The sequence below is a fragment of the Palaemon carinicauda genome, chromosome 6 (genome assembly GCF_036898095.1).
Source record: "Palaemon carinicauda isolate YSFRI2023 chromosome 6, ASM3689809v2, whole genome shotgun sequence".
NCBI lineage: Eukaryota > Metazoa > Arthropoda > Malacostraca > Decapoda > Palaemonidae > Palaemon > Palaemon carinicauda.
The window spans coordinates 166559687-166631775 of record NC_090730.1 but is presented as its reverse complement, the minus strand read 5'-3'; the positions used below and the strand labels follow the sequence as shown (position 1 = coordinate 166631775).

Genomic DNA, 72089 nt, shown 5'->3' with positions numbered 1-72089 from the left:
GTGTGTTCGATTTTTGTTTTGAGCTCGTTCTTTAAAAGGAAGTACAGTGATAGGCAATTTTTTTGATAAAGGAAATTTTGTTTTTATTAGGATATAAATCTCCGAACCCCATGTGTTGTGTATTTTTCTGAAAGGGAGACAGTAAGCAGCTTGCCTTGCAGTTTTGTCCTTGACACTTTCAGTCCATAAGACGATGAACTGAGAGCAACTTGGTAACACAGGGATGGAGTTATCAGTGTGAACTGAGATTGGCCCTACCTGAATGCCCAATAGTGAAACTGTTTGGCAGGTTCACCAAACAAAGTGTGTTCCCTGGATTGTGATTCCTGTTTTCCCTGTGCTCCCTATCTCACAAAACCCACAATGTAACTTTCTCCTCAGAGGGAATGCAGTCATTATCTGTCTTAGGTTAGGTGATGTCTGCACTACGAAGGAATATGGTTGACAAGGGGAAGGAGAGACTACCAACCTTTTCTCTCTAATCCATACCCTTGGTGGACATTTCTTCCTTGTGGAGATGACAACATAGAAGAGTCGCCTGGGAAGGCCTTTTTTTTTTTAAAGTGCCGTGGACTTTACAGTAGCCTGCTATTGGAAGGGAGCGACATTACCTCATGATTACTCTCTATCGGGAGGGAGTAACAGTATTCTCCCACTAAATACGGTAGTATCTTGGGCTCAGTCGAGCAAATGTGAGCCAGTGTTAGTTATTTCTGTTGCACCAGGAGCAAGCAGGGATTACTTCAGTACTTTGATTGAACATGCCATTGTAGGGCAAGGTGGGGCAAGTGTGTATGCACTTACCTTTTTTTTTTTTTTTATCTTATCATTAAGTGGAGGATTATTTCCTACCTTGGTGTGCATACTGTATTGTACGGAAATTTCCTGCCGATGAGTACTTTTATGGTCGATTAGTTATGAGCTTGTTATAACCACAACTGTTTCGTCAGTTATTATCTCGCTATAACCGCAGCTATTTCGTCAGTTATGAGCTTGTTATAACCACAGCTGTTTCGTCAGTTATTATTATTACTTGATAAGCTACAACCTTATTTGGTTAAGTAGGATTCTATGAGGCCAAGGGCTTCAACAGGGAAAGTAGCCCTGTGAGGAAAGGAAATAAGGAAACAAACTACAATTAAAGTTTAGTAATAATAACACTAAAATAAATTTTTCAATATTAAACTTACCCGATAATCATGTAGCTGTCAACTCCGTTGCCCGACAGAATTCTATGGAGGGATACGCCAGCTATCACAATACTAGAAGGGGGTGTATTTACCAGCGCCACCTGTGGCCAGGTACTCAAGTACTTCTTGTTGACACCTCCTCAATTATTCCTCTGTCGTGCTTCCGGCAAGACGTTCTGGGATACGCTTATGTTCTTGGAGTATTTTCACGACTTTGGTGAAGTATTTCTCTTTGATTTCGGCTGTCGCTTTACTGGAAACTTCTATATTAGCTTAGTTAGCTTTTGGAATTAATTTGATTAATTTTGGTGACGAGAGAGTATGAACTCTCGTTCACTTTTCAATGGCCGACCCTTCCCTTAGACGGAAGTGTTGGTGTCTAAGAGAGTATAGACTCTCTTTCTTAATTTTGCTTAACAAAAGTTATAGATTTATTTTATATCTCTCCGCCTCTTATAGGCCTCTTCGATTAACTTCCTTTTATTATAAACTCATTAAAATTAATTTTTATATTTGTTTATATTCGACCTTCCTAATAGTAGGCGGTCTTTTACCGAAGTTAATAAACTTTGAGCCCGTCATTTCGGTTTTACCTGTTAACATATTATGCTATTTCCGCCACAGAGTTTGAAAGATTTTCTTTGACAGTCTCGTACTGTTTTCAAAGCTGAACTAACGTTTTGTTTTGTCTCTGCAGTTGTTGACGTTCAGAACGTTCAACTTGCACTCTATCGTTACGATAGAGAAAGAATGTTCACGGTTTCACGTTGCAGTAAGAGTAACCGTGTCTAGCGTTTTGTTCATTCTTTCTTAACTTAATGGTTTTGATCCTAATAAAGGAACTTTTCAGTTTTTTTCCTTTAACAATAATATGTTTTAACGATATATATGATTGGGCTCTTCTCTCAGGTTCTAAGTCAAGAGAGAGAGAGAGAGAGAGAGAGATAGAGACGGAGGGAGAAAGAGGATAAACGTTTCATTCAAGCCTGCCAGGCGTACGAGTAACGTCGTTATCGTTTTTTGCTCTTCTCCCTAGTCTCTTTAGGGGAAGAAACTAAACGTTTCTAGAGTGATCTAGTGTTTAGTCTCTTTCCAACCACTGAATTATCTTTCATTAGATTTTTCTGTTACATTGTAATTCTGTTTTCGCAATTACTAACTTTGAGAAAGGATAGAATTGCGTATTTCAGGTACAAACCACTTAAAGTTTCGAGTTCAGTGAAATAAGTGCAAACAGAAATCAAAGTGATAAGTGATTAGTGCGTGAGGGTACTTTTGTGCGCGCCAGTCGTCCTCCCAGTCCGGGACCTCTTGCAAGCTCCCAAGCCCAGGGGAGAAGCAATGTCGAAGGGCATAAGGGTTCAGCAGGCCTTGATCGGCGCACAGAAGTATTCTCGGTGGTTGTGGGCGTGTCTTACCGAGACCGTCACTCCCACCCGCAGACGATTGAGCCCTTATTTAGCTCGTCTGCAGAAGAGATTAGGGGAGAAAATAAAGGCAGAGTAACGCTGGTCTCAGGTCTCAAGACTTCTTAAACGTTAAGTCCAGACCTATGCCAGACGTACGAAGTTAAAGTTCACAACCCGAATGCAGTCATTGGGTTAGCTCTGACTCTCCTCAGTCATCAGTTGATTACACTCCGCCTAAGAGGAGTAAGGTTCTGCCACAACAGATCTCTGCTGTTAAGGCTTTACCTCAGCAGAACTTAGTGTCTGCCGACCCCAAGTTAACTCTACTGCAGTCTATACAGTCACAACTTTCGGTCTTGATGCGTGAGTGTCGGGCTGAGAGTGTTGCACCTCCTCCTCCGCCTACACTCCCTCCACCTGTTCTCGCTCCGCCTGTGCTCGCCCAGCCTGCACCTGCTCCGCCTGTGCTCGCCCAGCCTGCACCTGCTCCGCCTGGTCGCAGCACCATCTGCCAGGCGTACGATGTTGTGATCTCTACTACAGTCCATGCAAGCACAGCTTTCGGACTTGATGAGTGAGTGTCGGGCTGAGAGTGTTGCTCCTCCGCCTCCGCCTACACTCCCTCCTCCTACACTCGCTCCGCCTGATCACAGTACCATCTGCCAGGCGTACGATGTTGTGGACTCTACTACAGTCCATGCAAGCACAGCTTTCGGACTTGATGAGTGAGTGTCGGGCTGAGAGTGTTGCTCCTCCGCCTCCGCCTCCGCCTACACTCCCTCCTCCTACACTCGCTCCGCCTGATCACAGTACCATCTGCCAGGCGTACGATGTTGTGGACTCTACTACAGTCCATGCAAGCACAGCTTTCGGACTTGATGAGTGAGTGTCGGGCTGAGAGTGTTGCTCCTCCGCCTCCGCCTACACTCCCTCCTCCTACACTTGCTCCGCCTGATCACAGTACCATCTGCCAGGCGTATGATGTTGTGGACTCTACTACAGTCCATGCAAGCACAGCTTTCGGACTTGATGCGTGAGTGTCGGGCTGAGAGTGTTGCTCCTCCGCCTCCGCCTACACTCCCTCCACCTACACTCGCTCCGCCTGATCGCAGTACCACCTGCCAGCAGTTCCACCTGCCAGGCGTACGATGTTGAGACACGTGCTGAGTTTGCTGTTCCCTGTGGTGTTCAGCCTCCGCCTTTCTTAAGGCAACCTTTACATTGGGATCAGGAGGATTATACCTCTCTTCCTCCGCCTCCACTTGCTGCTCCACCAGTGATGCAACACTCGGTTGAGGTACAACAACCTCTCCCGTCCATGAGTCAGTTTCCTCAGCTCTTGCTGCAGCGAGCTCAACCCTCCATAAGGCAAGCACCACAACACCTTAGCCTTGCGCCTCAGGAGCCTCAGCTTGCGAGACATTTACCTTGTTCTGCGCAGCCTCTTCCTCATCGCGCTCCGCTCACACCACAGGAACTGGAACTTGCTACTCCGCTTCCGCCAACCGCTCAGCAAGCGCAACCCTTGGGTTCAACCACTCATGCTAGGAGTCAGCCTCCTCCACCCATGCGCCTTCCTTCTGCTTGTCTTTTATTCAGCCTTTGCAGACTGAGCCTCAGGTGTTCCCTCATCGGAGTCTTGAAGAGGAAACCACACTATTGTTGTTCCAGCTCGTTCTGACTCTGCTGTTCAGCATACCATGGTTTAAACCCCATGCAAGCATGCATAAAGCACTCTAGCACTGGTCATGGAATTTCTGAGAAATGTTAAACGCCATGCACACGCTCTGCTTTCCTTTCAGCAGGCTCTGCTTACAGCAGGCTCTGCTTACTACATGCTCAGCATTCAGCATGCTCTGCATTCAGCATGCTCTGCATACAACATGCTCTGCATACAGCATGCTCTGCATTCAGCATGCTCTGCATACAACATGCTTTACATACAGCATGCTCTGCATACAGCATACTCTGCATACATCATGCTCTGCATACCTTACCGCATGCTTCTCAACACATCTTGGGTTGTTGCCAACTCACTAGACTGTCAAGCAGTTTCATAACGTTGCCTTCTAGTCTGCTGCTTTGCACCAGTGAACCCTCACTCAGAGAACTTAGCTTTTCTAGGATAAGGTCCCTGTAAATGAGAAAGTTCTTTTCTCCCTCCTTCTGATATTCCCTTGAGGACTCTGTCATTTGGAGGGAGCCTTTAGCTGCATAACCTCTTATGGACTTTTATTTAAGCATAACATGCTTACAGGGAAGGTAATGGTTACACTTCAGCTGCTAATCCCGTCTGTTACCACACCTGCTCCCATAGACCTTGAGCTGTGTTGCATGACATGCAGTCCAAGCTTAGTCCTTGTTAGAGGATTTTTTGTTTACGGAGTCAATGTGTCACGGGGAAGACGTTCAACAACCAACAGAAGGGACTTGTTGTGACGCAGTGCGGCAACCTCAGCAACCCGTTAAGGAGTTGTCTGTACGACCCAGACAGTCTAGACAGATTCGGGTTGTCACTGTACTTCCTCGCTTGCCCATGATTGACAGTTTACAGACTGTGCAGCAGTATCATGATCTTGTGTCCGGCTCCGTCAGACGACTGGCTTTTAAGAGCTCTCTCAAGTCGTCGCTGTCTGGAGATTTTCAAATGGACTATGGATCTGACCAAGGAACTGGGCCTCCTGGTCAATTTTGAGGAGTCTCAGCTCGTTCCATCCCAGACCATTGTCTCCTTGGGTATGGATCTTCAGAGTCGAGCTTTTCGGACTTGTCCGTCGGCCCCAAGGATCTTCCAAGCCCTAGAATGCATCCAGAGCATGCTGAGAAGGAACCGATGCTTAGTCAGGCAGTGGATGAGTCTAACAGGGACACTTTCATCGCTGGCCCTGTTCATCGAGTTAGGGAGACTCCACCTCCGCCCCCTTCAGTATCATCTAGCTGCTCACTGGATAAAGGACATGACGCTAGAGACGGGCTCAGTTCCTGTTTCCGAAGAGATGAGGTCTACTCTAACGTGGTGGAAGAACAGCATTCTTCTCAAGGAAGGTCTACCTTTGGCTGTTCAGACCTCCGACCACCGTCTCTTCTCGGACGCATCGGACACGGGCTGGGGTGCGACACTGGACGGACAGGAATGCTCGGGAACATGGAATCAGGAGCAAAGGACACTTCACATCTATTGCAAGGAGTTGTTGGCAGTTCATTTGGCCTTGATAAACTTCAAGTCCCTCCAGCTTAACAAGGTGGTGGAGGTGAACTCCGACTACACCACAGCCTTGGCTTACATCTCCAAGCAGGGAGGGACTCATTCGAGGAAGTTGTTCGAGATCGCAAGGGACCTCCTCATTTGGTCAAAAGATCGAAAGCTCACGCTGGTAACGAGGCTCATTCAGGGCGATATGAATGTCATGGCAGATCGCCTCAGCCGGAAGGGTCAGGTCTTCCCCACAGAGTGGACCCTTCACAAGAATGTTTGCAGCAGACTTTGGGCCCTGTGGGGTCAGCCAACCATAGATCTATTCGCTACCTCGATGACCAAGAGGCTCCTCTTGTATTGTTCTCCGATTCCAGACCCAGCAGCAGTTCGCGTGGATGCCTTTCTGCTGGATTGGTCCCATCTCAACCTGTATGCATTCCCGCCGTTCAAGATTGTCAACAGGGTACTTCAGAAGTTCGCCTCTCACAAAGGGACACGGTTGACGTTGGTTGCTCCCCTCTGGCCCGCGAGAGAATGGTTCACTGAGGTACTGCAATGGCTGGTCGACGTTCCCAGGACTCTTCCTCCTAGAGTGGACCTTCTGCGTCAACCTCACGTAAAGAAGGTACACCCAACCTCCACGCTCTTCGTCTGACTGCCTTCAGACTATCGAAAGACTCTCAAGAGCTAGAGGCTTTTCGAAGGAGGCAGCCAGAGCGATTGCCAGAGCAAGGACGACATCCACTCTCAGAGTCTATCAGTCTTAATGGGAAGTCTTCCGAAGCTGGTGCAAGGCCAATGCAGTTTTCCTCAACCAGTACCAATGTAACCCAGATTGCTGACTTCCTGTTACATCTAAGGAACGTAAGATCCCTATCAGCTCCTACGATCAAGGGTTACAGAAGTTTGTTGGCAGCGGTTTTCCGCCACAGAGGCTTGGATCTTTCCTCCAACAAAGATCTACAGGACCTCCTTAGGTCTTTTGAGACCTCAAAGGAACGTCGGTTGTCCACTCCAGGCTGGAATCTAGACGTGGTCCTAAGGTTCCTAATGTCATCAGGATTTGAACCGCTCCAATCAGCCTCTTTTAAGGACCTCACATTAAAAACTCTTTTCCTCGTGTGCTTAGCAACAGGTAAAAGAGTAAGTGAGATCCACGCCTTCAGCAGGAACATAGGTTTCACATCTGAAACGGCTACATGTTCCTTGCAGCTCGGTTTTTTGGCTAAAAACGAGCTTCCTTCCCGTCCTTGGCCTAAGTCGTTCGAGATCCCAAGCCTGTCCAACATGGTGGGGAACGAACTGGAGAGAGTACTTTGCCCAGTTAGAGCTCTTAAGTACTATCTAAGAAGGTCAAAACCATTACGAGGACAATCAGAAGCCTTATGGTGTGCTATCAAGAAGCCTTTTCTACCAATGTCTAAGAACTCAGTTTCTTACTACATCAGGCTTCTGATTAGAGAAGCAAATTCTCATCTGAAGGAAGAAGACCTTGCTTTGCTGAAGGTAAGGACACATGAAGTGAGAGCTGTGGCTACTTCAGTGGCCTTCAAACAGAACCGTTCTCTGCAGAGTGTTATGGATGCAACCTATTGGAGAAACAAGTCAGTGTTCGCATCATTCTATCTCAAAGATGTCCAGTCTCTTTACGAGTACTGCTACACCCTGGGTCCATTCGTAGCAACGAATGCAGTAGTAGGCGAGGGCTCAGCCACTACATTCCCATAATCCCATAACTTTTTAACCTTTCTCTTGAATACTTTTTATGGGTTGTACGGTCGGCTAAGAAGCCTTCCACATCCTTGTTGATTTGGCGGGTGGTCAATTCTTTCTTGAGAAGCGCCAAGGTTAAAGGTTGTGATGAGGTCCTTTAGTATGGGTTGCAGCCCTGTATACTTTAGCACCTTTGAGTTGATTCAGCCTCCCAAGAGGAACGCTGCGCTCAGTAAGGAAGACGATCTTATTAAAGGCAGAGTAACGGTTCAAGTCGACTTCCTTACCAGGTACTTATTATTTCATTGTTATTGTGGATAACTGATTATATGAAATATGGGATACTTAGCTATCCTTTAATCTTGTACACTGGTTTTCACCCACCCCCCTGGGTGTGAATCAGCTACATGATTATCGGGTAAGTTTAATATTGAAAAATGTTATTTTTATTAATAAAATAAATTTTTGAATATACTTACCCGATAATCATGATTTAATCGACCCTCCCTTCCTCCCCATAGAGAACCAGTGGACCGAGGAATAATTGAGGAGGTGTCAACAAGAAGTACTTGAGTACCTGGCCACAGGTGGCGCTGGTAAATACACCCCCTTCTAGTATTGTGATAGCTGGCGTATCCCTCCATAGAATTCTGTCGGGCAACGGAGTTGACAGCTACATGATTATCGGGTAAGTATATTCAAAAATTTATTTTATTAATAAAAATAACATTTTTCATATATAAACTATAAAAACTGGAAATATCAAGAGGATAAAAACTTCAAATTAACAGGAGGAAGAGAAATGAGGTATTGTGCCCGATAGTGCCCTCAAGCAAGAGATTGCTAACCCAAGACAGGGTAAGTCCATGGTGCAGAAGCTATGGCACTTCCCAGGACAGGAGAACAACGGGTTGAATTTGGTGCGTCCTTCTCCTAGAAGAGCTGTTTACCATAGCTAAAAAGTCTCTTCTACCTTTACCAATAGGAAAGTAGCCACTGAACAATTACAGTGCAGTAGTTAACCTCCTGAGAAGATGAAGTTGATGTGCTGGTGAGCTGTCCTGTACAGACCGATCTCCATCCCAGTATGGTAGGCTATAAGAGCAGTGTTCACTACTGCCTTGCACATCAGACAGTACTTTTGGGGGTCTGCTAAGAATTGTGAGCTTGGTGGGACAGCTGCAACTGTGAAATGAGTTTTAAATGAACTTCAACAGGACCGGTATCCATCACTGTATGGTAGGCTGATGGGGTATTTTTATTACGGTATGATTATCATTTATACTGCTATTCTTGCTGAATGGAGTGTAACTGACAGGTACCTCGTACACCAACCAGTGATGGTCTGATTGGTTAGCAATCGATAGTTTGGATAACAGCTATGGATGTTCACCTTCAAGCAGCTAAGGAGTGGTTTCACAGACCTGTACCTTTGGGGTTGGTCAGTAAGCAAAACCGGTGCAACATTAGTCTTATACTTATTTTTTTACTGGTATCAGGTGATCAATTGTTCTAGAGGAGACAGAGCACCAACAGTTAGGTAATCAAGGATAAGAATCCACTGTCGGCTGAAGATATCTTTTTCTTCCCTTCCTGGTTCATCCAGGGAAGGTGGATGGTTCCCAAAAGGGAGTTGGTAGCTGGGTGGCTGGCTAGATTATCCCAGTAGCTAGGCTGGCCAAGAATACGAAGCCCTGTGCATGTACATCCCCATTGAGCTGTGACCCCAGTGGTAGCAGTCTGTCCAGAAGTACATGGCCCTATGCTGAGGCCCTGGTGGCTGGCGTGGCTACCCTGATAGGCAAACTGCCTGGAATTGTATTCCTGAACATGGAACCACGGCACCATGATCCACAGAGAGAAGGGTACATGTTACTTCTAATGTCTTTTCTTTCAAAGACTTGCTTTTGTATTTTTGAAAGTGGAGCTGCCTCTGCTTGGTAGGTACCAATACCTATTATGGTATTGCATTGCAGTCTGTGCTGAGCTGGTCTCCACTCTTTCAAGCATGGAGCAAGGCCGACCATACCCATTCTCTTTTAGGAGGGTACACTGTACTGCTAATACTCTGTGGTGTCAGGGACTGTTTCTCAGATATATTATGAGACTGTTTATGGCTGGGTTCAAAGTTTGGCTACCGATTTTACTCAATTGGATTTATTTTGATTTGGAGTTTGTAATGTACGGAAAGGAAACGAGCCCAGGACGGGTTGGCGAGCACAAAATCTCAAGCCACAAGGCTGAAAAATTATTGGTACACCATGTCTGATTTCTACTGTAAACATTTGGTTAATCCCTGTTGTTGTGAGAGGGTTGGCAGGCCTTGTATGTGCCTGAAAGCAGGGCTATCAATGTGTTGAAAGTTGGCCATCACTATTTCACTCTAGCATTTCTTGGTGTCATAATGATTTGCACATATTGTGCACATGTAGGTTTTCATTTTACATTGTTTCATTGACTGATGGATGGTCATTAATGATAGCACCATTTAGGGAACACCTTACCGCTGTGGATTGGATAGGATCTGAATTCCTAATCTACCTCTTAACGGTGAAATTGATGTACTGGTGGTAGGGGCTGCCACCCTGTGATTTCCCTCAATGGCTCTGGTCTTTGAGGGAGACTGCAGCCAAGCTTTTGGGGCTGGTCATGCCAATTGGCTTGGGTTTGAAGGTCTCGGCCTTCTCCAATCCTATCAATGCCCAACAGCATCTTCTTCCTCTAGGAGGTGGACTTTGTTCCACCTATTCTTGCCTCAACCAAGCTCAGCCCAGGAAGGATTTAGTAAGAGGGGAAGGGGGGGGGGGGGGGCACAGAGCATCCTGCTGTCAGTAAGAGGATGCCTTGTCTTGTATATTGCATCCCTCGTCCTTAAAATCCAGTGCATACTTACCTTCCAGCCTTCATCTCTGGAAGGATGACTGGGGTAGAAAAATCTTAGTTTTTATGATGAAAGTCTTGTACAACCATCTCAGTTTTCTCCCATCTGCTCTTAAGTCATTGCTAGGATAGAGTAAGAGTCTGCACTCCTTTTCACCAAACTAATACTTGTCTGGCTGCGTTCATTTGGAACTTTAACTCCATACTCACCTGTCAGAAAGTAGCATTTCATGCTTATGGTGACTCAAGGGATCTAGCACGGTGGCCTTTCAGTCATTCCGAAATCACCTCTTTGTTCCTCGGGTGTTCTCACACACGTCCACCCTAGTGTTTATGCTTGGTCATCTTTCCATAGGACTAAGAGCAGCTTTTTAAAGGCCAGGGTGTTCCTCCTATGTCAGTAGGAATGATGGCTCAAACTTAATTTTATAGACCAGGCAAAGGTGATATGTTTTACAAACCAACATTCCTGCCATAAATAGAAGCATTGTTGCCCCTTTTGAGGTGTTCTCCTCCATCAAGAGAGATTAACAGAGCTCACGTGCTGACTGATTCAATTTGGGTCTTTGTTCCTCTCTTGAGGAACCTTTATTCACTGGCTGGATGATTAATGTTGGCGAGTTATGTGACGGTGCACCTTGCATATTACATATGCCAAGGAGTTAATTTCTGCCCAGGGCGAGAATGGTTTGGTGGCTTGAACATTTTTCTTGATGTGCCTGGTTTGTTACTGCCAATACCATCTCCCTAAGGAGAGTTGTTTCCCAGGTCTTGTACTGGCCAAAGTCCTAACAGCTTCTACACAATTACGATTATCTGTTAGGAGGTTGTTGGGGTTGCCATCCTTGCTCCCGAACAGGATTATATCCAGGGAAGAAAAGAAGCATCCAGTTTGGTGGTCATGCAGGCCTGGCCAGGCGCATCAGGTCATAAATGCGGTACTTTCATTAACAGGAACTCGATGAATAGCCATTTTTACCCCCTCCTTGCAGATGCAAGAACAATCCAAGTATGACTGTAAGTAGGTCAGGAACAGTGGCTCCTCCTCATCTGGATCTCAGTATTGATAATGTTTTTTTTAACTCCACGACTCTCGAAATCTTAAAATGTTCAGTGTTATTCTTGACAGCAAATTTACTTTTGAGAACCACATTAGGTGTCTCCTCTTCAATTTCACAAGAAATTTACTTATTTGAGAAAGTCCTGTAAGAATTTTGGTGATCAATCTATTCTGAAGAAGTGGTTTTAATTATTTCATTCTACCTTCTTTTGATAATTGTTCTCCTGTCTGGACTTCAGCTACTGATTCTCTTCTTAATTTGTTGGACAGGAACTTACGGTCTATTAAATTACTTATTCATGATCTAGGTATTAATCTCTGTCACTGTCGATCAATTATTTATGCGTATTGCATAAGATGTTTCATAATTCAAACTATCCTTTACAGATCTTCCATCTTGTTCATAATGCTATGAATGCAGTTAATTCTAATTTTCTTGCTTTCTCCATCATAATGATCAATACTACTCAGTATTCTGGAAGTTTTATTCCAGCTGTAACCAAGTTGCTAGAGAGTTAGGGGGTCCTTTGACTGGCCAGACAGTACCATATTGGATCCTTCTCTCTGGTTACGGTTCTTTCCCTTTGCCTACACAGACACCGAATAGTCTGGCCTATTCTTTACAGATTCTCCTCTATCCTCATACACCTGACAACACTGAGATTACTAAACAATTCTTCTTCACCCAAGGGGTTAACTACGGTAATGTAATTGCTCAGTGGCTACTTTCCTCTTGGTAAGGGTAGAAGAGACTCTTTAGCTATGGTAAGCAGCTCTTCTAGGAGAAGGACACTCCAAAACCAAACCATTGTTCTCTAGTCTTGGGTAGTGCTATAGCCTCTGTACCATGGCCTTCACTGTCTTGGGTAGAGTTCTCTTGCTTGAGTGTACACTCAGGCACACTGTTCTATCTAGTTTCTCTTTCTCTTGTTTTGTTGAAGTTTTTATTGTTTATATAGGAAATATTTATTTTAATGTTGTTACTATTCTTAAAATATTTTATTTTTCCTTGTTTCCTTTCCTCACTGAGCTATTTTCCCTGTTGGGGCCCCTGGGCTTATAGCATCCGGCTTTTCCAACTAGGGTTGTAGCTTAGCATTTAATAATAATAATAATAATAATAATAATAATAATCGGGTAGTTGAAGCGATTGAACTTCAAAAGTCTTTTTATACTTTGTACATGAAAGATCTGTTTTAATGTTATTGTTCTTAAAGTATTTAATTTTAATTGTTCATTACTTCTCATATAGTATATTTCCTTATTTCCTCTTCTCACTGGGCTATTTTTCCTTGTTGGGGCCCAGGGGCTTATAGCATCTTGCTTTTCCAACTAGTGTTGTAGCTTAGCTAGTGAAAATGATGATGATAATGTGTGCAGTCATAACCCTGTGAGGAATGCAAAGAATGGCTGTACTTGAAGTGGATGGAGGAGGAAGGAAGACTATATGCAGGATTTTTTTTCTTTGGAGTCTTCCTCAGTCAAAAAAATCTGCTAGACTACTTTTTTCCCTCTGGTATTTTGTTATTTGGACTACCAAACCTCCATCTCCCCTTGGGTGGGATGACTCAAAAGGGTGAAGACTCGAACTTGCATTTGAGTGTCAGTCTTCTGATTTCACTGCGCCGTTGTCTTCTAGTAAGGGAAGGAAGTGTTTATGGCCTTCCTCTCCACCCAACATGATTTCTTCGACCTAGTCTTCTTTTGGTTTTTGGGTACAGTTCACTTATTCATAAGGTGAAGAGAAGAGAGCTTATTCAGAGTTCCCCCAGGGGATCAGCCTCTCCATCAAGGAAAACATATGCTCGCCACCTTTAAAGTCAAATCTTTGAAGACTATACATTGCAGAGGACGAGAAAGATCTGATATTTACGAGACATTGCGTGGGCATTCTCTTGCTGGCGTGCGCACTCATCTGATCTTGAACACACTCCTCATTCACATGTTCCCCGTTGGCTCTCAATCTCTAGTGAGTGTATATTCATCTGAAATTGAGCTTGTTTTATCGCATGTATTTCAACAAGCACTCGCTTGTTTGATATTGGAATGTAATGTGTCTACATGTGTGGTCCAACTAGTGTACAATTATTTGGACAGGATTATATGCTTGTTCACACACCTATTTTCATATTCATCTATTACACTCGTGTTCATGGATGCTCACTTATATACACATACTCTTCTGTTAGTGATCACTTATCCTGTTCGTGGGAGTGAGTGTACTCCTGATTGAGCTTTTCCTCTAGTCACTAGAATAAATCTTATCTAGATGGGGACCTAGTTTGTGGTGATTGTTCCCTTGCAAGTTTGTCAACAGGGCAAGAAGCACCTTGTCCAAGGACAAGAGTAATAATATCTGGGCTGTTCCCCCCCCCCACTTCCTTGGATGCATCAGTCAAACCGTTCGGACTTTGATGCAGGTAAGTTATCATATCAAGAACTATTCTATTAAGTTTAAAGACTGAAATGATTCACACATTCACCTGTTGAAGGTAAAGATGGACATACACTAAATGCATCACTTTAAATTAACATTTCATCTTAGATATCATATCCCATCGGGGATATACAGTAGGTTCTCCCGTGACAGTCTGTCTACCAACAGAAACCGAGCCTATCACCTGAAACATTAAGGTCAATAGGTGGTCAATTGAAGTGCGCATTCCTGCAACTCTCATGTCTTAAGTGGTATCCTGGGATTTTATATTAGCTAGTTTGGTTATAGGAACTTCCTCCCTTCCAAGGGTAAGTCTCCTATTAATGGACAAAGGTTTATACTTGTGTAGGAAAAAATAAATTTTCTTTTTAGAAAACTTGGATTTTCCTAACTATACAAACTTGAATCTTAAAGTTGAACTTTGCCACCTGCCACTAACTACTAACATTTCGTTATAGATTTTACAGAGAGTGTTTCCATCAATGCTGGAATTATACTCATTAAAAGAACACTGTTTGTACAGTTAGGAAGAATACAAAAAATTAGTTATTTTAACCCCATTTAGTAAGTGCACCTTATGGGGGTACACTAGTCGTAGGTTTCTTTCAGCATTCTGTCAGGCCATAGCTGAACCCACATTTTAGGCTTTTAAATTATATCGGTTTCCTGTCTTTTCTCACTGTCCATCTCTTTAAAATTTATTTCTTAGTACCTGTACAACTGTAGGTTTTCTCACTATTGCAACTGCAATAACTGGCCTCCCTAACTGAAATGCGAGGACATTGCTGTACTTATTACTGACAGGAATAATTCATAGAATGTCATTGATGACTTGAGTGAATGACTGATAATGGAAGTATATTATGAGGATGTGAAATGTTGCATAGCACAGTATTGCAGTATTTCATGATAAAAGTGATTCCCTTTGTCTCCCATTCTACTTGAATGTTTAATTCATGTGTTTATTTTGACCTTTTTGAAGTACATAAGTTTTGAATTTTATAAAATTTTGTTGACTAAATAATGACCAGAATTTTTGAAATTTTCTGAGTGTAAGACATTAATGATATAATAATTTAAAGACAGATATTAGATGGACAAGAATAACAGAATGAGTCCCTAGAGACAGTCGAAGCAGGTGAAGGAAGAGAAAGTGATGGATTGATGAACTAGAAAACTTGCAAGTATAGACTGGCATAGAAAGACCATAAACAGACACAAGTGGAAGGAGGACTTTTTCCTACAGTGGACTAGCATCATGCACTGGTGAGTAAATGGTAGCGAGAGTAGTTTGGCTTTTGGAAATGAAATAGGAGCTGGATAACAGCTTATTGCATAACTGAATAATTAGAAACAGTATTGTATATTGTTAATCATTTTCATTGTCCTATTGACATACTTTGTACTGAAACCTTTGAAATCTTATCATGGAAGTTTTATGTAATTGAAGACTTTAATAATCTCTCAGTAGTTGAACTGCACTGTATAGATTTTTCCTTATGTAATTAATACAGATTTTTTATTTCAGACAAGGCTTTGGTCTTGGGGCTTCGACATTTAAATTGTTCATTTTGATACAGCCCAAGTAGTGTGTAATTGGATTCTTGATTATCATCTCGATAAATCAAAAGAAATTGTGACAATCAGTACCTCAGAGTCAAAAAGTTGCGGTAAGTTCTGCTGAAATATTTATACTACTAGTTTACAAATGGGATTAAAAGTACTGTAAATGTATTGATTTTGGGTAACCGATAGTAAAGGGGTGGTTTTGACTGCTTGCATGTACACAGTCCTCATACATAATGGTAGATTGATATTAAACTTGTTTCATCAAGTTTTTTTCTAAGCTGTATAACTGTTTGATTAGAGTCCATATGATTGAGAACTGGTTAAAAGTTAATATAGCATCCCTTCATAACTGTAAAGGTAAATAGAAAATTGTAGCATGGTGTTTTGTTTTGTAAACATTTAATGAACTTATTTGAGAGTAAGATAGCAATCCTTTTTATAGTAAAGCCATGTATGCAGAATGACGTAAATATCATCTTCATGTTAATTAAGTATTTCTGTTCATTAGGTGGTCCCCATTTATTTGGTTTTAATAGCATCTAATTTTGAGTAGTAACTTTCATGTTTTTTATATCTTCATTAATGTCTATTTTTTGGCCCAACTCATCAAATTTTATATAGAGGTCCCTTCTAAGTTAAAATTCTTGGATAGTTTACATAATCAATTCTTTTTAACATGTAATTTGTTCCAGAGATTACTAAGCAATATTTCACTCGATTATTTAACTACTTCACTATAATTGTTTGGTGGTTACTTTCTTCTTGGTAAGGGTAGAAGAGACACTTTAGCTATGGTAAGTAGCTCTTCTAGGTGGACACTCCAAAATCAAACCATTGTTCTCTAATATTGTGTAGTACCAAGCCCCTGTACCATGGTCTTGCAATGTCTTTGGGTAGAGTTCCTTTGCTTGAGGGTACACTAGGCCACTATTCATTTATTTTTCTTCCTCCTTTTTTAAATGTGTTGACCAGTCTTGATAGAAGGGCCATGGATGCTTGGTGGTTTATCAAGAGGTTGTCTTTTCCTTATTGATTTCTTTATCTCCCTCACAGGTAGTAATTTTCAAAGCCATCCTCACTGTCCTCCCTTCAGTTGAAGTGGCTATTTTTGAAGGGTACTTAGCCTTGCATGGTGTCGGCTCTGCATGTTGATAAATTTCATAATTTTTTTAAAATCTAGTCTATGGGTTGTATCAATCACTTTTTATATATTTTATACTTGTTTTGTATCAGTATTGTTTAACTAATTGTTTAGTATGAAGAATTTTTTTATTGCTTTTTAATTCTCATCCTATCAGATGACATTAAGCAAAATCCAAGGCCAGTATGTCCTATACTTTCGCCATTTTGTCTACTGTATTGCAGTCTTCGTGGACTACATGCAAATATTCAAGTTGCATCCAGACAGTACAGTATATTCTTTTAAGCTCAGGAACTTTGGTTTCTCGAATGAGGCACTCGTCTGAGCTACTTACTACAGGTTTTAAGAAACCAGTAATTTTGAAACTGGATGCTGCCATTCCTAGACCAAGGGAAATGGCTGTGTATATCAGGACTGAGTACTCTGCTTCTCATAAATCCTGCTCTAAATGTGAATGTCATGAGATTCAGGTAATAAAAGTCTGTGGTAGACATAACTTCTATTTTTCTATCTACCAGAATCCAGACATGGATTATTCTATCTTCAATTGTCTTCTTGCCATTATGGCTAAGATACAAGATTATGATAGAAAGGCCTCATTTGGTTTTGTTGATGATTTCAATGCTTTCTATGAGTGGTTAAATTCCGTTTCATCTACTGATTTCCGTGTCTTATTGAATTTTACCTCTAAATCAGGCTGTGAGCAAATCATATGTAAAGCTACTCACAGGTCTGGTACCTGCTTAGACCTAGTATACATTGACTCCCCAGGCATTATAACAAGTAAGGTTGGTTCTCCAATTTGGACATCTAATTGTGCCCTAATTTCATTAGTAGTGAAGACAGGAAAGCCTGTCCCTGAATTTTATTTTGTGTAATTTTTTCAACTAGAATTGGTCACAATTGTTTGATAATGTAAGTCTGTTGTTGTTGTTTTGAATGAAAATCTAGGAAGTGTTGAGTCTTGTTGTTTTGAAGGAAAATCAAGTCTCCATAATTGATAGGGGTAACCCTTCTTGTGTGCTAAGTACCAAGTGAAAGACAAACCCTGGTTCAATGATGATTGTAGATGTGCTTACAGTATTTCGAGAAGCAGGAGGCCTATCTTCTTTGGAAGAGTAATAGATCAGATTTGACTTGGAGTAATTATACTCGGCCAATAGCTTTTACTCATTTTAGGCTTCAACTGAAAAGGTATACAATTTAACCATAAAAGAAACCCTTTCTGATACAATCCGGGAACATAGAGCAGTGGGCTACCCTTAAATCTGCACTCTGGTGTAGATGTAACAGTTCCTTTACTTAAACCAGATGGTTCTGTCACTCACTGGTCAAAGGAAAATGCAACCATTTTGGCTGATGTTTAACAATAAACAGTTATGAGTAACTTGATCTTCCTCATTCCTGTTTTCCTTAGGCTAAACTAACTAGTTTAGCTTTTCAATCTAGTGAAATTAAAGCTCTCTTGATGGACCTTGATGCATTATGGAAGTGTAGACCCAAGTGGTACTTTTCCTTTGTATTTAGTATAAAGACTGCAGATTTCTTAGTTTCTAAGTTATATTACTATCTGCAAGTTAGCAAGAAAATGTTCTTTTAGCACTTGATGGGGCTTGAAGTTGAACTCTAACAAAACTCAAAGTATGATTGTAAGTAGGTTAAGGGCAGTGGCTCCTCAACATCTACATGTCAGTATTGATAAGGTCTCTTTAACTGTATGACTTGAAATTTTAGATGATTTTTTATAGCAAATTTCCTTTTGAGAAGCACTTTTGATCTCTTCTTCAATTGCACAAAATATTTGGATGTGAAAGGCTTAAGATTTTTCATGATCAGTCTTATTTTAAAGACTTGTTTTTACTTTTTTTCGTTCATTCTGCCTTCTTTTGAGCATTGTTCACATGTCGGGTGGTCAGCTGCTGGATCTCATCTTAATATGTTGAACAAGATTTTGCTGTCTATTAAATTTTTATTCCTGATCCAGATATACATCTCTGGCATTGTCATTCAATTAGTTCTTTATACATGTTGCATAAGATCTTTCATATCAGACCATTCTTTACATTCAGATATTCCCAGACAGTCCCATCCTGCTTGTAATACTAGGTATGCAGTTAACTCTAATATTCTTGCCTTCCCCATCATAAGGCTCCAATACTACACAGTATTCTAGATGTTATGACCACATTGTAGAATGATCTTCCTAATCAGGTAGTTGAATCAGTGGAACTTCAAAGTTAAAACACGCAGCAAATGTTTTTATGTTAAAAAGGCTGACATAAGTTTTTATATTTTGATTATGAAAGATCTATTTTAATGTTGTTACTGGCCTTTTAGTCATTCTGAAATCCCCTCCTTGTTTCTCTGGTGTTCTTACACACGTCCACCCTAGTGTTTATGCTTGGTCATCGTTCCATAAGACTGAAAGTAGCTTTTTAAGGGCCAGGGTGTTCCTCCTAAGTCACGGTGAGGCTGATGGCTCAAACTTAATTTTATAGTCCAGGCAAAGGTGATATGTTTTACAAACCTATGTTCCTGCCATAAATAGAAACATTGTTGTCCCATTTTAATATTAATATTATAGGCAACAACCCTAGTTTGAAAAGCCGGATGCTTTAAGCCCAGGGGCTCCAACAGGGAAAATAGCCCAGTGAGGAAAGGAAAAGAAAAATAAATTATTTTAAGAACAGTAACAACATTAAGATAAATATTTCCTATATAAACCATAAAAAACTTTAACAAATCAAGAGGAAGAGAGGTCGTAAGGAACAGTGTGCCCGAGTGTACCCTCAAGCAAGAGAACTCTAACCCAAGACAGTGGAAGACCATGGTACAGAGGCAATGGCTCTACCCAAGACTAGAGAACAATCGTTTGATTTTCGAGTGTCCTTCTCCTAGAAGAGCTGCTTACCATAGCTAAAGAATCTCTTCTACCCTTACCAAAAGTAAAGTGGCCACTGAACGATTACAGTGCAGTAGGTAACCCCTTGATGGAAAAATAATTGTTTGGAGATCTTTGTGTTGTCAGGTGTATGACAAAGGAGAATATGTAAAGAATAGGCTAGACTATTCTGTGTATGTGTAGGCAAAAGGAAAATGAAACTTAACCAGAGAGAATGATCCAATGTACAGTGCTGTCTGGCCAGTCAAAGGACCCATAACACTAGCGGTAGTATTTCAATGGGTGGCTGTTGCCCTGGCTAACCTACTACCCCCTCCATCAAGAGAGATTAACAGAGCTCACGTGCTGACTGATTCAATTTGGGTCTTTGTTCCTCTCTTGAGGAACCTTTATTCACTGGCTGGATGATTAATGTTGGCCAGTTATATGACGGAGCACCTTGCAGATTGTTTGTGCCAAGAAGTTAATTTCTGCGCAGGGCGAGAATGGTTTGGTGGCTTGAACATTTTTCTTGATGTGCCTGGTTTGTTACTGCCAACACCATCTCCCTAAGGAGAGTTGTTTCCCAGGTATTTTGTGTTAGCATCCTTTTAAACCTGTACTGGCCAAAGTCCTAACAGCTTCTACACACTAACGATTATCTGTTAGGAGGTTGTTGGGGTTGTCTCCCTTGCTCCCGAACAGGATTATATCCAGGGAAGAAAAGAAGCATCCAGTTTGGTGGTCATGCAGGCCTGGCCAGGCGCATCAGGTCATAAATGCAATACTTTCATTAACAGGAACTCAATGGATAGCCATTTTTACCCCCTCCTTGCAGATGCAAGAACAATCCAAGTATGACTGTAAGTAGGTCAAGAATAGTGGCTCCTCCTCATCCGGATCTCTGCATTGATAATGTTTTTTTTAACTCTACGACTCTTGAAATGTTAAGTGTTATTCTAGACATCAATACGACTCTTGAAATGTTAAGTGTTATTCTAGACATCAAATTTACTTTTGAGAAACACATTAGGTGTCTCTCTTTCAATTTCACAAGAAATTGACTTATTGAGAAAGTCTAAGAATTTTGGTGATCAATCTATTCTGAAGAAGTGTTTTAATTATTTCATTCTACCTTCTTTTGATAATTGTTCTCCTGTCTGGACTTCAGCTACTGATTCTCTTTTTAATTTGTTGGACAGGAACTTACGGTCTATTAAATTACTTATTCATGATCTAGGTATTAATCTCTGTCACTGTTGATCAATTATTTATGCGTGTTGCATAAGATGTTTCATAATTCGAACTATCCTTTACAGATCTTCCATCTTGTTCATAATGCTATGAATGCAGTTAATTCTAATTTTCCTGCTTTCTCCATCATGATGATCAATACTACTCAGTATTCTGGAAGTTTTATTCCAGCTGTAACCAAGTTGTGGAATGATCGTCCTAATCGGGTAGTTGAATCGATTGAACTTCAAAAGTTCAAAAGTCTTTTTATAGTTTGTACATGAAAGATCATGTTATTGTTCTTAAAGTATTTAATTTTAATTATTCATTACTTCTCATATAGTATACTGTATTTCCTTATTTCCTCTTCTCACTGGGCTATTTTTCCTTTTTGGGGCCCAGGGGCTTATAGCATCTTGCTTTTCCAACTAGTGTTGTAGCTTAGCTAGTGAAAATGATGATGATAATGTGCGCAGTCATAACCCTGTGAGGAATGCAAAGAATAGCTGTACTTGAAGTGGATGGAGGAGGAAGGAAGACTATAAGCAGGATTATTTTCTTTGGAGTCTTCCTCAGTCAAAAAAATCTGCTGGACTTTTTTTCCCTCTGGTATTTTGTTATTTTGACTACCGAACCTCCATCTCCCCTGGGGTGGGATGACTAAAAAGGGTGAAGACTCGAACTTGCATTTGAGTGTCAGTCTTCTGATTTCACTGCGCCGTTGTCTTCTAGTAAAGGAAGGAAGTGTTTATGGCCTTCCTCTCCACCCAACATGATTTCTTTGACCTAGTCTTCTATAGTTTTTGGGTACAGTTCACTTATTCATAAGGTGAAGAGAAGAGAGCTTAATTAGAGTTCTCCCAGGGGATCAGCCTCTCCATCAAGGAAAACATATGCTCGCCACCTTTAAAGTCAAATCTTTGAAAACTACACATTGCAGAGGACGAGAAAGATCTGATATTTACGAGACATTGCGTGGGCATTCTCTGGCTGGCGTGCGCACTCATCTGATCCTGAACACACTCCTCGTGCACATGTTCCCCGTTGGCTCTCAATCTCTAGTGAGTGTATATTCATCTGAAATTGAGCTTGTTTTATCGCATGTACTTCAACAAGCACTCGCTTGTTTGATATTGGAATGTAATGTGCCCACATGTGTGGTCCAACTAGTGTACAATTATTTGGACAGGATTATATGCTTGTCCACACACCTATTTGCATATTCATCTATTACACTTGTGTTCATGGATGCTCTCTTATATACGCATACTCTTCTGTTAGCGTTCACTTATCCTGTTCGTGAGTGAGTGTACTCCTGATTGAGCTTTTCCTCTAGTCACTAGAATAAATCTTATCTAGACGGGAACCTAGTTTGTGGTGATCGTTCCCTTGCAAGTTTGTCAACAGGGCAAGAAGCACCTTGTCCAAGGACAAGAGTAATAATATCTGGGCTGCTCCCAACCCCCCCCTTCCTTGGGTGCATCGGTCAAACTGTTACGCTACTGTATCGGACTTTGAGGCAGGTAAGTTATCATATCGAGAACTATTCTATTGTGTTTAAAAATGGAAGTGATTCCCACATTCACCTGTTGAAGGTAAAGATGGACATACACTAAATGCATCACTTTAAATTAACATTTCATCTTAGATATCATATCCCATCGGTGATATACAGTAGGTTCTTCCGTGACAGTCTGTCTACCAACAGAAACCAAGCCTATCACCTGAAACATTAAGGTCAATAGGTGGTCAATTGAAGTGCGCATTCCTGCACCTCATGTCTTAAGTGGCCAGGCATCCTGGGATTTTATACTAGCTAGTTTGGTCATAGGAACTTCTTCCCTTCCAAGGGTAAGTCTACTATTAATGGACAAAGGTTTATACTTGTGTAGGAAAAAATAAATTTTCTTTTTAGAAAACTTGGGTTTTCCTAACTATACAAACTTGAATCTTAAAGTTAAACTTTGCCACCTGCCACTAACTACTGACATTTCGTTATAGATTTTACAGAGAGTGTTTCCATCAATGCTGGAATTATACTCATTAAAAGAACACTGTTTGTACAGTTAGGAAGAATACAAATTTAAAAAATTAGTTATTTTAACTCCATTTAGTAAGTGCACCTTATGGGGTACACTAGTCATTGGTTTCTTTCAGGCCACAGCTGAACCCACATTTTAGGCTTTTAAATTATATCGGTTTCCTGTCTTTTCTCACTGTCCAACTCTTTAAAATTTATTTCATAGTACCTGTACAACTGTAGGTTTTCTCACTATTGCAACTGCAATAACTGGCCTCCCTAACTGAAATGCGAGGACATTGCTGTACTTATTACTGACAGGAATAATTCATAGAATGTCATTGATAACTTGAGTGAATGACTGATAATGGAAGTATATTATGAGGATGTGAAATTTTGCACAGTATTGCAGTATTTCATGCTAAAAGTGATTCCCTTTGTCTCCCATTTCATTTGAATGTTTAATTCATATGTTAATTGTGAACTTTTTGATGCACATTAGTTTTGAATTTTATAAAATTTTTGTTGACTAAATAATGACCAGAATTTTTGAAATTTTCTGAGTGTGAGACATTAATGATATAATAATTTAAAGACAGATTTTAGATGGATAAGAACAACAGAATGGGTCCCTAGAGACAGTCAAAGCAGGTGAAGGAAGAGAAAGTGATGGATTGATGAACTAGAAAACTTGCAAGTATCGACTGGCATAGAAAGACCAGAAACAGACACAAGTGGAAGGAGGATTTTTTCTTACAGTGGACTAGCATCATGCACTGGTGAGTGAATGGTAGTGAGAGTAGTTTGGCTTTTGGAAATGAAATAGGAGCTGGGTAACAGCTTATTACACAACTGATTAATTAGAAACAGTACTGTATATTGTTAATTATTTTCATTGTCCTCTCGACATACTTTGTACTGAAACCTTTGAAATCTTATCATGGAAGTTTTATGTAATAGAAGACTTTAATAATCTCTGAATAGTTGAACTGTACTGTATAGATTTTTCCTTATGTAATTAATACAGATTTTTTTATTTCAGACAAGGCTTTGGTCTCGGGGCTTCGGCATTTAAATTGTTCATTTTGATACAGCCCAAGTATTGTGTAATTGGAGTCTTAATTATCATCTCGATAGATCAAAAGAAATTGTGACAATCAGTACCTCAGACTCAAAAAGTTGCGGTAAGTTCTGCTGAAATATTTATACTACTAGTTTACAAATGGGATTAAAAGTACTGTAAATGTACTGTTTTTGGGTAACCGATAGTAAAGGTGTGGTTTTGACTGCTCACATGTACACAGTCCTCATACACAATGATAGATTGATATTAACCCTGGATAGGTACGGTGGGTCGTCCGCGACCCCGAGCGTCAAAAAAAAAACAGGTTTTTCTCACGTGACTGACCCCCGTGACTGAATTTGTGGGTGATCGACCTGCAGTAGGTGTCTCGCCTACACGCTCTAGTAGTGTCCAGATGTGCATTGCTGTAGCTGTACTCCTTCCCCGATTTCTGAGACGTGTCGGGTCGAGCGCGACCGAGTTTACCCTTCTAAGGTAATTTGCATAATTATCAAAGTTATTACGTATTATGAAATTGTCGTAGAATGGTGCAACTTGTATAGGTTATCAGTTGTGGAAAGTCTTGGTGGATTGTTTGGCTACCATGTGCATGATTTTTTTTTTAGTTAAAATGTCGTTCATCACCACTAGGACCATTTTACCGCGAGTGCCCCTTTTTCATTTTTTATCATTTTTTTGCCAAGTCATTTTTCCGTAAGATATTGCCGAATAGTGTCGTAAAACTTTTGCTTTTTTAGTGTTGGAAAGTGTGTCTAGATGATCTGGCTACCCATACGTGACTTTGTTTTTGTTAGATACGACGTAGTTATTGGTATATTGTGTATTTAACTGCGGTTGCCAATTTCTGTTTTTTTCCAATATTTGTAAAAATTTACTACGTAGTAAGGAATTGCCGTATATTATTGATTTTTTTTCATGTTTATGTGTTAGAAAGTGTGCCTTGATGGTTGGGCTAACACGTGCATGTCTTTTTTTTTTATCTGAGATGCCGTATATTAGAATGTTGGGCATTTTACCGCGAGTGCCCCTTTTTCATTTTTTTTCATTTTTTTGCCAAGTCATTTTTCCGTAAGATATTGCCAAATAGTGTCGTAAAACTTTTGCTTTTTTAGTGTTGGAAAGTATGTCTAGATGATCTGGCTACCCATGCGTGACTTTGTTTTTGTCAGATACGACGTAGTTATTGGTATATTGGGTATTTAACTGCGGTTGCCAATTTCTGTTTTTTTTTTCAATATTTGTAAAAATTTACTACGTAGTAAGGAATTGCCGTATATTATTGATTTTTTTTTCATGTTTGTGTTAGAAAGTGTGCCTTGATGGTTGGGCTAACACGTGCATGTCTTTTTTTTTTATCTGAGATGCCGTATATTAGAATGTTGGGCATTTTTCCGCGAGTGCCCCTTTTTATTTGTTTTGCATTTTTTTGCTTAGTCATGTTACCGTAAGGAATTGGCAAGTAGTGTCGCAAAACTTATATTTTTATAGTGTTGGAAAGTGTTTCTAGATGATCTGGCTACCCATGCCTATCTTTTTTTTAGCCAGATATGGCGTATATATAGGTATGTGTTCGATTTTCCTGTGATTGCCATTTTTTCGTTTTTTCCCATTTCTTTCAAAATTACTACGTACTAAGGAACTATCACAGAGTAATGATTCATTTAGATGTCTATTTGTCGGAAAATGTGCCTTGATGGTTTGCCTAGTACGTGGCTGAAATTTTTTTTTTCTGAAATGCCGTATATTAGAATGTTGGCCATTTTTCCGCGAGTGCCCCTTTTTATTTGTTTTGCATTCTTTTGCTTAGTCATGTTACTGTAAGGAATTGGCAAGTAGTGTCGCAAAACTTGTATTTTTATAGTGTTGGAAAGTGTTTCTAGATGATCTGGCTACCCATGCCTATCTTTATTTTTAGCCAGATATGGCGTATATATAGGTATGTGTTCGATTTTCCTGCGATTGCCACTTTTTCGTTTTTTCCCATTTCTTTCAAAATTACTACTGTACGTAGTAAGGAACTATAACAGAGTAATGATTCCTCTAGATGTTTATTTGTCGGAAAATTTTGTTTACTTCTTTTTTGATTGAATATCATCAAATTTTTTTAGCTAAAATATATTGTTTTACATTTTTTTTTTTCGATTTTATTTCCCTTCAAAAAAATTTTTTTGGGTCAGAATTTTAATTTTATAGTCGTAAAATAATCGACAATTATCCAGCAACCCACCATACAATTTTTATGCATATCCAAGAATAATTAGATTAGTAAATAACACCTTGAAATTGACATACCCTTCCTACATTTCAAGTGGCAGATTAGGGAGTCTGAGTCAGTGTGGTTGGCGGCCATTTTGTGGACATATCCGAAGCGTAAGTTGCCCTATCTATATATATTCTTGTTCCCTATAGAATTTGTGATATTTTGGTATATTTTTACCTGCATAAATATCATATTATATATTAAATATATGTATTTTTTTACGAAATTTCTAAGTACTCAAAAAATTACCTTTAGATATGGCCCCTGATATAAATGTAATTTACAAAATAATGAAGATTTTTTTACATATTTCTATTCTAGGATAACATATGTTTATTCCCTAAAAAAATTAGCCACTTCCTATTTCATTTGGGTACCCAAAAAAATTCATGAAATTTGGACAAATTTTTTTGGCCAAAAAAAGTTACCCTTTTTTTCTCATTTCAGATCTTCACCTCCATGGGTCTGACTTCATCCAAAATACATCAAGATGTGTCCTAAACATTCAAGAATCAATTCCTAAAAGGATTTGTGTATATATGTATAAACATTTTTTTTATGAATTTTTATGTAAGGTCTTTTTTTTTCTACTTAATTTTTTAAAATATTTATAATAAATAGTTTTTCAATATTAATCTTACCCGATGATCATGTAGCTGTCAACTCCGTTGCCCGACAGAAATCTACGGTCGGGATACGCCAGCGATCGCTATCCAGGTGGGGGTGTACACAACAGCGCCATCTGTGAGCAGGTACTCAAGTACTTCTTGTCAACAAGAACTCAATTTTTCCTCTGTCGTGCCGCCGGCAAGACCTACTTGGATACGCTGTTGATTCTGGAGTTATTGTTCACGATTTGGTGATGTATTTGCTCTAGAGTTTAGCCTTCGCTATTCAGGAAGCTTTATCATTAGCTTAGCAAGCTTTTGGAATTAATTTGGATTAATTGTTAACGAACTTTGCTAGATTTTGGAATCCCCCCTTGACTACTTCTAAATTCAAGATGTCTGACCAGTCTCAAGTACCTAAGTACAGGCAGTGTAGCGTTAGGACTTGTGCTAGGCGTCTTCCGAAGGCCTCTATAGATCCTCACACCGTATGTTCCAATTGTAGGGGTAAATCCTGTCAATTGGAAGATCGATGTGGGGAATGTGCTGGGCTTTCGGAATTCGATTTTAACGAATTCCTTAGATATGCACGTAGGTTAGAGAAGGAGAGAAATAGGAGGAGTTCTTCTCGCTCTGTGGATTTTTCCTCTCCCCATGCCCCTCAACCTTTTCCTTCCCCTGTGGTGGTGACTCCCGAACCTGCTACGAGTGCTCAGCCTGCAATGGCGGATATGTTGCGTGCCATTCAGGCTCTCGGTGACAAAGTGGAGTCATTGGCTAATGACCGTAATCAGCTCTTGGCAGATGTCAGAGAGCTGAAAGCGAAGAGTGCAGTGGGAAGTGTTAGTGCTAGTGATGTGCAAAGTGTCAGTGTCAGTGTTGCGCATGAGGGTACATCTGTGCGTGCCAGTCGTCCTCCCAGTCCGGGACCTCTTGCAAGCTCCCAAGCCCAGGGGAGAAGCAATGTCGAAGGACCAAAGGGTTCGGCAGGCCTTGATCGGCGCACGGATGTATCCTCAGTGGTTGCGGACGTATCTGTTAAGGATCGTTCCATCCACATACAGACGAATGAGCCCTTACATTCCTCGTCTGTGGAAGAAGTTTCCAGGAGGAAACGGTGGACCAAGGTCTCACGACCGCTCAAACGTAAGGTCCCTTCCGAGCGAGTCCAACGGCCCAGGTGTAGCCACTGGGTCAGTTCGGACTCGCCGCAGTCATCTGATGACTGCACACCTCCCAAGAGAGGTAGAGTGGTCCCTCAACAGGCTACTGCTCCGTCTGTTGTTGCTCCAACCACAGTAGACCCTAAGTGGTCCATGCTGCAGACTATGCAGTCTCAGCTTGCGGCATTCATGCAGGAGTATCATGCTGAAAAGGTTAACACTGCTCCTGTTAACCTACAACCCGCCGAGGTTGTGCGCTCAGCAGATACTGCGGCTGCCTGCTCCCACACTCCACCTGTGAGAGCTCCACCACCGATGCGCAGTCCTCCCTGCCAGACGCATGTTCTTGCTGCACCATCTGCTAACATGCGTGAGCTACCGCATCAGGAGTTGCCGGGTTCCAGCACTATGCGGCATTCTCCTCAGCCCATGCAGCATGCTCTGCATACCTTACAGCATGCTCCGCATACCATGCAGCATGAGCCGCATACCTTACAGCATGCTCTGCATACCATACCGCATGCTCCTCAACCCACCGCAGCCCCTCCCACACACCAGCCCTCTGCTTTTGTTGTTGCCAGCTCGCAGACCGACCAGCAGCGGCATGATGTTGGATCCGCAGGTACGCATGCACCCGTACTGCCGGATTCAGCCGTTCAGCTTTCTGCTCTACCTTTGCCTCTTACAACTCAGCTTTCGGATGATGGTGTATCGGATGACGAAGCTGCTCATCTGGATGAACCTCACTCTGATTTTGAAGGGCCCAAGTCTACGCCTCCCTCCTTAGACTTTCGTAAAGTCCTTGCCTTGTTCAGGGACTTGTATCCTGAGCAGTTTGTGTCTGCAACCCCTCGTTCTCCTCCCTCCGAGTTTGCTCTGGGCATGCAGTCTGCTGCGCCTGCCTTCACCAAGCTTGTTCTCGCCAGATCATCTAAGAGAGCTTTGAGGGTTATGGGAGAGTGGTTGCATTCCAAGAAGCAACTGGGAAAGACTTCTTTCGTCTTTCCGCCTACCAAGCTTGCTTCTAAGTCGAGCGTCTGGTATGCCACGGGAGAGGAACCCGGCTTGGGAGTTCCTGCCTCTGCCCAGGGCGACTTCTCAAGTCTGGTTGACTCTCCCCGCAGGTTGGCTATGAGACGTTCGAAGATCTGCTGGTCCTTTTCCGATTTAGATCATCTGTTGAAGGGAGTCTTTCGTGCCTTCGAGATATTCAACTTCCTCGATTGGTGTTTGGGAGCCTTAAGCAGGAAGACTTCCCCTTCAGATAAGGACTCGGCCATGCTGATCATGTCTAGCATGGACAAAGCAATTCGGGATGGGTCTGGTGAACTTGCGGCTTCGTATGTGTCAGGAGTCCTTAAGAAGAGAGAACATCTTTGCTCCTTCTTATCGGCTGGTATCACTCCTTGCCAGAAGTCAGAGTTGTTGTTTGCTCCTCTCTCCAAGTGTCTGTTTCCGGAGGAGCTGATTAAGGGGATGGCTGCCTCGCTTATCCAGAAGGATACTCATGATCTTATGGCACCTTCTGCACGTAAGGCTAAAACCTTACCTTCCGTGCCTAGACCCTTCCGCCCTGCAGCAGTTGACACACCTGCATCTAGGTTCATCCCGCCCTTTCGTGGCAGAGCCTCCAGCAGAGGAGGTACCCGTGCAGACAGTCACCGTGGCAAGTCTAAGAAGGGTTCCAAGTCCGCAAAAGGCAAGTTCTGACTGCCTTCCTCTCCAGACAGCAGTAGGAGCCAGACTCAAGACCTTCTGGCAAGCTTGGGAGAGCAGAGGTGCAGACGCTCAGTCTGTGAAGTGGCTAAGGGAGGGATACAGAATTCCGTTCTGCCGCAGTCCCCCTCTAGCTACGTCTCCCATCAACCTCTCTCCCAACTACAAGGAGAAGGACAAGAGGCTAGCGTTGCAACAAGAGGTGTCGCTCTTGCTACAAAAGGAAGCGGTGGTCATAGTCCGGGATCATCAATCCCCGGGCTTTTACAACCGTCTCTTCCTGGTAGCCAAGAAGACAGGAGGTTGGAGACCGGTGCTGGACGTCAGTGCTCTCAATGCTTTTGTCACCAAGCAGACGTTCACGATGGAGACGACGAAGTCGGTCCTAGCAGCGGTCAGGCAGGAGGACTGGATGGTCTCGTTAGACCTGAAAGACGCGTACTTTCACGTCCCCATCCATCCAGACTCCCAACCTTTCCTAAGGTTCGTCTTTGGAAAGGTTGTGTACCAGTTCCAAGCCCTGTGCTTTGGCCTAAGCACGGCACCTCTTGTGTTTACCAGACTGATGAGGAATATTGCGAAATTCCTTCACTTGGCAGACATCAGAGCCTCCCTCTATTTAGACGACTGGCTTTTAAGAGCTCCAACAAGTCGTCGCTGTCTGGAGAATCTCAGATGGACTATGGATCTGACCAAGGAACTGGGCCTCCTGGTCAATATAGAGAAGTCCCAGCTCGTCCCATCCCAGACCATTGTCTACCTGGGTATGGAGATTCAGAGTCGAGCTTTTCGGGCTTTTCCGTCGGCCCCAAGGATCATTCAAGCCCTAGAATGCATCCAGAGCATGCTGAGAAGGAACCGATGCTCAGTCAGGCAGTGGATAAGTCTAACAGGGACACTTTCATCGCTGGCCCTGTTCATCGAGTTAGGGAGACTCCACCTCCGCCCCCTTCAGTATCATCTAGCTGCTCACTGGAAAAAGGACATGACGCTAGAGACGGTCTCAGTTCCTGTTTCCGAAGAGATGAGGTCTACTCTAACGTGGTGGAAGAACAGCATTCTTCTCAAGGAAGGTCTACCATTGGCTGTTCAGACCCCCGACCACCGTCTCTTCTCGGACGCATCGGACACGGGCTGGGGTGCGACACTGGACGGACAGGAATGCTCGGGCACATGGAATCAGGAGCAAAGGACACTTCACATCAATTGCAAGGAGTTGTTGGCGGTTCATCTGGCCTTGATAAACTTCAAGTCCCTCCAGCTAAACAAGGTGGTGGAGGTGAACTGCGACAACACCACAGCCTTGGCTTACATCTCCAAGCAGGGAGGGACTCATTCGAGGAAGTTGTTCGAGATCGCAAGGGACCTCCTCATTTGGTCAAAAGATCGAAAGCTTACGCTGGTAACGAGGTTCATTCAGGGCGATATGAATGTCATGGCAGATCGCCTCAGCCGGAAGGGTCAGGTCATCCCCACAGAGTGGACCCTTCACAAGAATGTTTGCAGCAGACTATGGGCCCTGTGGGGTCAGCCAACCATAGATCTATTCGCTACCTCGATGACCAAGAGGCTCCCGATGTATTGTTCTCCGATTCCAGACCCAGCAGCAGTTCACGTGGATGCCTTTCTGCTGGATTGGTCCCATCTCGACCTGTATGCGTTCCCGCCGTTCAAGATTGTCAACAGGGTACTTCAGAAGTTCGCCTCTCACAAAGGGACACGGCTGACGTTGGTTGCTCCCCTCTGGCCCGCGAGAGAATGGTTCACCGAGGTACTGCAATGGCTAGTCGACGTTCCCAGGACTCTTCCTCTAAGAGTGGACCTTCTGCGTCAACCTCACGTAAAGAAGGTACACCCAAACCTCCACGCTCTTCGTCTGACTGCCTTCAGACTATCGAAAGACTCTCAAGAGCTAGAGGCTTTTCGAAGGAGGCAGCCAGAGCAATTGCCAGAGCAAGGAGGACATCCACTCTCAGAGTCTATCAGTCTAAATGGGAAGTCTTCAGAAGCTGGTGCAAGGCCAATGCAGTTTCCTCAACCAGTACCACTGTAACCCAGATTGCTGACTTCCTGTTACATCTAAGGAACGTAAGATCCCTATCAGCTCCTACGATCAAGGGTTACAGAAGTATGTTGGCAGCGGTATTCCGCCACAGAGGCTTGGATCTTTCCACCAACAAAGATCTACAGGACCTCCTTAGGTCTTTTGAGACCTCAAAGGAACGTCGGTTGTCCACTCCAGGCTGGAATCTAGACGTGGTTTTAAGGTTCCTAACGTCATCAAGATTTGAACCGCTCCAATCAGCCTCTTTTAAGGACCTCACATTAAAAACTCTTTTCCTCGTGTGCTTAGCAACTGCTAAAAGAGTAAGTGAGATCCACGCCTTCAGCAGGAACATAGGTTTCACATCTGAAACGGCTACATGTTCCTTGCAGCTCGGTTTTTTGGCTAAAAACGAGCTTCCTTCCCGTCCTTGGCCTAAGTCGTTCGAGATCCCAAGCCTGTCCAACTTGGTGGGGAACGAACTAGAGAGAGTACTTTGCCCAGTTAGAGCTCTTAGGTACTATTTAAGAAGGTCAAAGCCATTACGAGGACAATCAGAAGCTTTATGGTGTGCTATCAAGAAGCCTTCTCTACCGATGTCTAAGAACGCAGTTTCTTACTACATCAGGCTTCTGATTAGAGAAGCACATTCTCATCTGAAGGAAGAAGACCTTGCTTTGCTGAAGGTAAGGACACATGAAGTGAGAGCTGTTGCTACTTCAGTGGCCTTCAAACAGAACCGTTCTCTGCAGAGTGTTATGGATGCAACCTATTGGAGAAGCAAGTCAGTGTTCGCATCATTCTATCTCAAAGATGTCCAGTCTCTTTACGAGAACTGCTACACCCTGGGACCATTCGTAGCAGCGAGTGCAGTAGTAGGTGAGGGCTCTGCCACTACATTCCCATAATCCCATAACCTTTTTAACCTTTCTCTTGAATACTTTTTATTGTTGTTCTTTTGGTTGTACGGTCGGCTAAGAAGCCTTCCGCATCCTGGTTGATTTGGCGGGTGGTCAAATTCTTTCTTGAGAAGCGCCTAGGTTAGAGGTTGTGATGAGGTCCTTTAGTATGGGTTGCAGCCCTTTATACTTCAGCACCTAGGAGTCGTTCAGCATCCTAAGAGGACCGCTAGGCTCAGTAAGGAAGACGTACTTAAAAAAGGCAGAGTAATAGTTCAAGTCGACTTCCTTACCAGGTACTTATTTATTTTATGTTTGTTATTTTGAATAACTGATAAAATGAAATACGGGATACTTAGCTTCTTTGTTAACATGTATGCTGGTCTCCACCCACCACCCTGGGTGTGAATCAGCTACATGATCATCGGGTAAGATTAATATTGAAAAATGTTATTTTCATTAGTAAAATAAATTTTTGAATATACTTACCCGATGATCATGAATTAAAGAACCCGCCCTTCCTCCCCATAGAGAACCAGTGGACCGAGGAGAAAATTGAGTTCTTGTTGACAAGAAGTACTTGAGTACCTGCTCACAGATGGTGCTGTTGTGTACACCCCCACCTGGATAGCGATCGCTGGCGTATCCCGACCGTAGATTTCTGTCGGGCAACGGAGTTGACAGCTACATGATCATCGGGTAAGTATATTCAAAAATTTATTTTACTAATGAAAATAACATTTTTCTGCAGATGAGTAGTATTTCTCTTTACAGTTGTTTTAAGCATTCATTGAAGTTTTTTTGGCAAAAGAAAAAAGGAGGTTACTGCAAAAACTGATTTTCCAAGAATTTTTTTTGGCGTCGGGGTCGCGCGCGTCCGAGTATACCCTTAAAGGGGTGTCCGAGGAGCGTACCTATCCAGGGTTAAACTTGTTTCATCAAGTTTTTTTTCTAAGCTGTTTGGTTAGAGTCCATATGATTGAGAACTGGTTAAAAGTTAATATAGCATCCCTTCATAACTGTAAAGGTAAATAGAAAATTGTAGCATGGTGTTTTGTTTTGTAAACATTTAATGAACTTATTTGAGTGTAAGATAGCAATCCTTTTTATAATAAAGCCATGTGTGCAGAATGACGTAAATATCATCTTCATGTTAATTAAGTATTTCTGTTGATTAGGTGGTCCCCATTTATTTGGTTTTAACAGCATCTAATTTTGAGTAGTAACTTTCATGTTTTTTATATCTTCATTAATGTCTTTATTTTTTGGCCCAACTCATCAAATTTTATATAGAGGTCCCTTTTAAGTTAAAATTTTTGGATAATTTACAAAATCAATTCTTTTTAACATGTAATTTGTTCCAGAGGTTACTAAGCAATATTTCACTCTATTATTTAACTACTTCACTATAATTGTTTGGTGGCTACTTTCTTCTTGGTAAAGGGAGAAGAGACACTTGAGCTATGGTAAGTAGCTCTTCTAGGTGGACACTCCAAAATCAAATCATTGTTCTCTAATATTGTGCAGTACCAAGCCCCTGTACCATGGTCTTGCAATGTCTTTGGGTAGAGTTCCTTTGCTTGAGGGTACACTAGGCCACTATTCTTTTATTTTTCTTCCTCCTTTTTTAAATGTGTTGAGCAGTCTTGATAGAAGGGCCATGGATGCTTAGTGGTTTATCAAGAGGTTGTGTTTTCCTTATTGATTTCTTTATCTTCCTCACAGGTAGTAATTTTCAAAGCCATCCTTACTGTCCTCCCTTCAGTTGAAGTGGCTATTTTTGAAGGGTACTTAGCCTTGCATGGTGTCGGCTCTGCATGTTGATAAATTTCATAATTTTTTAAAAATCTAGTCTATGGGTTGTATCAATCACTTTTTATATATTTTGTACTTGTTTTGTATCAGTATTGTTTAACTAATTGTTTAGTATGAAGAATTTTGTTTTATTGCTTTTTAATTCTCATCCTGTCAGATGACATTAAGCAAAATCCAAGGCCAGTATGTCCTATACTTTCGCCATTTTGTCTACTGTATTGCAGTCTTCGTGGACTGCATGCAAATATTCAAGTTGCATCCAGACAGTACAGTATATTCTTTTAAGCTCAGGAACTTTGGTTTCTCAAATGAGGCACTCGTCTGAGCTACTCAATACAGGTTTAAGAAAGCAGTAATTTTGAAACTGGATGCTGCCATTCCTAGACCAAGGGAAATGGCTGTGTATATCAGGACTGAGTACTCTGCTTCTCATAAATCCTGCTCTAAATGTGAATGTCATGAGATTCGGGTAATAAAAGTCTGTCTTCTATTTTTTTAGCTACCGGAATTCAGACATGGATTATTCTATCTTCAATTGTCTTCTTGCCATTATGGCTAAGATACAAGGTGATGATAGAAAGGCCTCATTTAGTTTTGTTGATGATTTCAATGCTTTCTATGAGTGGTTAAATGCTGTTTCATCTACTGATTGCCATGGCTTATTGAATTTTACCTCTAAATCAGGCTGTGAGCAAATCATATGTAAAGCTACTCACAGGTCTGGTACCTGCTTAGACCTAGTATATATTGACTCCCCAGGCATTATAACAAGTAAGGTTGGTTCTCCAATTTGGACATCTAATTGTGCCCTAATTTCATTAGTAGTGAAGACAGGAAAGCCTCTCCCTGAATTTCATTTTAAGTAATTTTTTCAACTAGAATTGGTCACAATTGTTTGATAATGTAAGTCTGTTGTTGTTTTGAATGAAATTCTAGGAAGTGTTGAGTCTTGTTGTTTTGAAGGAAAATCAAGTCGCCATAATTGATAGGGGTATCCCTTCTCGTGTGCTAAGTACCAAGGGAAAGACAAACCCTGGTTCAATGATGATTGTAGATGTGCTTACAGTATTTTGAGAAACAGGAGGCCTATCTTCTTTGGAAGAGCAATAGATCAGATTTGATTTGGAGTAATATATACTCGGCTAAGAGCTTTTACTCATTTTAGGCTTCAACTGAAAAGGTATACAATTTAACCATAAAAGAAACCCTTTCTGATACAATCCAGGAACATAAGTAGTGGGCTACCCTTAAATCTGCACTCTGGTGTAGATGTAACAGTTCCTTTACTTAAACCAGATGGTTCTGTCACTGTCCAAAGGAAAACGCAACCAATTTGGCTGATGTTTAACAATAAACAGTTATGAGAAACTTGATCTTCCTCATTCCTGTTTTCCCGAGGCTAAATTAACTAGTTTAGCTTTTCAATCTGGTGAAATTAAAGCTCTCTTGATGGACCTTGATGCATTATGAAAGTGTAGACCAAAATGGTACTTTTCTTTTGTATTTATTTTTATAAAGACGCAGATATCTTACCTTCTAAGTTATATTACTATCTGCAAGGTAGCAAGAAAAGGTTCTTTCAGGACTTGTTGGGGCATGAAGTTGAGCTCTAACAAAACTCAAAGTATGATTGTAAGTAGGTTAAGGGCAGTGGCTCCTCAACATCTACACGTCTGTATTGATAAGGTCTCTTTAACTGTATGACTTGAAATTTTAGATGATATTTTATAGCAAATTTCCTTTTGAGAAGCACTTTTGATATCTTCTTCAATTGCACAAAATATTGGGATGTTGTGAAAGGCTTAAGATTTTTTATGATCAATCTTATTTTAAAGTGGTGTTTTTAAATATTTAACTTAGCCAGTGAATATATAGCTGCAACTCTGTTGCTCAACAGACAAACTGTACAGAAAAAACTCGCCAGCGATCGCTATACAGGTTGCGGGTGTGCCCAACAGCGCCATCTGTCGGCCAGATACCAAGCTCTATGTAAACAAAGACTCAATTTTCTCTCTGTCGACGTGTCGACAAGACGTACTTTACTCGCTGTTGAAACCTGGAGTTTTTCCCATCATCTTTGGTGAAGTACTATATTCTGGTTTGAGCTTTCGCAGTGCAGGTGTTTTATCTTCATCTTAAATCTTGAACTCATTTTGGATAGATTTAATTATGGTGACAAAGAGAGTATGGACTTTCTTTCACTTTTAAATGGCCGACCCTTCCCTTAGACGGAAGTGTGTTTAGGCTTTTAGTAATTATCTTATCACGTTATAAATTAATTATAGATTTTCCTCTATATATTTTATATCTCTCCGCCTTTATTAGGCCTCTTCGATTAACTTTCCATTTATTATAAACATATAAAAATAAATTTTAATGTTTTGTTTATATGCGACCTTTCCTGAGAGTAGGCGGTCCTAACTTGGAAACCGAAGTTAAACAACGTTGAGCCCTTTGCAATTGTAAATAGCTTTTAAATAGCTAATGATTTAAAACCTTTTAAATGAATATTTTTAATAAATATTTTATGAAAGAATTTCTTTGAATAGTCTTCGTACTGTTTTCAAAGATGAACTAACGTTTAGTTTATTTATACTACGCAGTTTGCGCTCTATCGTTACGATAGAGAGAGAGAGTATCACGGTTTCACTTTGCAGAAAGAGTAAATCGATTCTGACGTTTTGTTCATTATTCTTTCAAAGCTTAAATGTTTTAAATTCTTTTTTAAAGGAACTTTTTAATTGAAAAACCTTTCAGTTTTTTTTTTCCTTTGGTCAAATAACATGTTTTTTTGACGAAATGTAATTGGGCTCTTCTCTTAGGTGCGAAATCAAGAGAGTAAGAGAGAGAGAGATAGAGACGGAGGGAGAGAGAGGAGAGAAAACGTTCCGTTCAAGCGGGTAACGTTGTTCTCGAGTTACTCTCATCCCTAGTCTCTGTACGGGGAGAAAGGATAAAACGTTTTTAGTTTTTTTTTTTTTTTTTTATTCTCGTCCCCAGGCTATGTGCGGTGAGAGATTGAAAACTTAGTTTATATGAACTAGTGTTTAGTCTCTTCCCCAGCCACTGAATTTTTTATCTTAAAATATGTTTTCTGTTTTTTGCTGGTATTAATGAGCTTGCATTATACGACTGATTTCGCAATTACTACCTTTTGATGAAGGGTAGTATTGCGTGCTTCAGGTAGAAATCAGTAAAAGTTTCGATTTCAGTGAAATAAGTGCAAAACAGAAAATCGAAGTGATAAAGTGATATTGCGCAAAGTGTTACAGTGTTGCGTCCGAGGGTTCGTCTGTTCGTGCCTGTCGTTCACCTAGTCCGGGACCTCTTGCAAGCTCCCAAACAGGGGAGAAGTAATGTCGAACGACTTATGGGTTCGAGAGGCCTTGATCAACGAACAGACGTTTCCCTCTATGGTATCGGGTGTATCTTACCAAGATCTCCCCTACCATAAGACGAGAGAGACGTTTTTTCTCCTCGTCATCCGAAGGCTTTTCGCATAAGAAACCTGTCACAAGGTTTCGAAGCCCTTAAGCGAAAGTCAGTCCTTTCAGGACGGGTCCAGCGTCCTGGTTACAGCCATTAGGACAGCTCTGACCCTATGCAGTCATCGGATAACTGCTCGCCGCCTAACAAAAGCGTAACACAGACTCCGAGAGTCTTTTTTGTTGGCAAAGTGTTGCGGTCACAGACGTTACCCTCGTCTCTTACCACAACCATTTCCGTTGATCCTTAATTTGTTGTACGGCAAGACATGCAGAATATGCTTGCCTCCCTTATGGAAGACTATTCTGCCGATTAGTCCGTTGAGTCTAGCCGTTTATCTCATCGATATCCTGGCTTTCAGCCAACCTAACGTTCCTTTGTGCTTCCTGTTGACGTTGGCGTAGCTAAGTCACGTCAGTCAGGTTGTTTAGAACCACACTCGATGCGGTCTCGTGTGGATTTTCAGCCGCATTTGGACGTTAGGCCACTTACTGATGCTCCTGTTGACGTTCAAGACGTTCGCTAACAATCGGAGTTGACTTGTTTTGACGCTGTGCGTCAACCTCCGCATTCTAGAGTTGTTTTGACTGCTCAGTCTAGGCAGTCAAAGCAGTCTCGAGTGGACGCTGTGCGTCCTCACGCACCTGTTGTGGTTGACAGTTCAGTTGTTGACAGTTCACAGACTGTCAAGCAGTTACATGACGTTACGTCCTGGTCCGCTACTAATGCACCAGTGAGTGTGGACTCTGCTTGTAAAGCATTGCCACCACGGTAGGTCTCTCCCTTGCTTGAGACTCAGCTTTTATCGGACAAGGTTCCTGTAGATGAGGAAGTTGCTGTTCCCCCTCCTACTGATATTCCCTTGAGGACTCTGTCAGATGGAGAGGAGCCTAAAGCTGCTTAGCCCTCTATGGACTTTAATTAAATCATGATGATTTTTTTAAGGATCTTTGTCCGGATCTTTTTGTAACTGCTGCTCCTCGTTCGCCTAAACGTCAGAGCTTACACTAGGCCTAGCTACTTCGAAGCCGTTGTTTATAAGCTAGTGCTCTCTTGCTCTCCTAGAGAGCTTTACGTTTGCTAGGCGACTGGTTTATCACCAGGAGGAGTTTGGGGGATACAGCCTTTGCTTTCCCTTCTTTTAAACTGGCTTATAGAGCGAGAGTCTGATATGACACGAGAGAAGTTCTCGGCTTGGGAGTTCATGCCTCTGCCCAGATAGACTTCTCATATCTCGTAGACTTCTCATATCTCGTAGACTCTCCCTGGCGCCTGGCCAGGAGACGCTCCAAGTTTTTTACAGGTCAACTTCACAGCTGTTTTCGAGCCTTTGAAGTTTTGCTGTACAATTATGTCATGCATAAACAAGGCTTTCAGGGATGGAAAGCGGTACCGCCTCAGTCGCTAACCCCGTCTGTTGCCGCACCTGCTCCCGTAGACCCTAAATGGGCTTTGCTGCAAGACATGCAGTCCAAGCTTGCGTCCTTGATAGAGGACTTTAATGCGGAGAAGGTTGCTGCCGAACCTTCTGGCCAACAACCTTCCAACCGGTCGGTTGTGCGTCCTGTTGACGCTGAGGTAACCTTCTCGCGTCTGCCAGTTGAGGTGGTTCCTCCACCGATGCGACCTAGTGTGGGTTGCCAGCCGCACGTTGACGTTAAGCGACGCTCGGAGGTGGTTGTTGACGTTCAGGACGTTCAACAACCAGCAGAGGTGACTTGTTTTGACGCAGTGCGTCAACCTCAGCAACCCGGTATGGTGTTGACTGCACAACCCAGACGGTCTAGACAGTCTCGGGTGGACGCTGTGCTTCCTCGCGCACCCATGGTTGTTGACAGTTCACAGACTGTGCATCAGTTCCATGATGTTGCGTCCGGCTCCGTCACGCATGCACCAGTGCGACCGGACTCAGCGAGCCAGACGTTGCCCACTCCGTTGCCGTTTCCTCATCAGTTTTCGGATGAGGAACTATCTGATGAGGACGTTGCTGAACAACAAGACGATCAGCCCCCAGAATAGATCAAGCCCTGCTATCCATCCAGAAGATGCTGAAGAAGGAACGCTGCTCAGTCAGGCTGTGGATGAGTCTGGTAGGGACGCTGTCATCCGTGGAACAATTTGTGTCACTAGGAAGACTACACCTCCGTCCTCTTCAATACCATCTAGCTTTTCACTGGAAAAAGGACAAGACGCTAGAAGCGGTCTCGATCCCGATTTCCGAAAAGATAAAGTCTTGTCTGACTTGGTGGAAGGACAATATCAACCTAAGAGAGGGTCTTCCCCTGGCTGTTCAGACTCCCAACCACGTTCTCTTCTCGGACGCATCGGACGTGGGCTGGGGCGCGACACTAGACGGTCGGGAATGCTCAGGACTGTGGAACTCGAGTCAGAGGAGCATGCATATCAACTGCAAGGAGCTGTTGGCAGTACATCTGGCTTTGAAAAGCTTCAAGTCTCTCCTTCGAGGCAAAGTGGTGGAAGTAAACTCAGACAACACCACGGCCTTGGCGTACATCTCCAAACAAGGAGGTACCCACTCACTGACGTTGTACGAGATCGCAAGGGACCTGCTCATCTGGTCAAAAGGTCAAGACATCTCCCTAGTAACGAGGTTCATCCTAGGCAACTTGAATGTCATAGCAGATTGTCTCAGTCGGAAAGGGCAAGTAATTCCAACAGAATGGACCCTCCACAAGGATGTGTGCAAGAGACTTTGGGCCACTTGGGGCCAACCAACCATAGATCTCTTTGCAACCTCGCTGACCAAGAGGCTTCCAATCTATTGCTCCCCAGTCCCGGACCCAGCAGCAATACATATAGATGCCTTCCTCCTAGATTGGTCACATCTGGATCTCTACGCATTCCCACCGTTCAAGATTGTCAACAAGGTACTGCAGAAGTTCGCCTCTCACGAAGGGACAAGGTTGACGTTAGTTGCTCCCCTCTGGCCCGCGAGAGAATGGTTCACCGAGGTACTTCGATGGCTAGTAGACGTTCCCAGAAGTCTTCCTCTAAGGGTGGACCTTCTACGTCAGCCTCACGTAAAGAAGGTACACCAAAGCCTCCTCGCTCTTCGTCTGACTGCCTTCAGACTATCGAAAGACTCTCGAGAGCTAGAGGCTTTTCGAAGGAGGCAGCCAGTGCGATTGCTAGAGCAAGGAGAGCATCCACCATTAGAGTCTACCAATCGAAGTGGGAAGTCTTCCGAGACTGGTGCAAATCAGTTTCTGTATCCTCGACCAGTACCTCTGTAGCTCAAATAGCTGATTTTCTCTTATACCTGAGAAAAGGACGATCCCTTTCAGCTCCCACTATCAAGGGTTACAGAAGCATGTTGGCATCGGTCTTCCGGCATAGAGGCTTAGATCTTTCCAACAATAAAGATCTTCAAGACCTCCTTAAGTCTTTTGAGACCACCAAGAAGCGTCGTTTGGCTACCCCTGGTTGGAATTTAGACGTGGTACTAAGATTCCTCATGTCAGACAGGTTTGAGCCGCTACAATCAGCCTCCCTGAAAGATCTCACTCTAAAGACTCTTTTCCTGGTATGCATAGCCTCAGCTAAAAGAGTCAGTGAGATTCATGCCTTCAGCAAGAACATCGGATTTTCGTCAGAAAAAGCCACCTGTTCGCTACAACTTGGTTTTCTAGCCAAAAATGTGCTGCCTTCTCGGCCTTGGCCTAAATCTTTCGATATTCCCAGCTTATCGGAGATTGTAGGCAATGAATTAGAAAGAGTCTTATGCCCTGTGAGAGCTCTTAAGTTCTATTTAAAGCGTACCAAACCTTTACGAGGCCAATCTGAAGCTTTATGGTGTTCAGTTAAGAAACCATCTTTGCCTATGTCAAAGAATGCTTTATCATACTTTATCAGACTGTTAATACGAGAAGCTCATTCACATCTGAGTGAGGAAGACCGAGCTTTGCTTAAGGTGAAGACGCACGAAGTTAGAGCTGTTGCAACTTCCGTGGCCTTTAAGCAAAATAGATCTCTGCGAAGTATAATGGACGCAACCTATTGGAGAAGCAAGTCAGTGTTCGCGTCTTTTTATCTAAAGGATGTCCAGTCTCTTTACGAGGACTGCTACACACTGGGACCATTCGTAGCAGCGAGTGCAGTAGTGGGTGAGGGCTCAACCACTACAATTCCCTAATTCCATATCCTTTTAATCTTTCTCTTGAAATGTTTTTTAATGTTGTTTTTATGGGTTGTCCGGTTGATTTGGCGGGTGGTCAAAGTCATTTCTTGAGAGCGCCTAGATTAGGGGTTTGATGAGGTCCTGTTGTATGGGTTGCAACCCTTGAGACTTCAGCTCCTAGGGGTCGATCAGCATCCTAAGAGGATCGCGAGGCTCCGTAAGGAAGACGTACTTATAAGGCAGAGTAATCGTTCAAGTCGACTTCCTTACCAGGTACCTATTTATTTTGTTTTTGTTATTTTGATAACTTCTAAAATGAAATAAAAACTCTTAGCTCATAAAATGTAAACAGATATTACTGGTCTCTACCCACCATCCTGGGTGTGAATCAGCTATATATTCACCGGCTAAGTTAAATATTTAAAAATGATATTTTAATTATAAAATAAATTTTTGAATATACTTACCCGGTGAATATATAAATTAAATGACCCTCCCTTCCTCCCCAATAGAGACGCAGTGGGACGAGGAGGAAATTGAGTCTTTGTTTACATAGAGCTTGGTATCTGGCCGACAGATGGCGCTGTTGGGCACACCCGCAACCTGTATAGCGATCGCTGGCGAGTTTTTTCTGTACAGTTTGTCTGTCGAGCAACAGAGTTGCAGCTATATATTCACCGGGTAAGTATATTCAAAAATTTATTTCATAATTAAAATATCATTTTTACTTTTTTTCTTTCATTCTGCCTCCTTTCGAGCATTGTTCACCTGTCGGGTGGTCAGCTGCTGGATCTCATCTTAATTTGTTGAACAAGATTTTGCTGTCTATTAAATTTTTATTCCTGATCCAGATATACATCTCTGGCATTGTCGTTCAATTAGTTCTTTATACATGTTGCATAAGATCTTTCATATCTGACCATTTTTTACATTCAGATCTTCCCAGACAGTGCCATCCTGCTTGTAATACTAGGTATGTAGTTAATTCTAATATTCTTGCCTTCCCCATCATAAGGCTCAATACTACACAGTATTCTAGAAGTTATGACCACCTTGTAGAATGATCTTCCTAATCAGGTAGTTGAATCAGTGGAACTTCAAAGTTAAAACACGCAGCAAATGTTTTTATGTTAAAAAGGCTGACATAAGTTTTCATATTTTGATTATGAAAGATCTATTTTAATGTTGTTACTGTTCTTTAACAGTTATTCTAATTGTTCATTACTTGTAGTTTATTTCCTATCTTCAATGTGGTGTTTTCAAGGTATTGGAGCCCTTGGGCTTATAACATCCTGCCTTTCCAACTAGGGTTGTAGCTTGGCTAGTTAAATGGCATGGCATTACTGAAGATGCCAAGGATGTCAAACTTGAAGGTGCACTGACACATTTGTTCCAATAGTCTACCGGGTAGGAAGGGTCCTAGCTTAGCACCTGCATTCGCTTTATACCCATGACATTAGAAGGTTAAGTCGGTAATTTGACTCCTTTATGGGAGTGATTGCATTGACAAGCCTTGGTAAGTGAACTGGCCAATTTTTGGTGTTAGGAACTTTCTCCTTCCTAAGGCCAAGTTTCCTATTAAAGGATAATGGTTTGTATTCATGTAATAACAAATGTCAAATTTTTTAAGGATTTTTATTTTTGTAATTTTCCTACCCGTGCTAAATTCTAACGTCTACCTTAAGTCCTAGGTTTGTCAAGAGTGGGAGCTTTACTGAATGCCAGGAGGGCGGAGCTTACATTCTACCTGCAATCAGCTACGACCACCTTGTTAAACTTTTCGCCTGTTTCAGCCTGCTGAAATTGTACTATTAAAGGAAGACTCGATGTTTTTATAGCCAGGAGAGATACAAATTCATGTATTTATAGCTAGGAAATATACAAACTAATTTCATAACTTAAATGGTTTATATGCAAAATAATCTTGTTATGCTTGGAAATTTAGAAGTAAGACTACTGTTATGAATTTCCAGTGTTGATGGTTTGCTTTGATTCTCATAATCATTCTCTACTCTAAAATTAATTTTTTGAAGAGGAAAATCATTATACATCCCAATGGAAGAAATCTAAAGGATGTCAAGGGAACATATAGTGTTAGAATAATGATTAAAATCAAAATTAGGCTTTGGTACATATTAGACATTAATTCAGTCCTAGGCAGTAGACTTTACTGTTTGTGAAATTATAGGCCTCAATAATTCAGGCTTAGACCATAGATTTATTCTTCTGTGAAATTTTACCTCTTTAACTCAAGCCTATATTATAGACCTGAAATTATAGACCCGATTAACTCGAGTTTAACTAGTGAGCTTTACTCTTTGTGAAATTATAAACCTCAATAACTCAGCCTAGGTCATAGAATTAATCTTATTTTGTGAAATTATGGACCTCATTAACTCAGGATTAATTCATGGGCTTGAATCTTATGAAATTATAGATCTCATTAACTCAGGCCTAGGTCACAATATAGGTCACAGTCTTAATGTGAAATTATAGACCTCACTAATTCAAGCTTACCTAGTGGGCTTTACTCTTATTGTGAAATTATAGACCTCATTAACTCATCTTAGGTCATAGATTTAATCTTTTGTGAAATTGTAGATGTCATTAACTTGGGCTTAGGTCATGGGCTTGAATTTGGGAAATTATAGATATCATTAACTCTGGCTTAGGTCATGGGCTTGAATCCAGTGATATTTTGGATCTCATTAACTCGGGCTTAGGTCATGGGTTTAAATCATGTGAAATTATAGATCTCATTAACTCGAACTTAGGTCATAGACTTGAATCTTATGGGGAAATCATACACCTCATTAATTTGAATCTTAGTGAAGTGATAGACCTCTTTAAATCTGGGAAATTATAACCTAGTTTGCCATAGGCTATAAATTTAATGATAGCATTAACTTAGGTCCTGGTCTTGAATCTTAGGCTGGAGCTGTAGTCATTATTTCTAAGGTCATGGATTTAATTTCATCTTTGAAACGATATCACTCATTACTTATCATTAATTTCATTTTGGAGAAATTGCAGCACTTACAGGAAAATGATAGCTATTAGTAGTCTTAAGTCCTACTTCAATCATTCTGGAAGATTATAGCATTCTTTAACTACTTGCCTCTATAGTATATCTTGAAAGGACAATTCAAATTGTAATCCTTTTTTAAAAAATTTGACAATTTAGTGGGCATACTTAATTCTTGCTTGGTTTATGATTTATTTGGATCTGCAATTAGAATGCTATTTTTTGATGGGTGATGTTAAAAATAGTAAAGGTTTACTTTAAAATTGATTTTGAAATTGGGGAAAATTCTGAAGCTCAATGTTAATCAGTATATAATTTGAACTTTATTTCAATACTTTTAAAAGTAAGAGTAGCTTTTTAACCCTTTCAGTGCTGTCATTCATTCAAATTTTTCAAAAATAGTCTGCATAGAGTTATAAGGATTTTCATATTAGCTCCAATAATATTTTATTTTATTTTGAAAAAATTTTTGAGCTTCAAATTTGTGTGTGAAATCATTTTCAAGACTTAAGTCTTACTGATATTGTTTTAATTATCATTTTGATTTTATGTATAAGAATGCTTTCCCTTTATTAAGATATTCCTACTGATTTCATACTTTACTAGATTTGAGAAAATGAAAAGTCTTCAAATGAAAAACTGAGTCATTAGTTCTTTTGATATATCATGAATATCTGTAAATAATTGAGACTAAATTAGTTATTGCTTTAACTTTGCTTTGAAAGTTCTTTAAATTTTTGTTTTAGCCTATGCTTTTTTCTGAATCAAATTACTTGATTTTGTATATAAAATTATATTTAAAGCTACATTTTGTTATTTGAAATAATTTCCGTACCAAATTTGAAGTTGGACGTAAATTAATTTTGAATCCATGGATAGGATTTTTATATTACTGTATATACTTAGTTTGGTAATTAAATTTATATTTCTTTATTTACAAGTACACGAGGAAAACAGGTTTGTTTAAAATTCACAGCAGTAAAAATTACCTAAAGATATTTTGAAATTAGATAGAAATTATATAAACCTCTTTAGTAATAACAGTACTGTTTTAGTCATTTTGAAGTAAAATTCTCCTAATTCACAGTTTAGTCGTCTTGTTTTTAAAGTTTTGCTAATATGGAATATCTTAATACTGGTATAAACTTGAAAATCTCATCTGGATTGCTTTGTTACCTTTGCATGTAATGGTTTAGTTTACTTTAAGTAATATTGCATTTGTTTTTATAAGTTATTTTTTTATTTTCCATGCATTATTAGTAAATAGTTACATGTCTGAAAGTATTTGTGTAATCTACCATAGATCTTATGGTCTGGTTTTCTCAACTATTAAGACTTTTTGCCTTAGCGATAGGAATTGTATACTAATTCATAAATGTAAGTCTCTTGATATTTTTCTGTTTAGTAACCAACTGTGAGAAAGTAAATTTCCCTTCAACATTTCAAATTAAATAGATTTTAGAATTTTTATTGTTAAGTTTCAATAGCTGGATAATGTTACTTCAACATTTCATACGAGAAATAATTAGAAAATTTTACTTGACATTTCAGACTGGAAATAATTAGGAAGTGTTACTTGACATTTCAGACTGTAAATCATTAGGAAGTGTTACTTTTACAATTCATACTGGAAATAATTAGGAAATGTTACTTCAACATTTTGAATAGAAATAAGTAGGATCAACATTTTGAATGTGAATTATTGAAAAGTGTTGCTTCAACATTTTAGAGTAGAAATAATCAAATGTTACTTTAACATTTCAAACTATAAATAAAGAAATGTTACTTAACATTTCAGGCTATTAATGATTAGGGAATGTTACTAATTTCAGATAGAAATAATAGTTACTCAACTTCCACATTTCAGACTAGAAATGATTAGCAAATATTACTTCAACATCTCACACCAGATGTATTTAGAAATTTTTATTTCAACATTTCTGAGTAAAAATAATTGGTTTTCGAGTGTAAGCTAGCCTACAACAAAAACGTTAACATTACATAGTTTCAGAATAATAGGAACCTTTTTTTTTTTAGATTAGAAATAATTATTTTATAGTTCAAGCTTCAAAAAATAAAATAGTGTTAGTTTAACCCATCATCTGGGAAAATAAGTTCTGAAAGGAATTATTCGTATCCTACTTTGAAAAAGTAACTTGATATAAGTTTGGTTTTTTAAGGACCTTTTGAGGAGTATTGTACTTTAGTAGAAAAAAAACATCTCGGTTAAATTAGATTTATCAAATGTTTAATGCAATTTTTAATTCTCTTAAACTGATCAAAAGTTATATTTTTTGGTTGTCATTTTATATTCTGAACTATGTAAAGACGTTTTTTTTTTTTTTTTTTTTTTTCGGACGAGATATTTTATTAGAATTAATGAATCTCGTCAAGGATTTTGTGCATTTAGGTTATTGAACACCAGTTTCCTAAATTAGTTATAAATCATGGAAATTTGTCACTGTAAACATTACGGCTTCCAGATGAGATCCATTTATTATCTATTGTCATGTTTGTTGCCTGTTATGTCATGTTCAATGTTATATTTTGTTTTACAAGTTTCTCTTTGGCCCTGAGGAATTCTCTTAATAGATTTAACAAGCATGGTCTGTATGGACAGAAATATTGACACAAGTACTTTAGTGAGAACTTTTAACCTTAAGCCACATTATTAATAGTTACTTCATAACATTAAATCTTTTTCTTTTTATGCCTTTGGTTTACTGACGTGCGGCTTCTAATAGTTAACTTTTCCGTTTGTTTACTTTCAATTTAACTGTTTAGTTTTAATTAGGGCTCCTCTTTGACGGAATCCTCAAGTATCCTCCTCCTTGTCTTCGAACAATTATTTTAAGATGACATTTGGGTCATTCTATGATAGATTTTAGTTTTTAAATCGACAGTATCATGTCTACCATCACCACACATTAAAAAACTAGGTGTTTACTTGTAAGTTTTAATAACATTAAGGCAATCGGTACCACCAAAATTGTTTTCTAAACGAATTTGTAAACTCAGGATTTCGTTTCATTATTTGTATGAAAGGCCATTATTTACGATTACTATCATTATTTAAAGCTCAGCAACTCTTCAAGTTGATTATATTTTTTATTCTGTAATGTATCATACAATTTAGAAATGTAACAAAATTCAATTATTATTTCCTTTTATGGCTGGCAGTTGTCATTACATTCCTAACCATAGTCAATATTTCGTACAGTAAAAGTAGGCTAGCAAGTCATGCTCTATGTACCCTTATCCATAATACACTTTTCGTCCTTTTCATAAATGATTATTTGAATTTCAATCACTTTTACCTTTATGGACCGTAGCATTTACTGTAGGTAACTTGAGATAATTTTTACATCAAACTGGTTTGCCTCGAGTTTGTCAACTTGTGCATCAATTAAATTGTTCCCAGAACAATACATACCAAGATTTTGCTTAGTTTCTCAGTCTTTTCTTGGCATAGGGTTTTATTTTTATGATGTTGCTTACATATCCAGTTTTTCGCTATCTTTAGTAATGAAGTTTTGTTGTTCCACTGCTTTCTAAATTTTTGCTTTTCGTCAGAAGAACGCCTTTTGTAAATTATATTCTCTCTCTCTCTCTCTCTCTCTCTCTCTCTCTCTCTCTCTCTCTCTCTCTCTCTCTCTCTCTCTCTCTCTCTCTCTCTCTCTCTCTCTCTCTCTCTCTCTCTTTTTTTTTTTGATTGCTCGGATTATTTAAATGTCTTGGATTTTTCTTATTATTGTATAATACTTGGAAGGTTATTGTTGTTTATATCATTGCTCTCTACCCCTTGATAGTCTTCCAGTGTTGTGCTTGTCACTAGGTACAAAGTGGTAGTATGTTTTTATAATTTCCTTTGTTTTTGAATCTCGTAATCCATGTCTCCCTAACCTGATTCTTAATTGTATTATTTCCCCTTCAGTTTGGACAGTTAAGGGGATTAAATGCTATGTTCATTTATTTTTTATATGTTTAATATCTTTAATCTCAATTTACCATTACAGATCATGTAGGCATTCATGAGAACCTTAAAACAAACAAAAATTTTCCTAGCTTCAGGTAAAAGAAAATTCTCATTGACAAATGGAAACTTGTAAAATTGCAGTATGTAATGTGATGATTGTTTCTTAAAATATGATGTATCTGTTCTCAATGTCTGTATGTATTGGAAAGGAAAAAATTATGAAAATAAAGAGCCTCCAGGCCAGCATTGCATTGGCTCCAGGAAGGAGATTTGGGTGCCTTCAGGTGGTGGTAATCAAGCCAATGCCATTCAATTGGTGGTACAGGGACCAAAAACCTGAACAATGTAATATGGAAGTCAAGAGTTGGTTGTCATGGAAACTGAATGATAGAAAAGCCACATTTGGTCAAGTCCTTTTCCTCCAAGGTAAGTCTGTTTTCTTTGTAATTGCTGTAGGTGTGGTCCGTTTTCTGTTTCTGGAATGTTAAACAGGAGTGTTTCCAGTAATGATTTGCTTAGAAATGGGAGATTTGGAGACTTGCATATATTCAGCGGAGATTTTTTCATCAGAACTTTTATTGTAATGTGAATTATTATAATTTTACCCTCAAATGTCTTGGCAAAATGTTTTATTTTGATTGAAGACTTGTATAAATTGGCTTTAAAACTTAAGGGGAAAATGTCTAATTTTCTTTGAACTGTTTACTTAAATATATTCTGGAAAAAGACTTGAGTAACACTTGCTTTAATGACTTGTGAAAAACTTTTGTATCTAGTTACGATTTTGCAACACTTTTAAATCTAAAATGATTTAATAGCTTTATAGCAAATTAAGATATGCATGAAAATCATAAATTAAGGCATCGTAATCATCATGCTCGGAGATTGCCTTTAGTATTTCTATATATGCTTGCTAAATATTTTTTTTAATCACGAATTATATGATTTTACCAAATGTTATATAGACGGTAAGAAAATAAGTTGTCATGCAGCTTGCCAAACTTGTTTAATCACGAATCTTGTTTTCCCAAAAACTAAATTTATATTGATAAGAATAAGTTGCCACATATCTTGCCAAATGTTGGAAGTTAAAAGAAATTAATCCCCTTGAAATGAACTTGCTTATGGGTAAGCTCATGATGTTATCCTTCGTCTTGTCACAGGACTTTTTGATACACCTAAAGACTCTTTGGCTCATTTAAAAGGGGGTACCAGCTTGTAGCACAAATGTTCCCATTTCATCTGAATTGTGCATCAACGACTGTACGTGAAATAAAGAAGGGATAAAAAACCACAATGTCCATATTTAGTGTCTGTAGTGTGAATTTCTCATTGATATTCTATTGTCAAGATTTTAAATAGATATGAGATGGTTGAAAGGTAGTGAGAATACGTGAAATGAATTTGATAAAAAAAAATTGAGTTAACCGAAAATCATTGTTTGATTATAGCCAGAGCATTAAGTTGAGATTTCATCTTTAGAATGAGATGTCATTAACGATATTCTGTTGAGATTTAGTGCTTGAATTTAATGTCATTGAGGATGTAGTTATTAAGATTTGATTAAATTTAATATCAGGCTTTAGTATTATGTACGTGGGTCAGTATATACTGTAGTAAACTGTAAAATCTTGTGTAATATTACCTATTTAAAACTTTTCTATTAATTCCAAGCTTTTAACAATCTAGAAATTTTCACCTACTGATTTCCAGTTTCACAGCTATTACTCTTTAATTGTTTGGTTGAAATTCCCTCAAAATATTCTTAACTTTCCTGTTTTTCTTCTGAAGTTAGAATTAATTTCTACCAAAAAGATTCTCTTACAATGTATGAGTTCTGACTGTTATGATTTACAGCATTTTGGTAAGAAAATTTGATCACATGTTGGTACTTGAAGAAATACATTCTAAAACAGTAACACAAATACCAGTTCAATTATTTGTAAATATCATGTTAATTACTTTTTGTTGCCTGCACATATAGATTAATTTTATTGCCAGTGGTTCAAAATTGTTCGATTTCTAATATTTTTTATTCGCAACTGCTTTCTATACATTTTTAAGTACTGAATTCTTGAAAATAGACCCCCCTTTGTAAAATGCTCTTCCAGCACAATATTTTGTTACGTTAATCTTTACTAAGTATTATTTTATCCATAACTGCTTTATATACATTTTTCAAGTATGAATTCACAATAATAGTCGCCCCGTTGTAAAATGCTCTTCTAGCACGTTATTTTGTTATGTTAATCTTTACTATTTTACCATTACATAATATTCCAATCCATATCTTCCCTACATATTTTCGCGTTATTATGAACACTTTTTTTTTTTTTCTCTCTGTGTTTTCTTATTGCATTGTTTCGTCATTCTCATTACTGTACATTTTTAAACTGGTTTCACAAGTTCTATTGTATTCAAAGAAAAGGGTACAAAAGTATTTTACTGTAACCCCACGTTTAATTTTTGTAATTTGCCAGTTCGTTAATTCCCAATGGCTTATCTTTGGTCATGTTTTAGAACTTGCAAACCAGTTTCCTTAGAACCCGATTACTTTCACTTGGTTTGGCTCATTTGTAAAAATAGTTTAAGCTTACAATTGTTTTTATAACCAGCATATTTTCAATGTGAGGATATGTAAACCATGAAACATGGACATCTTATTGTGAAATCTCTCTCTCTCTCTCTCTCTCTCTCTCTCTCTCTCTCTCTCTCTCTCTCTCTCTCTCTCTCTCTCTCTCTCTCTCTCTCTCTTTTTTTTTGATAAATAAATATAGGTAGATAGTATTGTGTAATTGCATTTCGCAAAAAAATTATTAGTTCTAATTTGTTGCTCTGGCACAATAGTAGCAAATGAATTGGTAATATTTAACAGCATTAAATCTCAACAATGTAATTTATTTGAATGATGAACAGGTAAATAACTAGCTTATTTCTGTTAGGAAAGTTTAGTAGTTAAGGTCATTTCATATATTACTTGCCTTGATATATACTGTATGTAAGCTGATGTAGGGGATTAGTCTACACGTTTCCAGTTTTGGGTATGTAAAGAACAGCTATCGTAGAATGTTTATGTAGTATTGTACTAAGTTAAATGAATGTCTTTATATCAATTAGAAAATTAATACAACAAACTATTTACAGATTTTCTGGATATTGAAATTGCTCATTTATTTGCTTGTCATCAACTCTACTTGGTTCCGTATTTTAACTCTATTTTATCCCATATTTTCAACTCCACTTTTTCGCTTATTTTCAATCCCACTTTCAAATCAATTCCACTTTTCATTTAACTCCACTTTTTTGCTTATTTTCAATCCCACTTTCAATTCAATTCCACTTTTTCATTTATCCTGACCTCCATTTTCCTTCAGGTACAATTCTTCTTTTCCCCATATTATTCACTAAAGAAATATTACACAAATGCAGATATATTTGAGAAATGAGATTTAATAGAACTGTGGTGAAATCTTTTAATTAGATATTGAAATTTGATAATGATCCCTCATTTATGGAAGCCTAAATTTTGCAAAGAACTTAGACTAAAATCTGTAAAGAACTTTGACATTTTACTCCTTGGAACTTTAGACCACCTCATTGTTGAATGAAATGTTTTGCCATGGTAAATTAATCTAGTTCTACTTTGATAAATTTTATGAAAATTATACCAAGATCAAATTTGATAAGGATTTTCCTTGATAAATTTTATGAAAATTATACCAAGATCAAATTTGATAAGGACTTTCCTTGATAAATTTGACAAAACTTCCACTAAATCATACTTAAGCTACATTATCATTAACTCTCGAATGAGTTTACCATTTCAGTTTCTCGACCTCGAAGAGAATATCGATAATTGATATGTTTTAATGCTTAAAAACCTACCATAAATATAGTTTTCCGGAGTAGCCTTTCAAGTAATCGCACTGTGCTTCCCTCATTACAAATTCTATTTAATCTCTGCCCATTATTATGGGCCAAATTAAATCTGTCGAATGTTCCATTCAAGGCTTTACATTGCCAGCGACAATAGAATGGTTAACCCTTTTATTGCAATCCAAAATAACGAAAGATTTTACAATCATTGCTCTCGGTAAATCTAATTTTATAACTTTAAATAGAACTAAATTTTTTAGATAGGCCGATATAGTGTATTTAAAGTTTTTATTCATTGAATATTAGACCCAGCAATAACATTGTTTCGTAAAGTCTACATTTGTAAAAGCCTAGAAGAAATGTTATTCATTAATTGAAAGTGTCTCTCTCTCTCTCTCTATGATTATCCTATGGTGTCCTATTGTATCATTCTCTTTCTCTCTCTCTCTCTCAGGAATCAGTTTATCCCTAGTGACTTGTTTTATTTTCTCTCTCTCTTTTTTTTTTTCTAATATCCACACATAACCCAGATTCAGCTATAGAAGATAGGATTGAAAGTATTGAAATTTTTAAAATTGAATTTTCAAGATCAAAATTAAAATTTTAGTTACTGGAAATATTTTAGATTAAAATCTTGGCAATAGAATAGTTACTGGAAATATTTTAGATTAAAATCTTGGCAATAGAATACCTATTGAAGAATCTTCAAACTACATAAATCTATAATGGCCTGGTGGTCCATGTGCAGTAGAAGGTTGACCTCGGTCCGATTTGGCTATCCTGCTGGAGGTGGAAGTAGGGATAGAAAGAATATTCGCTGCACGTCTCCTCCTTTTTACCCGACTCAATTACGTACACGGAGTGATGCTCTATTTTCCGAGACGATCTGGGCATTTGTGTTATCTCGTCTGCTTTTGAAAGGGCTGGGAGAGTCTGGTGTAATGAAATGAACTGTGTACGTTGTAAGATTTAAGGATGACCCATAAATTCTTGAATATTAAAATTTGTTTAAAATATTCCTTTTTTGCTTTAATTTGATCCCCTTTTTTTAATAAGACATTTGGTGAGAATGTAACGGGCAAGTTAGGCTACCAGTAGTCATTTATACAAATTCCACGTAATTTTGGTAACTGAATTTCTTTTTGTAACAAACAGTAAGGATTGAGCTTTTCAAGCTTTAGATGTTTTTCATAAAGGAATTTTCCTTTAGTTCTTGAACTGAATATATTAGGTTATTTTTAATGCTATTAAAATCACCTGGCTAACGAAGAAGTTTTAATGATTATCAAATATGGAGAAATTTATGATGTAACCGGTTAATTCACCCATTTAGCAAATTATTGGTAAGGGCGTTGATCTAATGAAAAGCACTAAATTTGAAGGTGGCATGCGACCAAAGTTCACTAAATTAGGTATAAATTTTTCACTAAATTTATTAATTTCCTCAAGTGGAAGTTAGATTCTTTATGTCGTCGTCAAATAAAATTGCTGAAAGTAATTTGGTCTTTTAGGTTTTCCATGAAGTTAAAGCAAGTGTTACTTGAATCTTTTTCCTGAAAATATTTATACAAATAATTCAAAGACAATGGACTTTGTCCCCCTTAATGTTTTCAAGTCTTAATTTATACAAGACTAACTTCTAAAGAAAGTGTTGCCAAATTTTTTTTGAGGGTAAACTATAATAATTCATACTATGAAGTTTGGTGAAAAGGAGTCCTTCCCCAATTATTTAAGTAAATTGTTACTGGAAACACTGCTGCATAATATTCTATTAACGAGAAACTGATCAAACCTCCAGCAATTGAGAAAACAGACTGAACTAAGGAAAACACGTGGCTTTTCTGCAGTTTTTTCCATGACAACCAACTATTGGCTTCCATATAACATAGGCGTTTGGTCCCTATGCAACCAACGAATGGCACTGGCTGTTACCACTTAACTGAAATCACCCACTCTCTTTCCTGAAGCCAATACAATGCACAAATTAAAAAACTTATTCAACTGTAAAACTCTTAAATGGTATCAAATAAACACATGTTCAATAAGTATTGTTTTTTATTTCTTTTTGAAAAATTAACAAGTTCAGTAGAAGTCACAAATTAGTTAAGCATTCTGAAACTTTTCATACCATATTAGGTCTAATGAAACCCTTTAACTTTAACAGTAGTTATTAGCCCTTGTGTAGTAGATAAGTATTTCAGAATTATACCAAATATAGTTTAGGATGTTCTTGCAATAATTTGCTCAACTCCAATTATCAAGTTCATGATTTAGTTCTTATCTTATTGGAAGTTAACCCAACTGGAGGAATTATTTTGCCTCAAGAAACTTCCATCTTACAGTACTTTTAACTAAAGTCAAGACTAGCCATAATAAGCTTAAAATGTTTTACTATAAACTATGTTCTATAAGGTAGCAATCATTCAGCTTGACATCTGTAAGCTAGATTCCCATTAAAATATTTCAAAGTATATCACATTACACTGAAGGGGGATGTAAAAATCAAGATACATATTTTTGTTGAAGGATGAAGTAATATAATCAACATGCAAGTATTACAGAAATTAAGGAATATTTGAAGGAAAAAAATTACACGCTTCTATTGTGAATCAAGATGGAATCACGATACTGTAGTGTATTTATAAAGACCAGTAAGCACAGTAAGCAGTCGCTTATCTTTTATTTTGTCAGGGATAGAGGGTTATAAACATTGAGTTAAGAAATTGTTCATCACTTATTCTTAATGTTTTATGTTCATTTGAGTTATATACATTGTTCATCATTTATTCTAAATATGTTTTATGTTAATTTCAGATTGACCGTGGTCATTGTTCAATAATAAAAACATTTGAATAAATGGACCAAGCTCTTATTTAAGGGGAAATATTATGAACATTATACAGTTTGAGATGAGCTGAAAATTATAATTGTTGTATTGAATTGTTTGTCATAATACATTTCTTTTTGGTCGAAGTTTTTTTAAAGGTAAAACATTTTCAACAGTTGTTTGACTAAGCAAACGTTAACGAGTTGTTAAAGTTTGTTTTTGACAAATGCAGGTCACGCATGGGCGGATCCTGTCGTCTTTGAGTGATTTAACTCTGAATCAAGTTAGTACCGGCTCACGAGTGATCTTGATCTCAAAGTACATCTCGTCCAATTTTCAGGGAGCAAACAACTGCAGCTGCACAGGGAGACCTGGTGCTAACAAATGAGTACATAAATTGCATGTATATAAATGAGTGCATCTAAAAAGTTCGTATCTAAATGACTGCAGCTAAAAAGTGCGTTATCTGAAAGAGTGCATCTTATGCTTGTATCTGAAAAGAGTACATCTTAAAATTGCTTGTATTTAAAAGAGTGCATCTTAAAAGTGCTTGTATTTAAAACGAGTGCATCTTAAAAGTGCTTGTATCTAAAAGAGTGCATCTTAAAAGTGCTTGTATCTAAAAGGAGTGTAGCTAAAAAGTGCATGTATCTAAAAGAGTGCATCTTAAAAATGCTTGTATCTAAAAGAGAGCATCTTAAAAAATGCTTGTGTCTAGAAGAGTGCGTGTATCTGCGAGTGCATCTAAAAGAGCGAATCTAAAAAAGGCATGTATACATCTAAAAAACGCATGTATCTGAAAGAGTGCATAAGGGCCGGAAGAACCCTCCAAAGACCTACACAAGCAATGCCTATAGTGCACTGACAGCATCACCCCCACAAGTTAAGAGAGCATCTGAGAAAATTCTAATGTTCCTTAATTTCTGACAAAACCATTTTTTTTCTTTGCAGACTAAATCTGAACTTTCTAAAAAATAAACAAATTAATGGTTATGTGTGTTTTAAGTTTCGTCGGTGCTATTACAGGTGTCACTTGAGATATTTTAAATCCAGCATTTTCAGGCTGCCTTCTTCCTTGGTCAATCAAAATTCTATCTTGAAGTTTCACTCAGTAGATTCCAAAAAACCTGAAAAATTAAAATATTTAGTTTTATTTCTTACTTCTATTCTCTTAAACAAACCAAGGAAAATATATTTAAACAACAGTATTTGAATTACTCAAACAAATTTATTTTGTAAAACCTGGTATCATTCTTAGTCAAACAATGACTTAGATTTGTATTTTTCAAATACAGTAAAAAATTTTACTATGGTTACAATTTTTTTATATTTTTCCGTTAGGGTCATCTTCTCAAGGTAGTGTTCTAAAGATATTTTAATTTCAACTTAAACAATGAGTTTATCAATTTTAGTCATGACAACTTCTACTACATACTATGAATCACACTACAGGAAACATTTACAAGATTAAAATACATTTCAGTAAAAATATTTGGAATTGACAGGTTTCACAATATACTTTAAATTTATGGGCTGATAAATTTCACTATGCCAGTAACATCTATACTGTACAACCATAAGTTTAAGAAACCTAGTCAAGGTTAACGGAAATAGGTAATTTTTGCAGTTTCTTTAGAGAAAAATATAATATAAATAGCACCGGTAAATCTTCAAGGAGTATTGTCACACCTACCGGCCAGGAGCCAGCCATTAAGGTCTTGGGAGTGATTTCCCAATTAGAAATCTTGGCAATTGTAACATGTCCCTTGAATTACACAACCAGCATTACAACAAACAATATGAACCAATTAATCCTATTTAGCAATTAACCATAGAACTAACCCTATGAAAACCAATCAATATAATAACTCAACCACTCAATACAACTAACCCTATGAATCAATCACTAAAACTATCCCTATGAAAACCGATAAATACAACTATTACTATGAACCAATCAATGCAACTAACCCTACGAACCACAAACACTAAAATTAACCTTATGAACCACAAACACTAAAATTAACCTCATGAACCATAGACACTAGAATTAACCTTATGAACCATAAACTAGAATTAACCTTATGAACCATAAACACAAGAATTAACCTTATGAACCATAAACACTAGAATTAACCTTATGACCCATAAACACTAAAATTAACCTTATGAACCATAAACACTAAAATTAACCTTATGAACCATTAACACTAAAATTAACCTTATGAACCATAAACACTAGAATTAACCTTATGAACCATCAACACGAGAACCCACCCTTTGAACAGATTAACATAAGACTAGATTTAAAGGGACCATCCGCCGTGGTATTTTGGCATACCAACTTGAAAAATTGAAAATTCGTTTTGTCTATGTATAGAAAAACATATCGTACATGCTCTCCAGGAGTTTCGACCCATATTTTCATAAATGATGATGATACGGGGGTTTTTAAATCATGACGTCATCCTGGGACGTCGTCTGCGCGACTGAGTTTGACAGTTCGTCTTTGCGTGTTTTTTTTTTTATATACACATCGATTTTTTCGTTTTTTTTTTTCTCGAATTTCATATGTCTGGCAATGATGTAATGTATCAGGGGAAGAGAGCTCAGTGAACACCCTCTCAGCACACGCAGTTAGACGGCACACGACAGTATCGTCTTAGACTTCGTGAGAGTGAGACGCACGTGTTTTTGTTTACATTCGCCCACGTGTTTATTAGTGTTTTTTATAATTCCTCGTGAATTCTACATCATGCCAAGGAAAAGCATTATAAAAAGGGGTACAAGGAAAGAAATTCTTTCAAAATTAGCGAGTGCTCGGAAGGAAAAACTAAAAAAAAAACAATCGCTTTCTTTGTCATCGGCTCTCGCATTGTCTGCGAGAGAGAGAGGTGAGCCTAATCCTTCTACCTCGGCGGATGTTAGTCATTTTTCGCTGCCAGATGAAGGAGAATTTGGCGGGCCTAAGCCATCCACGTCGCAGGATATAAGCCAGGAATTGCTTTCAAGCCCTCAACCTTCAACTTCACGGTACGTGAGTGAGGACACTATTTCACCGCCAGTTCTGATCATAGAATTGGGATTGATATTAGTGATATCCCAGAATATGATGAAAAATACACAATTTCAAGAAAACAGCTAGAAGGAATGATGAGAGGCGTGACTTGTAGAAAGCGAAACTGTAGAAAGTCAGTCAGTGTACACGCAGAAAGGGACAGATGGGATACAACATTTAGAGTATCTTGTGATGGTTGCCATACGGACATTAGCTACCTCCCCCCCAAGGAGACATGGGAGGGGAAGGGAATGTCATAAATTTGGTGAAGCGAATTTACAAGAAGTGTATCATTCTCTTACTACAGGTATAGGAAGAGCAGGCCTGAATAAAATGGGAGGATTTTTCTGCAAGCCTCTGGCAGCGGGATCTTATGCCAGACAGTGGTTATCTTTATAAAGAAATGGAAAAACATTACAGTGATATGCAGAAATATACATATGATTATGTAAAGAAATTTTATATAGAAAATAAGTTGGCAATACCTGATGAAAATGGCGTAATAGATATAAATGTTTCTTTTGATGGAACTTGGTTATCAAGGGGCCATAAGTCACACGTAGGTGTAGGGTTCGTTATTGATGTATTCACAGGGAAAGTACTCGATTGTGAAATTTTGTGTAATTATTGCAAAATATGTGACAAAGGAAAAGAGGAAGGACAAGAAGGAAATAAGCCAAAACATAAGTGCAATAAAAACTTTGAAGGAAAATCTGGTGCCATGGAAGCAGAAGAAGCAAAAAGAATGTGGTCGAGATCATTGAATAATAGTTTCAGATATAAAACATTTGTTGGGGATGGGGACTCGAGTGCATACAATGCAGTATGTGAAATGAATAACGGCCAAGGGCCATATGAAGGTGTGAAGATAGAGAAGGAGGAGTGTATTTGTCATGCCCAAAAAAGAATGGGCCACAGGCTCATAAAAATGAAATCTGAAGTGAGTGAATACATAACAATAAAAAGCGGAAAACAGATGAAAAGAAGTTTATTGTCAGGAAAAAACAAGTTGACCCAAGCCATTATAAATAATATTCAAGCATATTATGGTATGGCAATAAAATAATATAAACACAACAGTGGATCAGCTGAGAAATGCTATTTGGGCTAGCTATTATCACTTGACATCTGATGATGAACACCCAGTCCATCAAATGTGCCCTGCTGGGCCTGAATCATGGTGTTTTTACAATAGAGCTGTAGCCAAAAAAGAAAAAATACCATCACATGCAACAAGGAAAAATCATTTTGCAGGAATACCCTATGAGCTTCGCACACACATAAGAAGTTTTTTCAATAGTTTGGCTGACCACAAATTATTGCAAAGATACCTGCAAGGCTGGACTCGAATCTCTGCATTATAGGCTTTGGATGAAGTGCCCCAAACAAAAGTTTTTTGGCATGTCTAGAGTAAAAATTTGCATCAAGGTTAACAGTTTTGGAAAATAATTTTGGATACATGCAAAGGAACTTGATGGTAAAGTTATTTGGAAAAAGTCCTGATATAGACACTTCCCTCAAAATTTATGACACGGAAAGAGCAAGAAGTAGAGAGAGAATAAAAACAAGAACAAAGAAGACAGAGAAACAAGAAGAATATAAAGCTGGAGCATTTTAGCTCTGCAAAACCCTGGCAACAATGAGGGAGGCGGCAGCTCCCGACACCCTTACACTAAGTGTATTAGTACACTTAGGGTATTAATACCCCTTTTAAGGAGGGGGGACCAGGAGCCTTGCTGTAGAAATCAACAATATTAACAATAAAAATAACAAGTAAGTTTCCATAATGATGTTTTTTTCATTTTTTTTTTTTATGAAAAATGCAGAAATTTACATGGCAAATCTTTAGGAGCTCATAACTCGAAAACATACTTATCCGCACTTAGGTACATTTTTCTCAGTTATTTATTGTTCAATTTTAAAGATAAAGATATCATTGAAAAGAACAAAAATGCCACAATTCTGTCAGACAAAATTTTAATTTTCAGGTTACTTTTTTTTCACGATTATTTTCCGTCTAGACGAGGAAAAAAAATTATTATGCATTAAAAAAAAAAAAAAAGGAAAATCAAAATTCTGTCTGACAGAATTGTTCGGTTGATAAGAGTAGTTTTATGGTAAAAGTTTCAATACAATTGGTATCATAGTAGTCGGGGAAAATGTACCTAATTTTTTTTTTTTTAAATCATGATTTTTGCTAATAAACCCGAAATTATTTTTTTTAGATCAAATGACTTTAAATTTATATATGATGAAGGTATTATATATGTCTAAAACATATATAGAAATGGTGTAATTTGGTTCATTAGAAAAAAAATGGCGGACATGGCGGACGGTCCCCTTAACCCAACGAACAAATTGATACCAGAATTAAACCTATGAACCAATTGACACTATTTATCCCTATGGACCAAACCACACTAGAGTTAACCCCACGAACCCATTAACACTAAAACCCTATGAACCAATTAACACCAGATTTAGCTCCATTTACCATTAACTCTACGATCTGTTAACACTATAATAAACCATACAATCCACTAAAACTATAATTAAACCTATGAACCATAGACACCAATCAATCCTACAAACCATTTACACTATAATTAACCCTACGGACCATTAACACTAGTATTAACCCATCAAATTTCCTATAAAATCTCATTATTGTGATATTTTTAGCACAATTTTGGTGCAAGGAGTATGATAATATTTTCATCTAATTTTTTTTCCCCCTTGTACCTGATTAGCATGTGGTTATCTTTCTTGTATGCAATATTAAATAATGCTTTTAGTTTCTAAGCTAACTGTGGTTCTTTTCTTTCAGGACTATGAAAACAGACCTATAGCCTTACCAGTGATTGCTTTATTATGGAAAGTCTTTATTAAAAAAATACTTTATTTGTGAAGACATTAATAGATTGCAGCACTAAATGGAAAGCAATATGAATTAAAAGGCCTGAAAAAAGTGAGTGCATGAAAAATGTAGGAAGGTGTACACAAACGCAAGGAGTGCTTAAGCTTTCCGGCCAAGACAGGAAATCTCTCAAGTGCCTTAAATCTCTCGAAAGTCTAGTACCACATTTTGACTTCTTAATGAACGCCCCCCCCCCCCCCCCCTGAAGGGGTAAAAAAAAACCACACCTCAGGCGAGCACGAATCTGTTCGTGTTGACTCTTCACATTGGGGACATTTTAAAATGGGCGAAATGAGAAATGATGAGTGGGGCAAAACCCTATGTACTCTCATTATCTAATGTATCATCCACCCAGAGGGGGAGAGGTGAGGGAGGGAGAACCCGCTGAACGCACAAAACGGAAAACGGGAAATCCGCTCCCCCACCGAAGCTAAGAAAGAAAACGAGAGAAAGGGGTAACTCGTGACTGCGAACAGAAAACGGGGACCCCAATCTCCCGCTCTCTTGGACACAAAAACAGGACTAAAAATCACAAAACACTATTAAAAACGTATAAAATAAAAATGTACATCCATATAATACTACGATCGAAGAATAGCCTCCGTTAAAACTTAAAATAAATAGCACTGTTCCTTTAACCGAGTCGAGTGACGAACGCCTCGGGCGGTTACTAAACAAAAACAAAGCTAAATCGCTATCTCGATCGTAGGCTGGACTTACTTGCAAAAAGTACCATGAGCATAAAATAAAAATAAAAATAAAAATAATAACGGTTCTAAAGGCATAAGGCCAGGGACTTAACCAAGAACCTAAGTGACAGAGTACTAAACGGGCAGATAAAGATGAATTCCCCAACAAGTGAACGAACAATGGCCGCCATGAAAGGCCAGACGGGGATAATAAAACAGACTATACTGGATATAAAACACAAGCCCGGTACAATAAAATACTGTCAAAACAAACTATGGTACTTAACATTGGAATGTGTGAAGATGGAGCTTCGGACATGACAAAATAAATCCACAATAGATAAAAAAGACCGAGAGCACAACGAAAACATTCAACACTTTTGAATTCCAAAAAGAAGGATGTTGTTCAGATGGCGCTCGCGTCGTGGCGTGGGTGGTGCGGCGATGGGGATGTGTCTAGGGCCTCTGTATCGGCCCATCCCTTTGGCGAAGGAATTAACTAAATGGAAGACAACCTGTGAATAGTGGATTTCACGCGCCTTTGCTTTATACACGACACCCAAAAGGTGCTCGCACGAGGGTTGTAACCTCAGCATTCCATGCTTTTATCTTTCTCTGGTATAATTGGAAGGTTTTTATCAGAAAAGGTATACAAGAAGGACTTTTCGCCCGGCGCCACAGGTCTCTCCCCAGAAATAGATTTTTCCTTCGTCAAAATCCCTTTTATAGGTGCTGCAGAGGCAAGGTACTATTGAACTTGCATGGAAAAAATACAACCAAGCATATTCTGGGATGAAACGTGGTCTTCCCAAATGTGAGTTATAGAACAAATAACACATGCTTAAGCATATTCTGGGATGAAACGTGGTCTTCCCAAATGTGATAGTTATAGAGCAAATGACACATGCTTAAGCATATTCTGGGATGAAACGTGGTCTTCCCAAATGTGATAGTTATAGAGCAAATGACACATGCTTAAGCATATTCTGGGATGAAACGTGGTCTTCCCAAATGTGATAGTTATAGAGCAAATGACACATGCTTTAGCATATTCTGGGATGAAACGTGGTCTTCCCAAACGTGATAGTTGAAGAGCAAATGACACATGCTTGTAACTACCAGGAAGAAAATACAGAAGAATGTCAATTTACTTTCAGTAAGATTTTTGAGGCATAGGGGTGAACTACCAGCTGAAAAAATAGTATGAGCTGAAAAAGATATGGAGAAGACAGTTTTAGCAAACAAAAAAACCAAGCCTGTGGTGTGTTTCTGTGACAACAAAATTCAGATTGATGCTTAGTATGAAAAACAAAGATTATCTAGCAGCCCAAAGTACAAAATGTGCTAAGCGTGCTCGGCGAATGATTTGTTCTACCACAGACAATGTTTGATGAAACAGTGCTCAAAACAAGTTAACAGGTTTCTTTCAAATGAGAGAAATAATAGCTGGCTTACGACATTGCTCACCATTAGACTGAACAATGAGGGTTAGACAGTAAAACAGGCTACTGAAGATGCAGACAGACCGATTGTTGTTACTTCTATTGAAGAATCTACCATGGCTGAATCAATAACAATTGTAAGAGAAGATGTAGACCTTTTAATCCTCCTTACAGCCTTGGAATGTGATGAGGTTATATGGAGTTGGTGGAAGGTTGTTGCAAGCAGTGAAAAGTTTCTACAAAGGTAGTAAAGCATGTGTTAGAATAGGAAATGAAGTGAGCGATTGGTTTCCGGTGAGAGTGGGGCTGAGACAGGGATGTGTGATGTCGCCGTGGTTGTTTAACTTGTACGTTGATGGAGTGGTGAGAGAGGTGAATGCTCGAGTGCTTGGACGAGGATTAAAACTGGTAGGCGAGAATGATCATGAATGGGAGGTAAATCAGTTGTTGTTTGCGGATGATACTGTACTGGTAGCAGACACAGAAGAGAAGCTTGACCGACTAGTGACAGAATTTGGAAGGGTGTGTGAGAGAAGGAAGTTGAGAGTTAATGTGGGTAAGAGTAAGGTTATGAGATGTACGAGAAGGGAAGGTGGTGCAAGGTTGAATGTAATGTTGAATGGAGAGTTACTTGAGGAGGTGGATCAGTTTAAGTACTTGGGGTCTGTTGTTGCAGCAAATGGTGGAGTGGAAGCAGATGTACGTCAGAGAGTGAATGAAGGTTGCAAAGTGTTGGGGGCAGTTAAGGGAGTAGTAAAAAATAGAGGGTTGGGCATGAATGTAAAGAGAATTCTATATGAGAAAGTGATTGTACCAACTGTGATGTATGGATCGGAGTTGTGGGGAATGAAAGTGATGGAGACAGAAATTGAATGTGTTTGAGATGAAGTGTCTGAGGAGTATGGCTGGTGTATCTCGAGTAGATAGGGTTAGGAACGAAGTGGTGAGGGTGAGAACGGGTGTAAGAAATGAGTTAGCGGCTAGAGTGGATATGAATGTGTTGAGGTGGTTTGGCCATGTTGAGAGAATGGAAAATGGCTGTCTGCTAAAGAAGGTGATGAATGCAAGAGTTGATGGGAGAAGTACAAGAGGAAGGCCAAGGTTTGGGTGGATGGATGGTGTGAAGAAAGCTCTGGGTGATAGGAGGTTAGATGTGAGAGAGGCAAGAGAGCGTGCTAGAAATAGGAATGAATGGCGAGCGATTGTGACGCAGTTCCGGTAGGCCCTGCTGCTTCCTCCGGTGCCTTAGATGACCGCGGAGGTAGCAGCAGTAGGGGACTCAGCAGTATGAAGCTTCATCTGTGGTGGAAATGTGGGAGGTTGGGCTGTGGCACCCTAGCAGTACCAGCTGAACTCGGCTGAGTTCCTGGTTAGGCTGGAGGAACGTAGAGAGTAGAGGTCCCCTTTTTTTTGTTTTGTTTCTTCTTGTTGTCGGCTACCCCCCGAAACTGGGGGAAGTGCCTTTGGTATATGTATGTATGTACAGCCTTGGTTGGATCAAGGACAAACATATAATCTTTAAACCAGGCAGAGGAAATACAGAAAGCAAGATGCACACACCAACTCCAAGAAATTTGGATTAGTCATCAAGGACATTCTCTTCCTACGTGCATGTAGCGAGTCGGACACCACTACCAACACTTTTAGACAGGGAAAACAAGTTTATAGGCTTTTGGAAAAACATGAAATATAAGATCTTGTTAATGTATTTAAAGAACCATCTGCTGAATCTGCAAAGATTACAGAAGTAGGAAAGAATTTCATTCTTCACTTATATGGACATAATTAATGCTAATCCCCTCCTGATTTGAGATTTCTGTGCCATGCTCAGTCACTCATTAAAAATAAATTCCCTTTGGCTTCTGTGGTTCCTACAGATGCAGCTGCTCGATTTCATTCCTCACGTACATATCACTAAGTGCAAATGTGGTTGGGAAATGACCTAAGTCTCCAACAAATTAGGGTTGGAATGCAACTACATAAGGATTGGTTCCACTCACTACATAACAGCTCCACCAGAATTGCTCAACATACTCATTCAAATGTGATAAAGGTTGCATGACTGCCACCTGTAGCTGTAGAAAGGCAGGATTAAAATTTTCTGTGATGTGTTTCTTGCAAGGGATTGTCACGCTCAAACTCTTGACGTAATTGATACTCGTGGAATAGAATATTAAGAATATTTTAATAGGAGGGCCAGTGACCCACTCCTATTTTTTTTTTCTTATACTTGCTAAGCTACAACCCTAGTTGGAAAAGCAGGATGCTGTAAGCCCAATGGCCCCAATGAAAAATAGCTCAGTGAAGAAACAAAATGAGGGAATAAACTAAAAGAGAAGTTCAAGAACAATATCAACATTAAAATAAATCTTTCATTTATACACACCTTCAAAAAGACAAGATAGAATAGTGTGCGATTGTACCCTCAAGCAAGAGAACTCTACCACAAAATAGTCGAAGACTACAGTACAGAGGCTATGAAGACTAGAGAACAATGGTTTGATTTTGGAGTGTCCTCCTCCTACAAGAGCTACTTACCCTAGCTGGAGTATCTTCTACCCTTACCAAAAGGGAAGTGGCCACTGAACAACTAGGGTGCAGTAATTGTTTGGTAATATCAGTGATGTCAGGTGTATGAGGACAGAGGAGATGGTTGAAAGAATAGGCCACTCAGTGATGTCAGGTGTATGAGGACAGAGGAGATGGTTGAAAGAATAGGCCACTCAGTGATGTCAGGTGTATGAGGACAGAGGAGATGGTTGAAAGAATAGGCCACACCATTTGGTGTATGTTGGAAATAGAAAAATGAGCTGTAACCAGAGAGGGGGATCCAATGTAATACTGTCTGGCCAATTAAAGGACCCAATAATACACTTAAAAAAAATGTGTACAAACCTTCCTGGAATTAAAGTTCATGGCCACCCCACAAGGGATGAAGGTGTCAGGGAAGTGATAGATATATGCCAAGCTGTTATATTTCTTACAACCGTTCTACAAAAGAACCAAACTGCTTGTCATTACTTTCCTTTGAAGAACAATATAGTTCGCTATACTTCTCATTACAAGAAAACCAATGCTTTCCAGGAAATCAATACTTAAAATTATTATTACTAATAGGCAAGCTACAACCTTAGTTGGAAAAGATGCTATAAGCATAAGTGCTCCAACAGGGAAGCATAGCCCTGTGATGAAAGGAAATAAACGATACGAGAAATAATGATTAATTAAAATAAAATGCTAGAAACAGTATCGTCAAAACGTATTTCATATATAAACTATAAAAAGGCTTCTGTCAGCCTCTTCAACGTAACACACTTACTGCAATTTTTAACATTTCAAGTTCTACTGATTCAACTACCTGATTAGGAAAATTATTCCACAACTTGGTCCAAGCTGGAATAAAACTTCTAGAATACTGTGCAGGATAGAGCCTCATGATGGAGAAGGCCTGACTATTAGAATGAACTTCATGTCTAGTGGTACACAATATTTTTATCTTGGACCTAGTAATAACAGTGTTATTTGAGGGGAATTTACATAACGGATAAAACAGATTGATTAGTCGACACTTGTTTATTTACAGCATTTTCATTTCATATACTAAATGATCTGGGGTGGAAACAGCTGCCTCCTCCCAAGGCAGATTTTGCTTACATACTGGGTTATAATAAAGTTCCACACAGTTACTAGAGCCTCCATCACCTAATTTTTTTCTCTATTAGCTGTTTGGGAGATGGAGTGGTAACATAGGCTTTACTAAGCCTTGAATTTTTATTACCAAGTAATTAGGAAAAAATATATACTCGAGCCCTATTTCTAACTAATTTAACTTCTCTTCAGCAGATCTAAGTTTCAACTATATGATGATAGCAGAACTAGGGGTTAGCCTTCTAGTGTCAATTTGAGTTAGCCTACTGCCTAGTTATAATTTCTTTCATATTCAAAAGAACTGTAATAGTGGTAGTATGCTAACTTTGGGGTGGAGGATAGCTAGGGCCCCTCCTTTTGTGGGACTTTTTAATTTTCATTTATCAATTTTCTATTACAGAGAAGTAAAACAAATTTTCAGTGCATCTTACCAACATGATGCAATGCTTATTGCCAAGATCATAGTGTCAGTTGTGCCTCTTGGAGTAGGGCTTGGGATATTCAATTCTCTAATTTACATTTTTCTCCTCTATGTGGGTAGATGGTTTTGCTAAAATCTCATTGTATGTGAAACCTCATCTGTTCAGCATTGGATTAGGTAATAAACAATGATAAGACAGTTCAGAACACTGAAAAGAGACTTCTACGCATGTGTGTGATCCTAAACCTATCTCGTCTCAATATATCAGATGAGACTCGTTCAAGATGATATCCATTATAAGTTAGCCAATTGCAACACTTGGGGTCTGGACCTGAACTATTCATCTCTTTGGACACTCAAAACATCCCAGTATACCAAACTTCCACCTTATCTAGATTTTTGGCATGGGAGGAGTTCATATAAGTTCACAGTGATGCCCTTTGGCCTCAATACAGCTCCAAGGGTGTTCACTAAGATAAGGTGGCAGTCAGTGATCAAGTCTGTACTATGCATATTGATACACAGGGAAGACATTATTTCTTTGAAAGCTCTTAGAACCCACACAGCTTTCCTAAGGAAAGGGTTTTTTTCCTGTCAAAACACCATTTTAGATATTGAAGGTAAACAATAAAGAAATGAGCCCAACAATCATTTTCAATTGCTAGTCACATGCAGAAAATTGTCTAGCGTTAAGGAGATTAGATCACTCACAATGTGTACGATGGTGAAGTTAAAAGTTAGAAAAAAAATACCAAAAACCTTCTCATTACATCTTGAAATTGTAATATCTAAATTATGTAAAATTGGGAAGGAGGGTTTTTATAGTGAACTGCTGCCTAAGAGATGGACAACTGCATACATCATACAAAGAAAAGGTGAGAAAGAAATAGGTCTACTTTACGATATATCAAACAACAAAAAGCTGCCTAACTCTATAGTATATAAAGATGGATTAAAAAAAATATCATGCAATTTGCTTACATTTTGAAAGCCAATGTGCGCAAGTCGTTCACACACAGCTTGTATAGTCGGCAGTTATTCCTGTTCTTGCTTGTACTATCCGCTTTTTCTTTTTTCTTTTTTTTTTTTTTTTTGCTTTTTTGAGTGAAGAACTATATAGTCAGCTGCTGAAATATCAATAATTTGTATTATTTCTAAACTATAATTTTAATTTTTCCACATTTCCCCCCACTATATTTTGCTATATTTTGGTCCTTCAACCTTGTCTTATTATATTCATTTGCAGCACGCCCTACTCCCTGTATGGTTTGAAAAGGCAACTAGAATTGGAGACAAGGAGAGGTACAATAAGAGGATAGGCAAGATGAAGTTGTCAAAAGAAAAGTTACTCAAGATCTGTTTTGTTATAACTTCTTCCAATTTTTGAGCAAATGAAACTAGATTACTCTTATCATTGACCAATGTTGTCCCATCATAGTGTAATTGATTTTTTCATGTTGACACAGTTTCCATGGATAGTGGTTTACATACTTACCCCTAGAAACAGGTGAACATAAAGTGGCAAAGAAAAGTTTTCAGCAGCAGCCCAGGCTTAGTGTAGCAGTAATGTTGTTTGTGGAGATAGTTGGACCAACCAGGCAATGGACACGGTGGCGTTTATTACGTCTTTTTTTAATAAGCTTGTGACAGGAGCACTTGTTTTCTTGTCACGCACAAGTAAGGCCTCAGGTCGAGGACGCATTTAGTAATGACGCTCTTCAACCTTGTATCGTACAGGATCAGTTTAGATGACATGAATAGAGAAGAACACCTGTAAAAAAGATATGTGGATTAGGACACTTCCATTACATTGTCTGCTTCAACAATGATTAATATACAGGTACAGTAGTTATCGATTTACGACAGAGATAAGGACCGAGAGATGTGTCATAAGTAGATTTCGTCATATGTCGAAGTGAAAAAGCGAAGTTTTTGTAGATTTATAATGATGCGTTATGTTTCGGCAATCATCTCGATTATATTTTATCAATATTTTCTTACTGTCTATCATTATTACATTTTCTTGTTTCATATATATGCATTAAATCATTTTTGTTTTATTTTTCAATTTTTAAAGCATTGTTTCATATATATGCATTAATTCATTTTTGTTTAATTTTTCAATTTTTAAAGCATTTTACCAATCGAGAAGTACTCAAAATTTTATTTACCTTTGGTTATGATCACCTGATCTGAAAGTGCTGCTACCTACCCTATCAAAATATGGCGTACATACGTATGACATTTTTTTTTCTTAATTTCTTAACTTTTTATGGTAAATTGTACTAATGATACAGACAACTAAAACACTTGACATCGTTGCTCAGTGTTTCGATGATGGGAATGCTGTAATAAGATTACACAGTAACAATGAAAGGAAATCATTCGGTTTGTCAGCGCATTTCCGCCAGATACATGACGTCACAAGACACATGACGTAAACGCTACGAAGAACGACATGCAAAATATGTAAATTAATTTTCTTTCATCTTGCAAGAAATGAAAACAAAATAAATTAACAAGCTGAAGTATTTCATTTTTATAATGTAAAAGGAAATATATTTTTAAGAAAATATGTCGTATTAGTATAAATAGATTATCAGATTAATTAAACTAGCGTACAGTCAAATTTACGCAAAGTAGTACTCATCACAACCGATACAGACCCACAAAATACTTTGTATTGTTACTTAATATTTCGATAATGGGAATACAAATACTAATTGTTAGCCTAATGGAAGGAAATCACTGTATTGCCGGGTCGCTTTCCGCCAGTGATATGACATCACCAGACACATATGAACAACAGATATTAAAACTTTTCTCTGTATTTTTTAAATGAAAATAGATACTGTATATTAACTACAAAAGAAAATAATTTACCAAGATAAATCAGTTTATCTTTATGCAAGAAAAATTTTCAAGGAAATATTCGTCTTTCTCTCGATAGACGTGACATCACCCTTAAAATATCGTCGTAAAGTCGAATCGTGATGTCGCATAGGTCGTAAGTCGAGCACTACCGGTACAGGGTACAAAAAGGAATACAGATCACAGAAATAAAGAACCAAGCTCCCCTATGGTACACAGTACAGTAATGAAAGTGTTTAAATAAAACATTACATATTTTCCTTCATTCTAACTATACTATTATATACATTTATATATGTAAAATATCCCCTATATAATAAACAGCATGTGTCAGTGCTTACCTAGCAATAATAAATGTGACGTATCAAGAAATATTTCTTGTCATGCTCAAAGGGGAGAGCAGTGATACCCTGGCAAGTAGTAGTACCAAGGAAGAAGGGTGGGTGGTAAGGGTTGAAGCTGTGCGTACAAATCTATCTAGATATCTTTATGTCATTTTCAATGGCTGAGATAACCTAGTATACTATAACTTCACAATAGATAATACTAAAACTTTTTAAATATTATTATTATTACTTGCTAAGCTACAACCCTAGTTTAAAAAACAGGATGCTAATGCCCAAGGGGCTCAACAGGGAAAATAGCTTGGTGAGGAAAGGAAACAAGGAAAAATAAATATTTTAAGAACAGGAACATTAAATTAAATATTTCCTAGATAAACTATAAAAACTTAAAACAAAACAAGAAGAGAAATTAGAGAGACTAGCGTGCCTGACTGTACATTTAAGCAAAAGAACTAACCCAAGACAATGGAAGACCATGGTACAGAGGCTATGGCACTACCCAAGACTAGAGAACAATGGTTTGATTTTAGACTGTCCTTTTAAAAGAGCTGCTGACCATATTCAAAGTAGCCACTGAACAATTACAGTGCAGTAGTCAACCCTTTGGGTGAAGAAGACATTCAAAACATTGACGCATGTCTACTTGAACAACAAAAATGTGAACCAACAACTATAAATTTAGTCGGTAAGGACTAAAGATTGGATTGCCCCTGTACCTAAAAGTCAATGAATCTATAGTAAATATTGTTCGAGAAATTCTTAACCAGCTGTACTTCTACATAAATATTAGCCACATTCTCAAAGATCAAATATATACACTGGGAAGATTGATTGAATTGAATATAGGATTTAGGCATTAAGCCAAGCACTGGGGCATCAAAGGCCATTCAGCGCTATATAATGAAAATCATTCAATCATATCTGTACACTCACACCATTTAGTATCATTTTAACCTTTAATACAAATCTTAACACTTTCATACAATAAAATCTAGATGTGAAATAAATAGGGATTAAAAGGGTAAAATAAATAAATAAATTAATAAAATCAAT

General features: G+C 38.8%; 1 long non-coding RNA gene across 1 annotated transcript; it reads left to right on the top strand.

The window, feature by feature from the left end:
- The first annotated feature begins 23330 nt into the window (after positions 1–23330).
- LOC137642274 (uncharacterized) lies at positions 23331–44645 on the top strand. The gene is made up of 3 exons (XR_011044724.1): positions 23331–23508; positions 23772–23913; positions 43628–44645. It is a non-coding gene; the product is annotated as an uncharacterized lncRNA (long non-coding RNA).
- The last annotated feature ends 27444 nt before the right edge of the window (positions 44646–72089 follow it).